The 72,089-nt window shown below is 37.0% G+C and overlaps 4 protein-coding genes across 7 annotated transcripts; all 4 read left to right on the forward strand.

Annotated features, from left to right (window-relative positions):
• The first annotated feature begins 9,422 nt into the window (after positions 1-9,422).
• LOC103326938 (S-adenosyl-L-methionine-dependent methyltransferases superfamily protein) lies at positions 9,423-14,711 on the forward strand. Its single transcript, XM_008229193.2, has 9 exons — positions 9,423-9,771; positions 10,139-11,230; positions 11,315-11,464; positions 11,924-12,194; positions 12,655-12,765; positions 12,858-13,032; positions 13,392-13,664; positions 13,931-14,125; positions 14,228-14,711. Exons 2-9 carry the CDS (start codon positions 10,175-10,177, stop codon positions 14,454-14,456), a joined length of 2,460 nt encoding a protein of 819 aa, XP_008227415.2. The 5' UTR covers positions 9,423-9,771; positions 10,139-10,174; the 3' UTR covers positions 14,457-14,711.
• A 594-nt stretch (positions 14,712-15,305) lies between these two features.
• Positions 15,306-16,215, forward strand: NF-YB7 (nuclear factor Y, subunit B7). Its single transcript, XM_008229192.3, has one exon. The coding sequence runs from the start codon at positions 15,410-15,412 to the stop codon at positions 16,100-16,102; it is 693 nt and encodes a 230-aa protein (XP_008227414.1). The 5' UTR covers positions 15,306-15,409; the 3' UTR covers positions 16,103-16,215.
• A 17,286-nt stretch (positions 16,216-33,501) lies between these two features.
• LOC103326936 (DNA polymerase delta subunit 1) lies at positions 33,502-54,363 on the forward strand. 4 transcript variants are annotated; one of them, XM_008229191.2, is made up of 30 exons: positions 33,504-33,854; positions 33,993-34,103; positions 34,357-34,463; positions 34,557-34,716; positions 35,457-35,649; positions 35,758-35,893; positions 36,009-36,146; positions 37,441-37,518; positions 37,671-37,762; positions 38,263-38,329; positions 38,445-38,516; positions 39,745-39,831; positions 41,552-41,671; positions 41,757-41,855; positions 43,765-43,872; positions 44,004-44,099; positions 44,271-44,336; positions 44,483-44,539; positions 44,647-44,734; positions 44,829-44,908; positions 46,017-46,130; positions 46,797-46,911; positions 46,991-47,163; positions 47,779-47,850; positions 51,114-51,188; positions 51,275-51,364; positions 51,497-51,657; positions 52,705-52,778; positions 52,894-52,981; positions 53,833-54,363. In XM_008229191.2, exons 1-30 carry the CDS (start codon positions 33,599-33,601, stop codon positions 53,918-53,920), a joined length of 3,261 nt encoding a protein of 1,086 aa, XP_008227413.2. In that variant the 5' UTR covers positions 33,504-33,598; the 3' UTR covers positions 53,921-54,363. The 4 variants fall into 4 exon arrangements, with proteins under 4 accessions (XP_088904365.1, XP_008227413.2, XP_088904364.1 ...); XM_089048239.1 differs by lacking the exon at positions 53,833-54,363 and having other exon boundaries at positions 33,502-33,854; positions 52,857-52,981; XM_089048238.1 differs by lacking the exon at positions 37,441-37,518.
• A 3,382-nt stretch (positions 54,364-57,745) lies between these two features.
• LOC148919279 (secreted RxLR effector protein 161-like) lies at positions 57,746-58,228 on the forward strand. Its single transcript, XM_089048839.1, has one exon. It carries the CDS (start codon positions 57,746-57,748, stop codon positions 58,226-58,228), a length of 483 nt encoding a protein of 160 aa, XP_088904965.1.
• The last annotated feature ends 13,861 nt before the right edge of the window (positions 58,229-72,089 follow it).

Below are 72,089 nucleotides of genomic sequence, written 5' to 3' on the forward strand. Positions count from 1 at the left end.
CCTCCCCATGGCTAGAATAGATTAAGAGCGATGCCAATCTTGACATTGGTATCGATTTCCAACTGAACCCCGTCAGTTGAAGGTGCTGACGTTTGAATCCAGCATAATTATACCCAATTCACCTGAGTCACAAGCAATAATCCAAGCGAACTCGAAGCTCAATATTCTGTTCTCCCTGCAGACATGGCGGTTCCCTTTTATCCTAAAACTTCTGTAACATGCAATTTTTCTTGAAAAAAATAATTTGATTTATTTTCAATATTCATTTTTTCCAAAACTACCAATTTACTATGAAAAATTGTGAAGTCATCAGTCTGAAACAAGAAAAGAACTTACTTGAGAGATATTCATCACCCAAATTCACAATCACTTGTTAAAGTCAGTAACTTGGGGCGCAAGTTATCTATTTTTTCATAAGTCTGTTAAAGTTTTTAATTGCTAAAAGTGGCACGCTCGCACATCTAAGAAAGTTGACTCATTGACCACTAGTGGTTTTCAAGCCAATGGAGAACTTTACCTACTATCATAGAATTAAATCAAAACGGGTGAACTCCTTTTTTTTATGTTCCTCCTCTATCTCCTACTCTAAATTTTGACACATACCCATGTCTTATCATTTAAAACCAAAAAACCAAAACTTAACAATGTTTAACTTTTAAACTAACTATGATATATCCAAATAAAAAAATGAAATGTTATCAAATGCTTCATCTTCTTTATCAATATTATCAACCTTTTCTTCTTCGCACCAATTTCTTCCTCGCCAGCCAATGGTTCACCCATCAGTTCATTAGTAAAAAAAATTATTTTATAACATTTTCATCTCTTCTTTGTCCCTGAAACTTTGGTCAAATCTCACTTTCCCCCTCAAAGTTAAAGTGGCCCACTTAACCCCTTTTACCGTGATTTTGTGTTCCACTTTATCCCCCACCGTTATCTCCATTAATAACTCTGTCAATTTTGATGACGTGATAGGGCTATTTTAGTATTTTTACCACAACTGATGATGTGTCATGTGAATGGCCCACTTTTTTCTGTTTAAATTGAATTAAATGTAAAATAATTAAATATATATAATGGGAAAATTAATACACAAACCCCCTAAATTAAATTTTATCCACATTGGAATCAAAAGGTCTTCTTTTTTTAAGAGATTGTAATTAAGAGACATAATGTCTTGAATGGGTCGTACCTAAATTAATAAAACTCAAGTCTGTCTGGGTCAAGAGTGAAATTGTGTCGGGTGGAGGTTCATACGAATTACTCGTACAATTTTTGCCTAACAAAAACCATATGGATTGTGACATCTCTAAAACCTAGTACATACCAAGAGTTAGACTCAACTACACAAAAGATCCTTTCCTATACCCTCTTTTCCATAATTACTTTCTCAACCCAAGAACTCTAATCATCACCTCATAACATGAGGAACTTCTCAAATAATTCCCCATTTCACTAGTCACCTGAACCAATCATAAATAATCACATTTCAAAAGTAATTTCATATCCAAGAGTTCATAAACATTCGAGAGAAACAATATTATACAAGAATCATAATTTTCCAAATTCAATTTCTCAAAGATCCTTAATAAATCATCAAAAAATCACTTAAGGGAATTTTCGTCCAAATTACTTTTAAACACTCTTAACTCTAATATTTTCCAACCAGAAAATTAAATGCTATTTTCTAAGCACCTCAAAATATTCAGAGTCTCACATTCTTCTTTTAAGAGGTGATTCTGGCCTATCAAGAATCACTCACAAACGTGCCTTTATAGATAGGCTAATCAAGTTGATGATCTTCTAGTTAAGAGAGGCCAAAATCATTCTCATCCATGTATTTGGTTTAAATTCCTTTCATCAAACATTAGATGGTTTGTTAAATGTGATTTGTATGGTGTTAAGATTCGTCGTGAATCATTGTTGTAATTTTCTTTATATTAAAAAAAAAACTTGAGCAAAGGACTCACTAGTGTAGTTGTTTGGGGCAATTGCTTCCTCAGAAAAGATTTTGGATTCGAGTCCTAACATCCATGTAATGTGTGTGAGTTTAATATGTTGTCCCCCATCTCAATGAGAAAGATCTTTATTTTTAAAAAAAACTTGAGAAATGAGCGAGTATGGCATGCTCGTAAAAATGGTGTATAATATATATATATATATATATATATACAAAAGGCAGAGAATGGTAAAACATTCAAAATAATAGAAAATACCCTTGGTTCATGCAAATATTAAGAATTAAAATAATTAATTAAATCAGGATAATATGGTAAATTCACACTTTTTCATATTAAAAAATTAAATTAAAAGAAAAATCAGATAATGAATCTTATTTTTATGGAACACAACTACTCATTATCTTTTTTAATTCTAAAATAAATTTAAATTTTTTTAAAAAAAGGCCTCTCGCATTTGTGGGTCATAAATCTATATATATAAAGCAAAAGGTAGAGAATGGTGAAACATTCAAAATGCCAAAAAAAATTTGTGGTTAATGCAAACATTAAGAATTAATTATTAATTAAATAAGGATAATATGGTAAATTCACACTTTTTCATATTAAAAAAAAAAAAAAAATCTACTCATTATCTTTTTTAATTCTAAAATAAATTTAAATTTTTTAAAAAAACTTCTTGCAAGTGCAGAAGAGCATGGGGAGAGGCTAGTAATACAGAAAGGGAATGCAAATAAAGTCTCCTCCTCATGAAAAAGAATAATAAGAATATTTTTTTTAGACAAACTACAGTAAACCCCCAACTTATAGGGTCATTTACAAGTTCATACCCGATTTTGGATACATTTACTAGTACATACTCAATGTCGAGGAAAATCTACAATTTGCCCCATCCGTTAGCCAAACCGTTAGTGAATTTGTTAAATGTTGAAGTGGCGAATGTGAGTTTCTATTTTTTTTTAATGAGGTGGACTTACAGGTGGACAAATAAATACTAAAAAAATTCTATATATTGATCAGTTCACAATTGCATATCATTTTGTACCCTTTAGCTTATGATTTGGTTATGTTATTGAGTCAAACTTGTGCTTTTAATCCCTTTTCTGTTTATCATTCAGTTCATTGGGCCTTAGGTAGCAATGGTGCCTTTGGATAAGAAAAGATGCAAAATAGTGCAAAAACAAGCAGACTGAGTTAGCAACTCATTTCGGCCTTAACGTGTTTCTCCCAACTTAGATTGGCCCAAATAATATGTGGTTGGAAAGATGAGAGTCTGAACTTCAAAATGGACTACTCAAATGTATCAATTGATTAAGTCGATCCCAATCCGTGGGCCCATCAAAATACACATCAAATCAGCCACACATGGGAGACAAGACAGCATGGAAACTCAGAAGGATGGGCAGCTGACATTCCTAGAGGCATGAGCTACACATAAAATCAGCCACACATGGGAGACAAAGCAGCATGGGAACCTAATGGGCAGCTCAGGCAATTGGGAACAACTAGGAATGGGTGTGCTTCACCAGCCAAAGGGGAGCATAAAATTGCATTCTATAAATAAAGAGATGTACACTTATTCAAAGGGAGTCACTCCATTCAGCCTAAAATTCACTTCAGCCATCCTCTAACACTCCCATCCTTCCCCAAACACTCCATTCAGTCCTAAATCACCAAAACAGCTCCAACAAGCCTTTCTTCCATTTCCCTACGAATTTCCTCTTTCTGCCATCACCACTCACCCAAACTCATCCCAAATCACCTATTTAGTTGTCATACTATAGATGTGAGGAAGCTCTTGGAGAAGCACTTAGAGAAGCCTTGGACACCACAAGTAACTTCAGAAATGGGTTTTTCCACTCTTATTGCATTCATTATGTTTGCTCATTTCTGTTTAAGTTTCATTTCCATTATGAGTAGCTAAATTCATAACTAGGACTTCGATATAAACTAACATGAATATTCTGGGTTTATAAGTTGAAATTTTGAGTTTCAAGTTTGATTCATGATTCATGTTTATATTCATTATGCTTATCAGTTAATATGCTTGTTTGGATGATTGATCACCATTAGAACTTGTATATTAGCTATCTTGGTTTGAATCAAGAGTAGACATCATGCTTTGAGTCGAATTGAACTATGAATAAGAAAAGTAGGTATGGACATTCGACAACAGGGATTAGATACATGCTTGGTTGTTTAAATTGTTCTTCTATGCTCAATGGGTTTCTGATGCTTAATTTAGGTTAGACAACAAATGATCAAGTTAGGGAATTAGGAACACAAGGTTAGGACCAGACACCATAGCCTAATCATACTTTAGCTAGAATCAATCTTTGAATCCGAATTAGACTTGTCACTTGACTCCTTATAACCCAAAATTGAATTGTTATGGTGAATCGAATGCCCTAGTCTCCCAATATATTTTCCAGCCCACAAAAACACTCTTTGTTACATTTGCTCACTTTGTTTTTGTTTGAAATTTCGTTTTGCCTCATTTGTTCAACAATTACAATCACTCTTGCTTTAAATTCTATTTTAGACTTAACCTTCTACTTTCTTGAATTTGGTAATCTAAGTACATAACTAATTTTAACTTCTCAGTCCTCGTGGGTACGACCTCGTACTAGTCTTTTTATATTGCTAATTGGGCCGTACAATTGCAAGTTAACATTTTAACAACAATTATTTAAAAATAATTATAAACAAGTAAATAATATTATTCAATTAAATTAAAAATTAAAAATCAAAAATCAAAAGAAAACAATTTCTCTTCGTCTCTTTCTCTTCCTAGCCCCACCCCACCCCACCCAAACTAACTGGCTCTTCCCACACCCCCATCGACCCACCCTCCCTCCGTGCAATGGCAGACGCACGTTGGGACAAGAAGGGTCGCATGACCCTTGGGATGCCCGAAATACAGCTATGGACTCCATGAGCGACCCTTGGACAGCAGAAAACCGACCCTTTGTGTGCACACAAGGTGCTCGCTGAAAGTCCCCTATAGGTAATGGAGAGAAAGAAAGTGTTGGGGAGGGAGAGAAGAGAAGAAAAAAATGAGAGAGAAGAAGAAGAAGAAAGAAAGAAAGAAAGAAAGGGAAAAAAACAAGAAAAAATAGTGAAGATAGAGGGGGATGGAGTGTTGGGGAGGTTAGGGAAGAAAGAACCAGGGAGGAAGAAGAAAGAAAATAATAAAGAAAGAAGGAGAGAGAACGGGAGAGAGACAGAGAGAGAAAGAAAGAATAAAAAAAAAGGAAGGGGAAATATTAAATAAAAGGAAAAAATGAGAGAAAATGAAAAAAGAAAAAGAAAAAAAGAGGATACTATTCGATACGATATAACACCAAACGAGGATGAGAAATATGGAATCAATGTCGTGTCAAATAGAAATGGTATGATATTGTATCATACTATTTATTATGCAACACCAAACAACATGGTACGAGATTGGCACCATTTGAGTTCGGTATATGTTTTTCTATTTTGATGCCCAGCACTACCTAGCCAAACGACGTCATTTGGCTCATTCCATTTTAAAAAAAATTGAACTAACTTAAAAAATATGTTATTTTGAGCCAGGCTTTAAAAAAAAATTTCTATACTTTTACACTAAGACCCCTTGACTCGAGAATCCTAGATCCGTCACTACCTCTGTGCACACCGCCTTCAAAGTCATCGCAACTGACCTTGCTGTCGTTGGATAGAACCAAGGGCAAGATCTCTATCCTCATCAACTGCCTCTTCCTCTTGCTTTCCTCGGAGACCTCTCTCTCAGTAGCTGCGCACACAAACAGCCCATTGAGGGATTCAAAAGAGATGAAATTGCACTTTCTGGATATGAGTTTGATGAATTCGAAGGATATCAAATTGACCCATGGTTCAATTTTGCTTCTTTTATTTATTATTATTTTATATATATATATATATATATATATACCTTTTTCCCGTTTCTTACTAAAAATTATGAGGGATTCAAAGGAGATGAAACAGAGCCAGGTCCTGATTTGAAATCGGAACCCATTTTATCATTTGGGCTCTGACGACCTAACCACCTTGGTTTTGCATATCGAAGGTTCATGAGGGGTTAGGTTCGCGATGATGTTGGTATCGATGCTTTGTGTATAATTGTGCGGTGATGGGATGCTAAGATGTTTGGTTTCAGTGATACTGTGTGTGCTGTGTGGAATCCTAGGTGGATTTACAATTTTAGCTTTTCAAGGAGATGGGGTTCCAGCTCGTGGGTAATCTCTGCCCTCCTTTTTTGGGGAAATTTAGGTTTTTATTTAGAATCATAGATACATTCACAAAAGGAGCCTTGAAGAGTTGTTTTTCCTTTTTTTTTTCTTCTTTTGAACTTTATTGCGTTGTGTCTTTTTTCCCCCTTTGGTAAATTTTGAGCTTCTGAAAGGTTGGCATAATGTAGAACAGGCAAAGGTGAATAAACTGAAGTACAGGTACATGTTTTAGGTTGTGATCAATGTAATGAATTTCTATTTTTTATGGAGATTAAGGATTATCATATCAATTTTTTCCTTAAAAAATTCAATCTTTAAATTTTATGGGTTTTGGTCATGTGAATTGTGTTATATTTAGCAAATGAAATGGTGATGGGTTGTTGTAATTGATGTTTTAAGTTGGGTTCCAAATCTGGGTTTGCAAATATGAGGGCAAAAGAAATGGTGATGGGTTGTTGCTACCGCCATTGTTGTGAGCTTGCTTGAGCAGAATGTTGGGCAAGATGATGGCTGTGACGGAAAAAGGGGGTGGGGCAGAGATGGAGAGGGGGCTAGGAAGAGGTGAGCAAGGTCGTCATGGTGGTTGGGTGGGTTGGAGAAGAGAGATGAGATTTTTTTTTCTTTTTTTTAATATTCATTTTTTAATGATTTTAATATGATTTAAAAATTATTTTAAACATGTACATGATTTTTTTTTTTATTTTGTCCACGTGAAAGTCCACGTCATCAAAAAATGGGTCACACTTTTGACACGTTAGCATATAACAGACTCACTACCAATTGGGCTAACGGAGGGGGAAAATTGTAGGTTTTCCGCGATGTTGAGTATGTACTCGTAAATGTTCCCAAAATCGAATATGAACTCATAAATGACCCTATAAATTGAGAAGTTTACTGTATTTTATCCTATTTTTTATTATATTGTATTAGTCGGTGATGGTTTTCCATTTAGGCACATGGCACGTCGTGCCGCGCGCTCTTCTCTTCTCCTCATTATGATTTTTTCTTCTTATTTTCTTTTACATCCACCGACATGCAAAACAGGAAGGCCACTTCTCTATTAGTAATAATGGAAATGCACCTGACACACTTTGACCAATCAAACGAGAGAGAAAGAGGAAAATCATTATAAAAAACATCATTTTCTCTCTCCCCAGTCAAATATTCCTCCGTCGATTTGTTTGGTAAAAAACCCGATATGTGAGTGTATCCAACAACAACAAAAATAAATTAAATAAATAAAAATTGTGAGTGTAATTCTAACTTAATTCATATTGGGTAAATTCCACTTCCACGATCCTATTACTTCTGTTATTCTAATTGCAATCTTATTTCCAAATTAATTTAATAAAACGTAAAATATTTCAGTATAAAAATTGGACTACCTCCAAATTTAACGTTAATAATTAATAGAGATGGCAACGAAACAAATTGGGCCGGGTATGTCATTGCCATCCCTTCTTATTTTCATTAATATAATTTTTTTTCTTCATAAAATGGATTATAATTTTATCCTCGCTTAGTCTTGAAAACCATATCTAAAATTTTCTCCAAACCCAACTCCGTATCCTTTTTGACATCATTCATATATTTATATATATAAAGCAAAATGTAGAGAATGGTAAAACATTTAAAATACAGAAAATACCCTTAGTTAATGCAAACATTAAGAATTGACATTATTAATTAAATGAGGATAATATGGTAAATTCATACTTTTTCATATTAATTTTTTTAAAAAAAAAAGAAAAAAAAGATAATAAATCATATTTTTATAGAACACAACTACTCATTATATTTTTTAATTCTAAAATAAATTTAATTTTTTATAAAAAAAGCCTCTCACTGCGAAGAGACTAATGATTTATTAAGAGCAAAGCTCCACGAGACCTTATCATACAATGCATTCATGTATCATAGGATATTGAATCATTACGTTACGGGATGCTTTTCTAACAAAGATATGCATGCTTAAATTTCCTTCTATGAATTTTCATTATAACCGCTTTTACTAGAAGGGTTGGTTGCTGGTTAGTCTGTCGGCCAAATCCTCATGTGTAATTTTGCTAGCCTAATTCTCTAGAGCGGTGCCTATCACCCCTTAGTCAAGGTTCTAATAATAAATTATCGCTTCTTATCAAAAGAAAATAAAAAACACTAATGTTTATTTTGACCAATCCTTCCATTGACCATGATAAGCTACCAACCGTGCAGTACTCTAGTGCATAAATTAAGCACTACGTTGAGTAAACCCCAAACCTCATTAAATTTACATCTCAAATTTAATCATTTCAATTAAAGCTCCCTAGGTTAGATCTCAAGCATAATCACCCCAAAAATAAAATAAAATAAAACCACTGAAATACACCCATTTCATGATAACGATGATCTATTGTTGCCAATTTGATTTGTTCATTTTGAATTTTTTCTATTTTAACCCGTACTTCTCTTTGTTCACCTCATATTTTAAGTTTACCCAACTTCTAATTCAAAATTTCACAATTTCTAAGAGAACCCCATTATCTTCCTAAATTACCCCTAAATACACACACAACAGAAGGAAAATAATTAAAAAAAACTCATCAAATCGCAACCCACACCCCACACCCCGTTATCTTACCCTTCACCACTCTAAGTTTACCTCAATCCCACATTACTTAAAGAGATAAAAACACTGTTTTCAAACTCAATTGACGACCTACAAGCCATTATTTGTATACCGTATTTAGGGTTTGTGAAGAAAAGATGAGAGTGTAGTAGATTTCTTGGATTGAAAGAAAAGAGTAATTTAGGCAATAAGGTATAGATGAGTTTATGTTTTTGTATTTTTCTAAAACTTAATATGAAGAGTGGTTGGGTGTGTGTATAGATGTATTATGATTAAATATTAAGTTAGATGACTTTTTTGTCTTTTTATATAATAATAAAACTTAAAAGCTTAATGATTAAGTATTATGATGAACAAAAAAAGTGTGAGGTTTAAATAAAAAAACTCTTCATTTTTTTCTTGAGGAACTGGCAATTTGAATTTTGTTGATCCTCATTTTAATTTTCAAAATTACGGAAAAGGAAAAGAATTTAATGGACCCAAATTAAAGACATTTACGAAACTACCCTATCCGCAGTTTGCGGAGTGCCGGATTTACAGTAGCTTGTCCTCTTTCACGTCTTTCCTCTCTCTCTCTCTCTCTCTCTCACTCTCTCTCTAGGAATGACGCGTAAATAAACTGGAAGTTCTTCATAGTATACTGTGCGATTCATAAGAAAATAATAAAAATAATAATTATTCGATTTAGAAAGAAAGAAAGTCCTCTCTCTCTCTCTCTCTCTCTCTCTAACTCTTTGCTATTAAATCTCTTCCGCGTCCTCCACCCTTTTGCCAACTACACTTCACTCTCTCTCTCTCTCTCTCTCTCTCTCAAGCAACCATCAAAATCAAATACCTCTCTTTCTTTTTCTATTCTTTTCTTTTCTTTTCTTTTCTCTGGCGATGAACATGGAGGGATAACCCTCGCAGCTTTTGCTCTCTCTCTCTCACGCAGAGATCAGATCTGCTTCACATTGTTCTCGCAAACAAGGTACCTCCAAAAGATTTCAAAATTTTCAGCTCTGATTTCTTTATATTCGATGCAGATCTGTTAATTTGTTTCTTTCAGTTCCATGGTTGTTACTTTGTTTTTCTTAGCTAAATTTAGATTCTTGGGAGACTCTGACTCGTTTCCCTGTGTCTTCATTGTGGTCAATTGGTTGTGATTGTTGTATTTAGTAATCCTTGCCTTTCAATTTGCGTTGCCAATTTCCCTTTTTAGCAACTTCATAACTTTATATTCATATTTTCGTTTTCTGGTATTGCTAGATCTAGGCAATCTTGTTGGATCTGTTGAATTGCATTGAATTACGTTGTTGAGTAATTTGTTTTTGTTTTTATGTTGTTTCAATCTTCAGGTGCAGATTATTACGGAACACTTGTGCTGGGAAAACATGGCGACAGGGAAATATACTAGAGTAGACAATAGGAGGTCTTCGGCGAGTAGTTACTGCTCGACCGTGACCATTGTGGTGTTTGTAGCTTTGTGCTTGGTCGGGGTTTGGATGATGACCTCGTCGTCTGTAGTTCCTGTTCAAAATGTAGATGTACCTCAGGAGAAAAAGAGCGAGCTCAACGAGCAAGACAACAATAAGGTTGATGTGAAGGAACAAGTGAGTGACAACAATGAGGGCACTACCAGGCAATTTGAAGATAACCCAGGTGATTTACCTGAGGATGCAACCAAAGGAGACAGCAGTGATGGTGCTACTCAAGTTGAAGAGAAGGTCGAAGGGAAGTCAGAGGAGAAGACTGAGGAGAAATTTGTTGAAAAGACTGAAGACACGCCTGAGGAGAAAACTGAAGAGAAGAATGAGGAGAAATCTGAAGATGGGTCAAAAACTGAAACAGAGGACGGAGGAAGTAAAACGGAGGATTTAGATTCTAAGTTGGAAAATGGTGAGTCGAATCAAGAAGATGGAGAGAAGAAGAGTGATGGTACTGAAAATGATAATGAGAAAAAGTCTGATTCCAGTGACGATGACAAGAAATCGGATGAAACTAAGGATACCGAAAACGTGAATGGTCAGATAGAGGAGAAAGTGGACCTAACTGACACTAAGGAGTCAGATGGTGAGAAAAAGGAAAATGGGCAGGCCAAAAACCAGAGTAGTAATGAGGTATTTCCTTCTGTTGCTCAGTCAGAGCTGTTGAACGAGACTGCAACTCAAAATGGGTCATGGTCAACTCAATCGACAGAGTCAAAGAATGAGAAGGAGGCTCAACTTTCTTCAAATCAGCAAACTAGTTACAACTGGAAACTCTGCAATTCCACTGCTGGGCCTGATTTCATCCCATGCCTTGACAATTTGCAAGCCATTAAAAGTCTTCATAGTACCAAGCATTACGAACATCGTGAGAGGCACTGTCCCGAAGAGGCCCCCACCTGCCTTCTTCCTGTGCCGGAAGGATATAGACGCTCAATTGAATGGCCAAAGAGCAGGGAAAAGGTATATAACTGAATTAAAATGACAATTTATTTCCACATTAACTCTCTCCTTTCTGAGATAAATTGATAAGGTGCATTGTTGCAGATATGGTACTACAATGTTCCCCATACCAAGCTTGCTCAAGTTAAGGGACATCAGAATTGGGTCAAAGTTACTGGTGAATATCTTACTTTTCCTGGTGGTGGAACTCAATTCAAGCGTGGTGCTCTTCATTATATAGATTTCATACAAGAGGTGAATACTTTTATTTATCTGATCCTTTTCACATTCAGTCTGTCCACTTGTATTACTTTGCATGCCAGTTTAGTTTCTTTCTGTAAATCTGCATGCACATTTACTGCATTTTCACAATGTGTGCATTCAATCCTTGGATTTTCCCCCCTAATATTTTTATCAACTCATGCCTTGAGGAATATTCTTTGTATAGTCAACAATGTGTTGCATCCAATCTTCGTAGTTCTGGGATGTTAGACTTGAGACCTATTTATGCTAAAAGCATTCCAGGGCTCACTTTTATAAACTCTCTATTATAAGATCAACGTGGTAGTAATTTCATCATTTTAACTTGATGGTCTTTGGGAAATAAATAACTGTTTTCAAATAATTAGTTTCCACTTAGTCTACTAGTAACTGTTCTTCTTAGTGCTAATCAAAATTACATTTTGCTTAGCTTTAATTGTCTTTATCTTGCAGTCTGTTCCTGATATTGCATGGGGGAAACGATCACGTGTCATATTAGATGTTGGATGCGGGGTTGCAAGCTTTGGAGGCTATCTCTTTGACAGAGATGTCCTTGCAATGTCATTTGCCCCAAAAGATGAGCATGAAGCTCAAGTGCAGTTTGCACTTGAAAGAGGAATTCCTGCTATATCTGCTGTAATGGGCACGAAAAGGCTTCCTTTCCCCGGCAAAGTTTTTGATGTTGTCCACTGTGCCCGCTGCAGGGTTCCTTGGCATATAGAAGGTATTCCAATTACTTGATTTAATTTGTGATGACTAAATGAAATCAAGGTCATCTGGGTTTAGATTGTTGTTTAAATTTCTGTTTCCATATGTGAGAAGTAAGGGCCCTGTTCGGCTGAGTTTTCCAGAACTGTTATAAATTATGTTGAAAAGCAATAATAAGTCTTCTGATTTGAAAACTTGAAAGAGATTTTGAAAACATTGTTTTGATGCCTTTTGTTTTCAAGCTTGTTTTCTGAAACTTCTTCTGGAAGAAGTTTTCAAATCTTGTTTGGCTGCATCTTAAATACTGTTTTCTACTTCCATGATTTTTATGATAGAAAAGTGTTGGTGAACAAAAACCGAAGAGGCTTCTACATTTGGAAGATGTTTAGCCAGCCTTTTCTGCTGCAGTAATAGTTAGAGGGGGCTTATTTGGTCAATTCTTTTTTTTGGACATTCACATTAGGTATGATATGCAGGTGGTAAGCTTCTATTGGAGCTGAATCGTGTATTGAGACCTGGTGGTTTCTTTGTCTGGTCTGCTACTCCAGTTTATCAGAAGCTGGCTGACGATGTTCAAATTTGGAATGGTAAATTATTTAAAACCTTGTATCTTTAGAATTTTTTATTTGGACTTGGTTGGTGAATTCTAATGAGGCAATTTTGTGGGGAACATTTACAGCCATGAAGGAACTAACGAAAGCGTTGTGCTGGGAACTTGTGTCAATTAATAAGGATACAATAAATGGAGTTGGTGCAGCCATATACAGAAAGCCCACTTCAAATGAGTGCTATGAGAAAAGATCACAGAGCGATCCTCCTATCTGTGCTAACACTGATGATCCAAATGCAGCCTGGTACTTGTTATCTTTAACTTTGTTTTTTCTTTCATATATTTGTATATTTTTTAAATTCAATGAAGAAATTGGAACATTAATTTTCCGGACATTTGATTTAGTTGTCAAGAATCTTTCTGGATCAAATCACAAAGTTCTATTTATGGCATAATGAGCCTGCTGAACTTCTATTGTGTTGGTGAATGGATATTTTCTCATTGATTCTTAAATCATGTGAAAGAATACTATGATGCATTTGGAAGAACACAACTGTTCTCTCCATAGAATTGGAAATGGTGTTACTGTATGCAAACCTGAAGATAACTATAATTTTCAAGCTCTATAGCTGCCCTAATCCATGGTTGATTTGTTGTACACAGGAATGTGCCACTACAAGCATGCTTGCACAAAGTGCCTGTAGATGCAAAAGAGCGTGGGTCTGAATGGCCTGAACAGTGGCCATCGAGGTTGGACAAGACACCTTACTGGTTGTTAAGTTCCCAAGTTGGTGTTTATGGGAAACCTGCCCCTGAGGATTTCACTGCAGACTATGAGCACTGGAAACGCGTGGTGACCAAATCATATCTAAATGGAATGGGGATTAACTGGTCATCTGTTAGGAATGTTATGGACATGCGAGCTGTGTACGGAGGGTAAGTGAAATGGTTCCTTGGTGTTATAATGTTATCTTCAATAGTGTGTTTTGATGGGTTTTGCTTGATGCATGTAAAAATTGACAAACTTTATAGTTTCTACTGTATCATTTTTATCTTTGTTGTTCTTGAGCTTGCCAACGAATATGCACAAGTGGGATATTGAGTTAGAGGTGGTGGTTTCTTGATTATGTGTGTGATGTGGCTTATTGTATCTAGTCCTTTTGTCTGTTTCCATTGGTGCTGACTTCTGGTTGTGCTTGCAGATTTGCTGCTGCTTTGAAAGATTTGAAAATTTGGGTCATGAACGTGGTCTCGGTAGACTCTCCAGATACACTACCCATAATTTACGAACGAGGTTTGTTTGGTATATACCATGATTGGTGTGAATCATTTAGCACCTACCCCAGGTCCTACGACCTTCTCCATGCAGATCATCTGTTTTCCAAGCTTAAAAAGAGGTATGCACTATATACCATTTCTCATTTTCGCAGCAGCAAAGCATTCATTTCATTCACCAATTCTTTTTGCCGTCTAACTTCGGAATGGTTTATGAATGACAGGTGCAATTTAGTGGCTGTAGTTGCAGAGGTTGATCGGATCCTTCGACCAGAGGGAAAGCTTATCGTGAGAGATGATGTTGAGACTATTAACGAGCTGGAGAACATGGTGAAGTCAATGCAGTGGGAGGTTCGCATGACCTATTCCAAAGACAAGGAGGGATTGCTTTGCGTCCAAAAGTCCTTGTGGCGGCCAAAGGAGTCGGAGACACTCAAGTATGCCATTGCGTAAGCATGCCCTGGAGTGGCTGGCTGCTAAGAGGATATTGTTACACATTCTTTTTTGTACTGGTTGTTAATTGAAAATTCATGGTAATTGTACTTTATATTAGCCATTGTATCATTTTAGTTAGGCCTTGTAGTAGTCTATTGATTTTTTGTTACATTTTTCTTTCTTTTTAAAATTTGATGTTTGGAGTTCCATTGTAACACTACCTTGCTGGTTATTGATGGAAAAAGAAAATGAGAACATTCTTGCAAGTGTAAACCCGTGTTTTTTTTTTTTTTCAAATATAATATCTGAGGATTTTTTTTTGGTCGAATAATATATGAGGATTTGGATTGTCCCTTTCGAAATGCCTACCTAGATTGGTAAATTAATGTGATGTGAGGAAAATGGTTCAAGATCTAGGCCATATTTGGTGCCCCGGTTATGGACACTTACAGGACACTTACCAGGTTTTCAAAATCAGAAGAAAATAAAATAAATAATGTTTTTAACACCTGACGGGGATAAAAGTTGTTAAAGTCGAGCCTTACCCGAATACTTAGTAGTATAAGGGCATGCTCAGAGTAGCTTGTAGTGTTTCTCTTCTCAATGTTGTAACTTGTAAATGAATCCGAAGTTTAATTTCTCGAAAACTTGTTCGGGAGACTTGAAAAAGAGTAGATTGCAAGAAAGGAAAAGGAAAGGTTTCCTGGATCAAAGGGGGTATGCCACGTAATTAAGAAGTGATTTTTGTGTTGGAAAAGAAAGTTGCTTAGATTAGGTGATGACAGTTCCTGACTGGTGAGAGAGAGAGAGAGCGAGAGAGCGAGTCCCTGGGGAGTTTAATTGGTGAAAATGAACCTCTTCAGCTGCCTATTTTTATGGTTTTTGTTTCTATTTAATTTTAGGCTATACAAATACCAAAATCCTCCAACACTCACCACCAATTTTCCTTTTAACAAAAGAAAAGAGAAAAAATGGAAGATGAGAGGCTAAATGGGCCAAGTGGAGGGAGCCCAGAAAACCCATGTGGTGTAAAGAGCAGTGCAAGTAGCAATAACAACAGCGGCAATAGCAATTATAATAACAATAACAATAGCAATAAAGAACAAGATAGATTCCTCCCCATAGCAAATGTTGGTCGCATTATGAAGAAAGTGATCCCAGGCAATGGAAAAATCTCAAAAGATGCAAAGGAGACTGTTCAAGAATGTGTCTCTGAGTTCATAAGCTTTGTCACAGGAGAAGCTTCTGATAAATGCCAGAGAGAAAAGAGGAAGACCATCAACGGTGAAGACATCATCTGGGCCATCACAACCCTCGGATTTGAGGACTACGTACATCCATTAAAGCTCTACCTCCAGAAATATAGAGAACTTGAAGGGGAAAAGCTAAATGTTCCAAAGCAACAAAGATTGGAACAAAGGCAGCTGCAGCAACACCAACAAAACCACCACCACCAGCAACCAGAACAACAAGAACAACATACTTTAGTATCTGCTTACGATAATAGTGTATATTCTTCCACCAATCTCCTCTCTCAGCCATCTTTCATAGCCGCTGCAGCCGCGGATCATCATCAGACAGCCTTCTCTTTGCCCTTCTCCCCAACTTCAATTCAAAAACAATTGCACCCACAAGATCATATTGATTCAGTGGGGCATTGGTAATGGTAAGAAGAAAAGAGTAACTCAACAAAGAGAAGAGATGGTTGTTTTCTTTTTCTTCCCTTATATCATGCTATACAAATGTAAATGTTGATATATACTTATACTTGGCTCAATCTTTAGGAGGTGTATTTGGAAAGAGCTTGTATGTATAACATGCATAAATTGCAAAATGAAATGTGATGACGAAGCTTTATCATGAATTCTTGCAATTATGAGTGCTATTGTTTGTTGTTATGCATTTATGATTAGCTTTGTGGAGTCCAAGAACGTAATACATTAAGTAGCTACTCTATTTATGTTAACTACTAATTTTTTTTGGATAAATAATGTTTTACTATTTAATTTATTTGGGTGAACGAAAAGCCATTTATGATGATAGTTCACCTACAATGTGCTTTAATTGTGGTTCATTTAGTGGGGAAGCAATATCAAGAGGTATGTGAAAATTTGACCACTGCTATGAAGTTTGGAATTGGGGCTATGGGACAAATATTAAGGGCAATGGGTTGAATGAAGGTGTTCATCCTATGATGTAAGAGCATCCACAATAGGCTTCCTAAATCACATCCTTAGACAAATTTTAGGGAGAAATGATAAAAATGCAACTCCAACCACGCTCTCTATCCACCTCCTAAAATAGGGAGTCCTATAGGAGCTTCTAAATCTGAGGAGAGAGAAAGGACTCTTAGTTGCTCCATATAATTTAATGCTACTTTATTTAATGAGTTTTTCAAACCTTTATTTAATGCTAACCATTTTTTATTTTATTTTTTAATAGAGATGGACCAATCAAAAAAGAGTTATATCATTTATGATTCTTCAAATTAGGGAGTACGGTTGAAGTTGAAATTTTTTAGAGAGCTCTTAAAATAGCTTTCTTATATTCTTAGCCAAATTTTAGCTAAAAAATAGAGAGCATCATTGTGGATGCTCTAAGTGTTATTCTGTTGTCTCGCTCACATCGTTGTTACGTTCATGTTCGGGTAAATAAGTTCCTAGTTATACAGTGTGGGGGGTGGTGTATTTTTGGGGGTGTAAAGCCTTTTACATCCCATTTACACTTCTGGGGGGTGTAAATACGTTTTTTGCTCCAATGGGAAACAATGTAAATTTAAGATGTATAATTGATTTGCTCCATTTTTCCTCTCTTTTTTCCAGCTGGGTCCCACCTACAAGAGATGTAAAAATAGATGTACAATTGCATCTATATTTATATCTCATGGTGGTGATGTAAATATACATTCATTTACACCCCCCTTTTGTGGGTGATTCCGATCACTCGGGGTGTATATTTAATATACATCCCATCACCCCCCAACTGTGGATGCTCTTACAATGTGTAGTACATACTAGAGGTGTCATACGGGGCGGGCTGATCCAGCACGACACGATATGGCATGAGCACGAATATTAATGGGGCGTGCTCGGCACTGCACGAAAACTTGGGTCCGACTGGGATAAAAAATGAGGTCTAATGGATTGGGCCAGCCCATGGCCCGAGGGCCGGACCGGCTCATAACACAGAAAAAAGTACAAAGTAGTCGCAATGCCAAATATGAGTACAACATCTCCAGTAACCAAACACAAAAATAAATTAGTTTGATATTGAGAGAATTCCGCATGTCAGAAAAACCTAAAAACCCCAATTCGGCAGACAAGAAGCATATATACTCGAACCTACAATATAGATCCACCGCGCAACGGCAGTAACGGCAAATCCACATTTAAAAGTTGAACACTAAATACATACAGCAGCAAACTCCCTATTGAGTTTCTGAGAATTATTAGACTAAAATAAACACAGAAACAAGGACACCGCACTACTTCCTCTCCAGCAAACTAAAGAGACTCATAGCCCCAACATGGCTACACCTCTTATGTGATGTCTTTCATTTTAGGGAAATTACTTGGGTCCTTAATTAATTAAACATATTAACTACAAATTAATTAAACAACATTGGACTTGATATCTAATAGTACATATGACATATACGCTTCTCTTATAATCGAAGCAAGACATTTCTTCACATATTAACATAAAAATGCTTTAGATTGTTATAAAAATTATAAATTTCCTCTTTCCGTAAAAACCAAAAACAAAACCCTTATAATATAAATAATATATACAATAAATTAGAAACTATTTTAAGGTAAAGTAAAATTAAATAAACAAATAATAGGTAAATAAGAGTAGAATAAATTAAGATTATGAAAGCAAGCCTGGTTTTAGGGTGAAACATGTCAAAGACGCTATCCTAAAACCTTTGTAGCCTCCCCACGTGCAGGTATTGATGGTCTACAAGACTCCAAGATACGACCCTCAATACACATGCTTAAGTTCTCTATGAGCACGTGCACAGTTGGATATAAGTCTCCAAGTCAAAAATTCGTTGCCCAAAACTAATAATATAATTATATAAAGTATATGAAAGGTAGAAGATTAGAGAATAAGATTGTGGTATGTGGTATTGTGGTAGTATTTTTGTTTGTGGTCGTATCATACAGTAGTTTGGTAGTTTGTCAAATGAGAAGGATCATGAGTGACCTTTTATAGGCATCTAAGAACATGTAACATCCACCACATTAAACTAAAAAATTAAGGCATTCAATATAGAAATAAAACCTGAAAATAAATATTTATAATCCTCATAATAAATAAATAAAATCATAAAAAATGACAGGACCCACCCCTAATTCCTCGAAACCCGTGACGGATTTTGTGGTATTTCTGGCATGAAACTGATGTTGGGCTCACTTACTAACCATATCTTCTTCTCCAAATCAAAAGCAAAGAGGGTCGAGACTTTCTGCCGAAATTAAGGCAGAGTCTCCCCTGAAAAATAGACTTTCCCAAATTTTCAACCTGTCAATAATAGTAAAATAATCCCAACAATAGCATGCACAATGTAGAAACACATAATTTACATAATAGGCCTCTGACCTTACATCCAACCCTAGCATGGGCAATAACAGAGCAAATCTAGAGAAATTCAGTTTACAAGCAAAAATAAAGTTCAACGGAAATTAAGACAAATAAAAGTTATCCTACAAGAGTTCGGGGCTCGACAGTTCAAGTCTTGGCTTTGCAACTTGGTTCAGGTCTAGTTATTGCCTGGGGGGGCACAAAACAGAAAACTTGTGAGTTGACAAAAATAAAGTTTTGTTGTAATTGAAGACAAGATACTAACCCCACCATTTGGAAAATGATGCTAAAAACATGCAATTGAAACTATTCACACGTAACCAATGTGAAATCGAAGTACTCTCACACCCCTATTATAAAATAATAATATCCAAGTCAAATCTTTTGACTCCAACCAAACCCATTCTCGAAACATAAGCTTATAAAATGAAATATGTAAGGATAGCTTTAAAATAGTTAAACGTATATATATATATATATATACATATATATATAGTTATATGCATATAGACCACAAAATCTCATAACTGTATAAATATACATCTCAAAATCCCTAAGTATACAAATAATATAATATATATATAGGCTTATTTACTGTAGCACCTCATGAAACTTCGATCAAATCTCACTTAGCCCCCCCAAAGTTAAAATGGCCCACTTAACCCCCTTGACCGTGGTTTTGTGTTTCACTTCCTCCCTCCCTCCCCCACCGTTAACGCCATTCAAAAGACCGTCAAAAAAGCTGACGTGGCAGGGGCATTATGGTACAAGCACCCACGTTGCCCAATTGCTGACCTTAGTCAGCAGCGTACGTGGCATATTGGACCCCACATGAGTTGAAAATCCTAATCTAAGCAGCTGAAGGGGTGAAGCGGACCCCACATAACAATTCTCTCTCTTCTTCTCCGATAATAGGGTTTCTAAACCCAAAAAAATTACTTACCACCATTTGAAGGATTTAAGGTTCCCTAGAGAAAAATCTCTCCATCTTTATTCGATTAAAGGGTGTGAAGATGAGGAAAGAACCTCCATGAGGAGAAGAGGTGGCCGTTGCTGCACCTCATTGCTATTGTGGGAGGCTTGCTCAGCTGCAAACTTCTTAGACAGAGTCCAACTGGCTTTGGAGGTTCTATGTGTGTCCAAAGTCAGATGTAGGTTTTGGATTTGCTATTTTATCAAAAATTAGAAGAAAAAAATTGTGAGAATGTGATGGAATTGTTGTTTGAATGCAGATGGGGAAAAACGGTTGTGGTTTTGTATGGGTGAAATGTCTCCCCGTGAGAGAGCTCTGATGGCTTGGCTGTTGAGGACAAAGTGAGAAGTTGAAGATCAGATTGGACGTGTGAGAGCAAGAGAGAAGAAGTTGTGGATTGCTCAGTTTATTTCTTAGGCCTTTGTGTTTATGGTTTGGTTTGACAATGTTGTGTAATGTAAGTTAGGCAATGTGGTATGTTTGAAGGTTAGGTAATGTTGTGTAATGTACCTAGTTGAATGGCAATTTAGAGAGATGAGAGTCTTACGTAATGGCTATAGCATTTTGCAAATGTAATGGTTTCAAAGCCCTTTTGTAATGGTTAAGACTAAAGACTTTTGTAAGCACCACTAATTCTTGAAAACTTTAAGAGCTTTTCAACTGTCATTAATTAATAACTTGTACATAAACTGTACATAGTACATAACTCAAAAGACTTACTAAGCACATGTTTAAACCATGTTCATGCCAAAACAAAATACAAAAGACCTCATATGCACATGTAGACTGAATATGCACCATCCATGGCAATGCCAAATAGTTCATACCAAAAAACAAAGTAGACAATAAAATACCAAACAAACAGTTTCTACCCAAAAACATATGTGTTCCCCAAGACACAACAAAAACAGAGGAGAGATTTTCAATATCTCCATGGCTTAAACTTTGCCAAAAAGGCTTTCCTCTTAGCTGGAGACTTAAATCTAACTTTCCTTTGTGGGGAAACTTGTAAAGGCCGAGACGAATTTGGTTCTTGAGTTTGGGAGGCTTGTTCAAACAGAGCAGCTAGAGAGGCTTGTTCAAATAGAGCAGCTTGAGAGGCTTGTTCAAACTGAGAAGCTTGAGAGGCTTATTCAAACTAAGATGCTTGAGATGGTTGTTCAAACTGAGATGCTTGAGATGGTTGTTCAAACTGAGATGCTTGAGATGGTTGTTCAAATTGAGATGCTTGAGTTGGTTGGTGAGATGGTTGAGGAGCTTGGTTAGACTGAGATGCTTAAGATGGTTGAGCTGGTTGGTGAGATGGTTGAGGAGCTTGGTTAGACTGAGAAGATGCTTGGTGATGATTGGTCCTTTTTTAGCCTTTGATATGATCCGAAAATTGTGGCAGAGTTAGATTAACATGCCTGCTTTAGGATTAATATCTACAAATGAAGAGTTTCATAATGTTACTTAAATAAAAGAAACCCAACTTATTGGTTGTTTTTGCCTTGATTGTGTAGAAGAAGATGCTTGTTTCTGCCTTGATTGTTTTGTAATTCTCTGAGTTGATGTGTTGGCTTGATGTGCTGTCTTCTTTTGCCTTTGTGATGGTACCTGGCCAACAAATATCACTGGGAAATCCATATCAAAATGCCAAACATTCAGAATTTGTAAAATCACATGTTTTCTGTAACAACCCGGTCCTTAATTAATATTTAATTATTATTTTATTCCAATAAAAGACCACTATACCCTTAGAATATTTTAATAGTTTAAAAGTTGACTTTTGACCGGAAAGGAATTTGGGGATTTCAATTATACCATTGCGTAAAGCGCAGCGAGTTGAGTCCGTAGACACGTAGTGGGCTCAAATCGGAGTTGTAACGAAGGAGTTACGATCAAAAGAAGTTCAATGGCATAACCGTAAATATTTCAAATTTCAGTTTTTAAAACCCAGATTTTTTCCTCCCCTCCAGTTCGACCAGCCGACTTTAGGAGAGGATTTCTCTCAGCTCCGACCACCAATTCTAGCAAGACCGGTGCCAAACGAACCACCTCACTCCCCTCTTTCAGTCTCAGCCCATCCCAGCCTCAATCCGCCGTCATGGTCGCCGGAAACCGCCACGAAACATGGCGGTTTGGACAGTTCTTGGATGGAATTTCACGGAGCTCGTTTGGACACCTCTGGCAACCAAATCGGACGAGTGAGGTATGGTTTTCTAGCTATTTTCCATGCTCTAGCTGCTGGTTGGGTAGGATTTCAGAAATTCCAGTGTAAATACTTCGATTGTCAAGTTAGGTTTTAGCCGATTTTGGGGGTGCGATTCCGGCCACTTCCGGTCAGTTTTAGGGTAGGTCTAAGAACAAAAGGGCTCCAAATAGGGTGTTACACCTACAGCAGGAGTCTTGAGCCTTGATTTTGAGTTTTTCCGGTGAAGCGTTATCGCTTTAGGCACTACACGTTGCGGCTCGTGTGGCGGCGCTGGGCAGCGGGTGGGGACCACAATCAGTCCTAGAATAATCCCTTAGTCCTCACGAGCGCGTAGGATTTTGCGAATCTTAATTCTGATAATGTTTGAACCTCAAACAGATCTCGCCTAATATGTGATTTTCGGGTTCAATAGGGTTGAACCGTTGAATCATAGTTATGTTCAGGTATGTTTGAAACCACCTGACCTAAATTCCACTTTGAAATCCGGGTCAAACCCTATTAAAACTGACACCTGGTGGGTGTGGGTGATAAATGACCAAAATGCCCTGAAAAACAAAAACACAATCTCAAAGGCTCTAACTCGTGGCTGCACTGATAACTATAGGCTGCCTCGTAGCCTTACCGAGAGATCATGCCACACGTAGTTCTTTCCTCTGTTCTCGATCCGCAATCGTCTGCATTTATTGTAAACCTCGCTCTAGGGCTGACATTCCCGGAGTATCCGGGACTCCGTTTCGATTTGTCAACTATTATACAATTCTGGAATTACTTAGATCAACATACCTGAACATGACTATGATCCAACGGTTCAAACCTCCTGAACCCTGAAATCACACATTAGACGAGATCCGTTCGGGGTTCAAACGTTATCCGAATTAAGATCCACGAAATCCTAAGCGCTCGTGAGGACTAAGGGATTATTCTAGGACTGATTGTGGTCCTCACTCTGCTGCCCACGCCGCCACACACCGGCAGCGGTGGTGCCTAAAGCGATAATGTTTCGCTGGAAAAACTCGAATCACAACTCAAGATTCCTACCCTAGGTGTAACTAGGGCTGGCAATGGGTTGGGTCGTGTCGGGTTCGTGTCGTGTCGGGATATTAAACGTATCAAGAATGCTCAACCCGAACCCAACTAATTTAATAAATGTGTCGTGTCGGGTTTGGTTCGTCTTTTATCGTGCAGGTTTGAGTCGTGTAACGGGTTGATAAATAATAACATGCATGTTACAAAAGTCACAACTGAAAAAATTTAATTTAAAAAAAGGGAGAAAGGAGAGAAAATATAAGGAAAAGAAAGAAAAAAAAGGATAGAGAGAGGAGAGAAGAGAGAAGGAAAATAAAAAATAGAGAGAGAGAGAGAGAGAGAGAGGAAAGAAAGAAATAAAAATAAAAAACAGAGGAGAGAGAAAAGAGAGAAGGAAAGAAATAAAAATAAAAAAGAGAGGAGAGAAAACTAAAGAGAAGGAAAAGAAAGAAAAAAAATAAGAGATGAGAGAAAACTAAAGAGAAGTAAAAAAAGAGAGGAGAAAAGAGAGAAGGAAAAGAAATTAAAAAAGAGAGGAGAAGATAGACGGAAAAGAAAGAAAAACAAAAGAAGAAAAAGAAACATTATAAATATCAAAAGGCATAGTATATAATCACAAAGTTGTATCTAGCATGGTGGATGAGATGTTGGAGAGTAATGAAGATGGTGGGGGTTCGAAACCCCATATGTGTGTTTTGAAGAGTCTGTATTTCTCTATATTTTTTCACGGGTTGGCGTGTCTTACACGGGTTGACACGACCCGTGACACGACTCGTTTAATAAACGAGTTACAAATGTGTTTTAATGGGTTGGCGGGTTGACCCGAAACCCATCCGTTTAATAAATAGGTCAAAACGGATTGACCCGAAAATTACCCAATTATTAATCGTGCGGGTTCGGGTTGTGTTTTTTCCGTGCGGGTTTCGAGTCGTGTAACGGGTCGTGTAGGAAATTGCCACCTCTAGGTGTAACACCCTATTTGGAGTCACTTTTGTTCTTGGACCTACCCCAACAACTGGCTGGAATCGTACCCTCAAAATTGGCTGAAACCTAACTTGAAAATCGAAGTGTTTACGCTTGGATTTCCTGGAATCCTACCCAACCATAAGCTAGAATATGGAAAATAGCTAGAAAACCATACCTCACTCATCCGATTTGGTGGCCGGACGACGGAGAACGAGAAGTCGAAAGTTCATCAAGAACCGATCGTTCTTGGTGTTTCGCGATCTCCGGCCGTTTCAAAGGCTGAGATTGGTCGGGATGGCAAGAGGGAGGTGGTCCGGTTCTTTTGGGACCGGTACCACCCAAAACAAGTGGCAGTAGTGACTTACGACCTAAAGAGTGGGAGGATGAATAGTAATAGCGCATGGGGGGTCTGATGCAAACCAGAGGGGGAGAGGGTTTTAAAGAAAATCTGGTTTTCAAAATTGCCTTTTTGCCCCCAGTGTATTTTGATCGTATCTCCCTCAATACAGCTCAGATTTGAGCACACTATGTGTCTATGGACTCATCTCGCTGCGTTCTACGCAACGGTATAACTGAAACCCCATATTCCTTTCCGATCAAAAAGTCAACTTTTAAACCATTAAAATATTCTAGGGGTATGGTGGTCTTTTATTGGAATAAATTAGTAATTAAATATTAATTAAGGATCGGGTCCTTTCACTTTCACTTTCAATATACCTGGCTGCTACTCCCTGCTTCATTTACCCTTGGACATTTCCTCCTATTATGGCATGGTTGCTTACATATAGAACACTTGATTTCCAAATTATACCTTGGCAAGTGTTTAGCTTTAGGATTAGAGCTTGGAGATGGTTCACTGGTTGAGCTTATCTTGGTTTTCTTTGGCCTCCTTTGTCGCTTATGGAACTTAAATGGCAGTAAAGGTGGGAAATTTGTTTCAGCCCACAAGTCTTGACTTGCCATTGGATGAACCATGGGTTTGTAAGCTTTCATGAAGGCATTTTTTTTGTAATAATCATGGACATAGCTGATGTGATTGCCATTTAACTGCCCAATGACAGCACAAGCATGCTTACATGGGATCCTAGTTAGATCCCAGTGCCTACATGAACAAATGTTGTTTCTCAAATCAATTACCACCTGAGTGTCTCCAAAACACTTAATCTCATATTTGCTCTCCCCAGCAAGCCTTGGAATGCACAAGGCTGATTGCTTTTTAAGCTCCTCAAGAGTTGCAAAACCTCTTGGCCCCACATCATGAGCCCATTTCTCCATAGCTTATCTTCTAGTTGCCATCAACAACATAATGTAATACCTAATCCTCTCAAGCAATGTTATAATAGATTTGCCTTTAGCATCAAGGATAGACTTGTTGAATGCCTCACACATGTTATTCAAGACAATGTCACATTTTGAGTGTGTTCTGAAGTGAGATATACACCACTACATTAGATCAAGCCTTGACAACCAATCAAAAGCTTGTCCTGACATATCTTGGAGTTTTTTCATCTCTGCTTAAAACCAAGGTATAGTTGTACTTCTTGCAATAGCTCCATATGTTGTTTCAGAACTAATCCTCTATGGCCAGCAAGTATAAAATTAGAATGCAGATGTTTAAGGCAATGCCTATGCTCAAAGTTTGGGAACATGTCACCCACTACATCAATTAAGCCCTATTGTCTACCTGTAATGAACACATGGCCATTGTTATTTTCAATGCCAAGATCAATAACTAAGAGTTCCAAAAACCAAGTCCAAGTTGCATAATTCTCAGCATCTGCCACTGCATAAGCTATTGGATACATGCTATTGTTAGGATCAACACCAACATAGTAATTGCCCAAGGTGTTGCCCTTTGATGTGACAAGCATCCAAACCAACAACTGGCCTCAAAGAATCAATAAATCCTTTCTTTGTAGTTGCCAAACATATATAAATCCTTTCAAATCTAGATCTGTCACCCTCCAAATTGGACTTAATCTTTACAGTAGTTCCCACATTTGTCCTTTTTAGCTCCTCAACATAATCCCAAAGACTCTCAAACTGTTTTGTGGAAGGACTGACAGCAGTTGCCTTTTGCCTTGCTCTGTATATATGTGATCTTGAAGCCATGACACATAGATCTTCATTCACTTTTTCCTTAAAAGCTCCTACATCCCAATTTATTATTCTAGACAAATTTGTAGCATATCTCTCTACTAACCATGATGAGTTAGTATGGACATTGCGTTCAATAGTCCCACAAGTGTGCTACCTACTCTTCATAACTCTTAATTTGAACCATGTTACTTCCATTTGCAGCTGAAGCATAAACAAACCACAGACATTTTCCATTCTTGATCCCATCACAAACAGCTCTAACCTTATCTTTATCATTCTTGAAGAACTTAATCTTCCTTCTGTTGAATACTGAATAGTTTCTCACTGCTTTCCTAAATACATAGACACTGGGAAATCTTAGACCAAGCTTAAAGATTGGGTTATTCAAATTTGTTTCAGGCCTAAAATCTTTGAACATGGGTAGTTTCCTCTTCCTTTTTCTCATAGGCAAATCAACCTCATCACATGAGCTACTATCCAAGTTATTAACATAACTTACAGCCATATCATCTGATTTCTCTCATTCATATGCAGCTGGATCAATATCTGGAGCATTGTGGTCAAAATAGTTGTCAAATGCTCTATCATCCTTCTCCAGCAAGCATTGTTCAGCTTTACTTTGCTCATAAGTACTGTCATAAAATTTAGGGTCATCACTATCTTCACTCTCATTTTCAGCCCTTTATTCTCTCCCTCTTCATATATAGTTTCATCCTCCACATTTATACCATCCGGAACAGTACTTTCATTACCCTCCTCATCCACATTTATACCCTCAGGAACATTACCTTTATGCCTATCCTTAGCCACATTTGTACCCTCGGGAATAATGCCTTCATCACCCTTTTCCTCCACATGTATAGCCTCAAGAACAGTACCTTCATCACCCTCGTCCTCTCCTCATCAACATCAATGTTATCCTCTTCATTCTCCTCATCCTTCTCATCCTCCTCATACATACCCTCATAACCAGACTGTTCAAATTTAGTAATTAGGTTTCTTGCAATAGGACCTCTCTCACTCCAAGCCACTGCAGATTCATTCACATTAATAACAGTTGAGTGTTCGAAGTCAATGACAATCACTCCTTCAAAGCTAAGAGGCATCAAATTACACCAATCAAGTAACTGAGCATCATTATCTATACACACTTTTTTACCATTTTGCTTCCCTGTCACAACCACTTGGTCATGGTGCCCAAGCTCTTTTGCATATACATATATCTCTAACAAATTTATGTATTCCATAAGACACCAGTCCAAAAAATCAACAGGCCCCCCCCACATAAAACCACCACTCATTGAGGTTTGGGGATTTTACCATTCTACCTCCATGGTGTACTTCAAAGGTGACTATTTCTTTGTCATCTGCACAACAGAACATCTGCACAACAGAACATAAAAAAACACACTTTAACCATAGCCTAGTCATATGTACAATTTAACCATTGCCTAGTCATATGTATAGTTTAAAAAGGACAACACAACTACCAAACTACCAGTAAACAGACATGGAGCAAGATTCCAACGCAACTAACATGTTTAAAGCACTAAAATAACCTTTAAACAACTAGTAAACAAGAAAACAGAACAGCAACACACAGGGGGACCACAACAATTTTTTATGCCAGGCTAATCAAACTCAACACCTTTGGACCCGACCCAACAAAGCAAGCAAACAATAAAGAAGCTTAAACCTGGACCATACTTTATAAATCTATCTCTTTCGTCAATTTCATTTCAAAAGCAAAAGCAAAGGGCCACTTATTGTACTCGGGTTGAGAACCTCCTTTCTCTCTCGGCATCGTTATTGTCCTTTTCAATCTGTCTAATATTCGCGAAATCCCAAGATTTCGATTCTTCTGATTTCACTATTCTGCAATATTCGGTTCTTCTCAAATGTTCGAATCTCTCTCTTAGATTATACAGTCCAAACCCTAATCCCCCAATTATATTGATTGAGAATGGGGTTTTTTTGCCATACTTCACCCCTTCAGTAGCTTAGATTAGGATTTTCAATGCCTGTGGGGTCCAATATGCCATGTAGGCTGCTGACTAAGGTCAGCAATTGGCCAATGTGGGTGCTTTTACCATAATTCCCCTGCCACGTCAGCTTTTTTGACACTCTTTTGGATGGCGTTAACGGTAGGGAGGAAAGTGGAACACAAAATCACGGTCAAGGGGGATTAAGTGGGCCATTTTAACTTTAGGGGGGTTAAGTGAGATTTGACCGAAGTTTCAGGGAGTGCTATAGTAAATAAGCCATATAAATGTAATAGATAATTTCACACCAACACGAGTACCAGGGAAACAATCCAACACATAGATTGTTTGACTAGCCCACAGAGTTTCAACTTTCTACCCTGCGTCTAGGGATAGGTTGTCCAACTAGAGGACTACCACTCTATAGTACACACACCGGAAAATCCAACGCCATGTGTGGCCAAACCCAACCAACTATGTCCTACCACCGCAAACTGCTTTATCACACACCTGATAATCCAACGCCACGTGTGATAAAGTACTAACATAACCAAATGTGCCCACACGCTGGATAATCCAGCCACGTGTGGGTACAGTAACCATGGGAGAGTACTTAGCATGGTGCACTCACATATTCACATAACAATCAACAAAGTACCCCAACTCGTATCAATCACTTGCCTAGTTATTTAATCATAGAGTGAATAACAATTTCTCAAAACATATAATCCATATTCCAAATAATTATAAACCTCAAATATCATGCTAACACAATTTCCATGATTAAAATATATATTATATAATAACTCCATAGTCAGAATAATCCATTTTGAATGCATAGTAATTTAATCGTGAAAAATAATGCTATTTCAAAGCAAAGTCCACTTATAGATAATCCAAAGCTGCTTGACCCTGAGAGGGGCCCCCCTCGGCGGTTGAGTACGAGGAGCTTGAGTACCTATTGAAGAACACGAGGACTAGATTAAAATAAAGCACTTCGAACGAGAACTTTAAAATAAACTCCTAGTTTTCTTGGTACTCAAGTGTGTGTACGACGAACGAGAAGTTCCTAAGGTCCAATTATGTAAATAACCTTGGAAGACTCTCGGTCAACCGAGTGGTCAAACTTCCCAAACTTGTTCAACTGGCCTGCGGGGCCACAACCTCCGATTTTCGATCCGACAGTTCGTACAGGTTCAACAAAGTTTACTAAACACGTTCCACAAGTTTGGTCCAGATCGAGTGGTCGGATCGATCATGATCGCACGATCGAACGGTCACAGTTTTACGTAATATTTAAATAATTGATTCTGAGCATTCGAGACTTCAATTCTTGATCCGTGAGTTCCTATAAGATCCTGGGGGTACCTAGATCAACATACTTGGAAATGGAGTCGATCCAACGGTCCGAACATATCGAACCTAGATATCGCCTAATATGCGTAAATCCCTTCGATGTTAAATGATAACCAAATTAAAATTCGATCATACCATTGTGCACGGGATGACATGGGAAACATTTTAGAATCAAATGGGCCAGTAATGTGTGAGTGTCTTGAGAAAATTTCGGTGACCGTAAAATTTCTTGAAACACCCGACAATACCTATACCTACATGATCAGAACAACTAAGGGAGCAACTTTTGTTCTTGGGCCAGGGCCAAAAAGTGGCTGGAGCTTGCCGAAAATTCGAGCCAAAAATAGGTCAAAACTTAGATCGTAAATTGAGCTTCAAAACTTCAAAATCAATCCTAACCAACTGAACTAGATTACGTTGAAAGGATGAGCAAGCATACCTGGATCAACACATTATGTGGCCGTAATTGTCAGAAACGACGATGGAAAATTCGAAGAAAAACAGGCTATTTTCGAGCTATTGCCGGCGACAAAGGTGGCGGTTGTGGCGGAGAAGGGATAGGATGCGAATAGGGAGTCGGGCCCGTTCTTTTGGGACCGATCTCGTTGCCGAAGGTGGTTGAATGAAGGTGTTGCCGGCCAAAACAGTGGCTAGCTGGGTATACTTGAGATTGATATTAAAATGCTTTTATATTATTTAATTTTACAATGTGTTTCGAGAGCATTTATAAGGGGTAATTATGTGAGTTTGTCGATTAATTATTTAGTAAGGATTTTATTTGTGGGTTTTTTGTCATGCCCTGATTCGAAAATAAGGAATATTCCCGAATCAGGGTGTGAGTTATACCATAATCATAAGAATAAAATCATACAACCATGATATGATGAGAAAAAGAGCCGCAAATAAATACAAATTTACTTAACAACACAGAATCAGAGTCGCAGTTACTCGTAGTTAATTACACACTAAAATCTTTGTCAACCCGTTGACTACGTACAAAAGTTAATTATACAAATCGACAACAAAAACCTAGTAGCTTGGTTGAACCCGCTTCCTCAAACTTCGCCTTGAATCATGCACAATCTATTAGGGTATGAGCATTCTAATGCCTAGTAGAGTACCGTTAAACCCCTCAAGGTCAGCTATCATAGTTAATCAAAGTGTCATGCATCAACAACACAAGATACAGAAATTATGCAATCATACCAGATAAATAAATTTGCTTATGCGGTGATGCCATGAACTCACTCTCTTCTAATCCCACTAATTCATACCTTAGGGTAACAAGCCTGCATGTCCCATACCATGCGTTTTACCATTTGTGGCTCTGAATACCCTAAAATATGAACTAGCGCCCATTCATCACTTAACCCAATTTTCTTTTGTTTACAAATTTCTCAACTTTCACTTTTCATTAAAGGCCCTGCTCCCATCACCTAATTATATTCAAGCCCTGCTCCCATCACTTGAATATATTTTACTTTTTATTTACTTAGATATATCTAATGCCTTCTCCCACCCCTTAGATATACGTCAAATGACGCACACACCCCAAACACCACTGTCTTTATGATGCATATGTAATGCAGTGCAAACCTCATTTATCTATGCAGAATAATAATACAATAATAAGAATAATATATATATATATATATATCAGACTTAATCACATGAATATTCACCAACCATCAAATAATATCCACAGAGAAAAATCAATAATAATATTCACATAACATCAAATAATATTCACCGAGCAAAGCAACAATAATATTCATATTTATAGTACTATATAAGCACTAAGATTAAAAGTGATATAGCCCAATTATCGGGAATCAAAAACCCTACCTCATGTCCAACTAGCTAAAATACCAAATTTACCCTTCGGAGATTCTCGGAGTTGTCGAATCTACACTTTTGATCCAATTCCTGAACAAATTCAAATCCAAATTATTATTGAGTTGCCTTCACTTTATTTCACCCAAGTCCAACCTCAACCCTTAGCATTTCTAAGATTTTGCGTGAAAATGATGAAAATGCCCCTAGGACTAATCCAGGGTCCAAAGCGGCCAAATCTCGTCCAAAATAATTTAAAATTCTGTCCTATGCCCTGTCAACACCAAAACAAGGCCACTACACCCGTATCCAAAAATTACTATTTGGGTCTCGTGGGCCCTACAACAATTCATATTTTACACCACCTCGAATTGACTCAAAACATATACCATCGGACTCAAATCGAGAAATCCAGTTGAATGGACTAAAAATATGGCGTTGGAGGCTGCCAGAACAACCGCCACTCACCGAAGCTTGTTTCCGGTTATTGTTCATCGTCTTCCAATAAAAAAAAAATATTCCTGCAACTTCCTCTGTTTTTAGTTTAAAACCCAGACTTTGTGAGACATTTTGACCAACCAAACGTCTACGAAAATGGGCAAACTTACAGTGGTTTTGAAGCTTAATACCTCAAGTTTCTAACCCAAACCACACTAAAAACGGAGCTAAAACGAAGGAGAAAACTAGCTACAAAGTTGGACTCGTTGCTGGTTTTTATGCAGAAAACAAATTTTTTTTCTTTCCAAACTTTGCACCTGTGTTTGACCCATCAAAACTCAACCAAATTGTTTTTGTTCCTTGCCAAGTCTAGTTTAAAACCCAACAAATTGATTCCTAAAAAATAAGTCTTCTAAAACACTTTTAAACTTTATACCTATCATTAGAACTTAACAAAAACTCAAAATGGAACCAAAATCAACAACACCCAAACTTTAGAATTTACTCTATGCTTCAAACTCTTCCAAATCAATTTTTCCATCTTTCAAATGACTCAAAATACTCTTTTAGGAACTAGAAACACACAAACACCAAGTTAAAACCAAAAACTTGAAATTTGACTCACCTTATAGATTTTTCTTCTCTTCTCTTCTTCTTTTTCTCGTTGTTCTTAGTTTCTTCTCTCTCATTATCTTCTTCCTCCTACCACAACTCACGTCCCCTAGTTCTTAGATTAAGTAATTACTATCCCTAGCCTAGACTAGATGCTCTCCTCCCATAGATTAACAACTCATCCCCCAAAATCAGATTTTTTTTTAAGAGAAAGAGGGAAGGGGGGAAGAATGGAGAGAAGAACAAAAGTTTGGCTTAGACGTTGGCTTCTTTTTATTATTTTTTATTTTTTATTTATAACCTACAAGGATATTTTGGTAATTATCCACACATAAGGTATTTTGGTCATGTTTGTCCAACTTCAAATTAAACACACTTAATTTAATGATCTCAATCCAAAATCACTTGATAAAATACCAATAATCATTCTCCACCATAATATTATTTTTCACTAAAATATGAAAATCCACCTTGAATTTTTCGGGCTATTACATTTTTATTCGGTTTTAATTCGAGAATGTTTTGATTTGGTTGGAAATCAAGATAGCAAAATTTGGGTTTATTTAACAGTTGAAAAAGGGGGTTTCATTTATTTAATTATTTATTGATGCATACTTGAAATTTTGAATGGTTTAGAAAGGATTTGGGTAAGAGTTTTGGAAAAGAGATTTGTGAAGAAGAGAGTTTTTATATTTAAGTGTCAAGAAGTGGATTTCAAATCCCCCTAGGTACCTAGACCCTGTTTCCTTCAAAAGTTATTGGTTAATACAATGATTACTTTGGAATTTTTTTTTTTAATGACAAACCAAATTAAAATTTTAAGTAAAACTCAATGACAAAAAAAGTATTTAATCCTTGAAAAAAAGAAAAGAAAATAGAAATATGAAACTAGCCCTTTGCGAGCGGTTACGATTTTGAAACAAAGAAAAAGAAAAGAAAAAGAAGAGTATAGGTTCCTAAACGCAGCGTTTTTAATTAAAAAACCTCTCACAACTTGGCGGGAATCTCATTTCTCGTCTTCACCGAGTGGCTTTCTTTCTGGTCTCCAGCACCGGACCCCAAAACCCTGAAAAACCCTGAACAACACAAAGCCATGAACAAAGGCATAAGCAGAAAACGGCCAGCGCCAACACAACAGCCGTCACCAGCGAACCCACCCAAGCAGCACGCCACGTCCCAAGAAGATGAATTTCTGGACGAGGACGTCTTCCTCGACGAAACCCTTTTCGAGACTGAAGACGACCTCATTCTTCGCGACATTGAGGAGCGCCAGTCCCTTGCTTCCCGCCTCACCAAATGGGCCCGCCCGTCTATCTCCCATGCCTACAGTTCCGCCTCCCGAAGCATCGGTCAGTCTTCAAATTTTGCTCGATTGGGTTTTTTCTGTAATGGGTTACCATTTTTGAAAAAAATACTTTCCTAACTCTTCAGTTTGATCTTGGATTTTGGCGGTTTTAATTGTTTTTTTTTGGCATTCCGGGCTGTAGCTTTTCAGCAATTGGAGATTGATTATGTTATTGGAGATAGGCATAGAGAATTGTTGCCTAATTGGTCCGGGTCCGCTGCAATTATCCGAATTTTTGGGGTTACAAAGGAAGGTTAGCTTGTTCACTTTTCCGGTTATTGCTTGGTGGGTGAGAAACCTGAGCAAGTGTTAATAAAGGGTATTTAACAAAACGTCATACGTTGTTATTTGTTCCCAGAAGTGTCATGTTGTTGCATTGAAATAGTATATGCTGCTGTATTTAACAAAATTGTGCACATAAATTATTACCTTGAAGGATTGTTGCTACTAAACTAAATAATGCAATTTTTTTTTTAGCCTGATAAATTGTTGCATAACCATCCTAGGACATAGTGTTTGCTGCCATGTTCATGGATTCGAGCCATATTTCTATATCAGCTGTCCTCCGGGAATGGGCCCTGACGATATTTCCAGGTTTCATCAAATTCTTGAGGTACTTTGGGTTTATTTCTTGAGCAGCTTAGATGTCTTTGTTAAGTTGCTTTGCTGTTATTGTTTATGTGTTTTCTGTTTGTTGATGCAATAGGGGAGAATGGGGGAGATGAATCGGAACAGTAAGGTACCAAAATTCATTCGCCATATTGAAATGGTGCAGAAGAGGAGTATCATGTATTACCAGCAGCAGGATTCTCATCCCTTCCTCAAAATTGTTGTTGCTTTGCCAACAATGGTGGCCAGCTGCCGGGGTAAGAGTTTCAGTTTCATTAACATTCGTAACGTGCAGTAATTCACATGTATGGCGGATCTGCTTTACTTTTGCATGAATCACCTACACGCAGAAGAATGCATTTTACGGTGGATTATCACAGAATTATCTTTGATGATAATTGCTTTCCAATTTTTCTTTTTTATATTCTGAGAGCTAAAATTCTCAAATTGGGACAAGGATCCTCTCCTGAGCTCCTTCAGTGCTAAGGTTTTAACAGTAGCCAACCATGTAACCAAAATCAGATCGTGTGGCTTATTAGTTTCTTCATTATTTATTTATTTATTTAATGTTTCATTGTTGTTTTACCTGAAGAGAAGATAAACCCTATTATAATGGAAGGGAAAAACAACAGGAAAATGGTGGAAATGGCTGAAAGTCTGTAGCTTTTGATGGGTAAGAACATAGATAAAGAGAAACAGAAGAATCAAAGAAGGGCTCTTCGCAACTATTTTTGTTTGACGTGTATTTTTACAAAAGTGTATTTCAATTTGCAAAAGTAAACAAAAGGCCAAACTAATTGTAAACCATACGATCTGATATTAGCCATGTGTCTCTATCTGATTAAAAGCTGAGGTAGGTTAGTAGAGAACAAGTTTAAGAGAGGATCCAAATCCTTCTTATTGCGTCTTGCATCTCATGGTGTACTGCCATGTTTCCATCATGTAGCTTATGTTTAATAATGGTTTATTTATATCCCTTACTCTCTTAAACTTCCAGGTATTCTTGATAGAGGCATACAAATTGATGGTCTTGGTATGAAGAGCTTCATGACATATGAAAGCAATGTTCTTTTTGCTCTTCGTTTCATGATTGATTGCAACATAGTTGGTGGAAATTGGATTGAGGTCCCTGCTGGAAAATTTAAGACAGCGAAGCATTCGTCGTACTGCCAATTAGAATTCGATTGCCTGTATCCTTACGCATGCTCATTATCTTGTGGTGAACAATGGAATGAATGCCATTTGCATATTAAGGTATTTCTACTTGGCAAATGTTTCCTTGACAACCATTTTCTTAGATTTTCAGACTTGATCAGCCATGCTCCAGAAGGGGAATTTTCGAAGATGGCTCCATTTCGCATATTGAGCTTTGACATTGAGTGTGCTGGCCGTAAAGGTCATTTTCCTGAGCCTACCCATGATCCTGTAATCCAGGTTCAGTTCTTTTCAATGCGAGTTTCTGGAATAAAATAATTAAGTGACTTACCTGTTTTATGGTATTCATTTTTTATGTTACTCAAAAGAGCTGTTTCTGTTTTCCTTCCTATAGATTGCAAACCTAGTGACTTTGCAGGGAGAGAATCAGCCATTTATCCGTAATGTCATGACTCTCAAGTCATGCTCTCCTATAGTCGGTGTTGATGTGATGTCTTTTGATACAGAAAGAGAAGTCTTGCTGGCTTGGAGGGTAATATAATTGCACTTACATACTCTCTTTTACTATTAAAAAAAAAAAAAAAAAAAAAAAAAAAGGAAAAAAAAAGAAAAAAAAGGGGGAAGATACCTTGTAATGTAACTCTGTTGTTAACCGTCTAAAACTGTTCAGTGGCTTTTTATTTATTTAAAATACGAATACATTCTGTATTATGTGTGGCACTTAAGCCAAAGCCCGATATGCAACCATCTGATGTTATGCTACTTGCATACTATGTGGTCCTTTTCATTCTGTTTTGTAGAATTTATGTAATGTTTTCATCTGTTTACCTGAGTCCGCATTTTGTTTGCTCACTTGTTCTTTTATTGCTTATGGTTTTTCTTTTACTATATTTTAGTCATCCATATTTGTTAATGTTTTTACTTCTGTTGTGCCAAATATCTCTAGTCATCAATGAAAACTTATGTATCTTTCTTTTTTTGTTAGGAACCAAGACTTTATTAATAAAAAGAAATTGTTCCAGAGGGAAAGATGTCCTCTAGAGGGTAAAAAAATGAAGATTACTTAAAAGAAAGAATAGTTAGAGTAGGAAGGTAAAGAACTAATAGCCCAACCAAATTAGGATAGGAGAAGTAATACAAAGAGATCTAGAAGTTAGGTTTAATAGGAGATTTGAAACAAAGTAGAAGGTACAGAACTGTTAGCCTAACCAAAATTAAGATAGGAGAAGTAATACAGAGAGATCTAGAAAGTTGAGTTTAATAGGAGATTTGGAACGAAGGCAATGATGTAAATTTCAACATCATTCTGGTAAATGGAAGATAAAAATAATTCTTATCCTGTGATGGGCATCTGGACTGAGAAAAGTACACAGTTTTCTTTTGTAATTACCTTGGGTGATTGTCTGCCTTTCAATATATGCTTGAGATCAAGACAAGGGAATGGAAAGAAGCATAAATGTGACCAATGACTTGATTTATGGTCTTAGCACTAGAGAGGAATATTGCATTTTTGTCTTCTATATTTCCATCCATAATTTGATTATAAGTGCTAAATTTTGTTCGTTTGCTGCTACTCTCGAAACTTTAAGCTGATAGGAAGTGGGTCAACAATAATTTATGCTCTAACAGTTGCCCTCTCACCACTAGGACCGAAGTTGTTGAATTCAACTTAACATTGGGAACTCTTAGCACTATTACTAAATGCTGAAGCTGTTAGGATGTGGGCCAATAATTATTTTCTATTCTAACAGTCTGTGTTTTATCTAAATTTTATGCATGAAGTTTAGATGTGTGATAATTGTTTAATAAGCAAAATCTTCTTGTAGGATTTAATCCGTGAGGTGGACCCAGATATCATAATTGGATATAACATCTGTAAATTTGATTTGCCATATCTCATTGAGGTAACTGAAGCATGCTATTCTTATTTTCCGTGCAACATCATATTTAAAGCATAAAGGGTTGTGCATGCATGGTTCTTCTTTGATAGATCTTTATTCGCAACGATGAAAAAAAAAAGTGAGCCAGTTCATCGTCCTGATTTTTTTGTTTTCAGAGAGCTGAGACCTTGGGAATAGCTGAGTTTCCAATGCTTGGCCGCATAAAAAACAGCAGGGTTCGGGTCAAAGATACTACTTTTTCTTCAAGGTAAGAAATTAAAAGTATTTCTATGACTGCTGCTAGACTTTATCCATTTTGTATCATCAAAATGGCGATTTGGATTTTCTTGCTGATGTTTTTTGCTTTATTTTCTCTTTTGTATAACTGAGGTAATGTCGGTCACTTATATGCGGAGGGGAATTAACAGTTGATCCACGAAGTGACTAGGGCTGGGAAGATTATCTTGTTTTTATGATTAATATACTTCTGTTTCATTTTTGTTTCTACGACTGTGTTATGCATGCCACCATTTTGATGAGAATTGTGTGTGTGGTTTTGTATTTGTTTTCTCCTTAAAATTAATGCTCTCCCAATGGGTCCCTTTTTTTGTATAATGGTGTGTGATTGATCTGGCCTTTGGCTGGTCTATTGGTTATTTTTGTTGTCCTTATATCGTTTCCTGATTGACTTCTCCATCGTGCTTTGTACTTCTTTTTGTGTTTTTAGTAAAGTTTCTTGTTTCTTACAAAAAAATATTGGTATTACAGGCAGTACGGAACCAGGGAAAGTAAAGAAGTAACAGTTGAAGGGAGGGTTCAATTTGATTTACTCCAGGTTTTATCACTGCCTTCTGGTTCAATTTACTCTATTCCTGATCCTTGAGATTTGTTATTCTGATCGATTCAATGGAATGTTCATCTTGATTTCTGTTCACTTCCTTTTGTTGTAGGCTATGCAACGAGATTACAAATTAAGTTCTTATTCATTGAATTCTGTCTCGGCACACTTTCTTTCTGAGCAGGTAAGGTTTTGATTTCTTTTCACATATATATAATTACCCCTTTTCACAGCTTTTATATTAGGTAAAAGATCACTCTTTAGCCCAAAAGTATTTAGTGTGTTTTTCTGTCAATATAAAAGCATTTCTGACTATATTAACATCTAAAGTAGAGATATTTGCTGCTTTTTTTTTTTTTTCAAGATATATATATTTTTCCAGCACTTCCGAAAGTGTTTATTGTAGTAAAAGATCCGTAGCATGTCCCTAATAGATTGTTTGCCTTGATTCCTTCCATACCTTGATTGCTTCCATATACATAGGAATCTGTAGAGGATTTTATTTGAGAAATATCATTAATGGAAAAAGCTATGACCATGTTCATGTGCATAAGAAGGATAGATAACCATATTTTTAGTGCAGAAAGTTTGGATTTACAATTATAATTGGATTGTGTGGTAAATTTATGAATTAAAAAAGCCAGCTTCAGGTTCTGTTTATGTTATGCCCTTTATTTCCATCTTTTGTTGTACCCAAGCGTCAAATAAGTTTAATAGACATTGGTGGTAAACACAGCCTATATTAAGATGACACCACTACATTGAGTCCTGGTCCTCCATTTTTTCTCGCTCATTTGGCCACATGCTATCATATTTTTGCTAACTACTTCCACCTATTATTTATTTGGATTAACCTAATTACAGTGGGCACTAAATCTTTAACAAATTGTTCTGGGCATAGGCATTTTCTCTACCCCTTCTCACCCTGAAAAATCAGGGGCACCCCACAATCTCAATTATAATAATTGCTCAGAGCTATCTGATCGGACGTGAACTCCACCAGCCTTCTTTACTGGATAATGTCATCCTTGTTAGGAGGGCTTCATAATTTCCCATGTTTTCCCGCTCCAAGCCCCACCTTTTCTCTTTCCATTCTATGAGCACATCCAAGCTTTCAAATCCTACTAATTTTTCTTTCTGTTAAAATATCTTCTCAAAGTCTTTGCCCATTTCTTGTTTAGTAATTTTCTGAGTTTCTGACTGCTAATTGGTTCCCTTGTATTATCGTCACTCATATATCTGCCATAACTAGTCATGAAATAGTCTCTCCATTTGATCTTTAAATGAATGGGGGAAAGATCATTACTGTCTATCTTGATTTCTTTATTTCTGGCCAGTAATGCGTCATGCCTTTTTTTTGGTCGAAAACGTCATGCTTGTTAATATTTTGGCACCATTTGGATCACATGCAGAAAGAGGATGTCCACCATTCAATAATATCTGATCTTCAGAACGGCAATGCAGAAACTAGGAGGCGACTTGCTGTGTATTGTCTAAAGGTGTGTATCTGGTTTTGATTCTTCCACCTTACCTTCATTATGACATTTAAGTGTAGCACTTTTACAATTTAAGAAGGTTACAGAAAAGTTACTCTAGTACCTGTTATCTGTTATTGTGATGAACCTCATAATGAAAGTAATTGCTGTGATTGTTTAATATTTTAATTCCTTCCAAATACAAAGTTTGGTGGGCAAGAACTTCTATTATGTTAGAATATTTATTTAATTGACAACAATACAGTTGAAGGTATAACAATATTAATGATAAATTTAAATGACACTAATTTCCAATAATCTCTCTTAATCTGGAGCAAAGGACAGTTTAATGGATTATGTCATCTGTCTGCTCTAATGATGGAACAGAGGCTGGAACAATATTCTCAAATAAACTGTATCAACCTCGATTTGTTTAAAATCTGAAACTAACATAATGGTAGAGTTGTTATCACGAGATATGATGCAGAAAAGTGTCCCCAACTCATCAAGAAAGGATAGAAGCCATAAGATCTCACAGGTTCTTTAAGCCATGGCATGATACTCATCCTCAGCAGATGATCTAGAGACAAACTCAGCTTGCATGAAAAGCTTTCTCAACTAGAAGATTCTTGTTAGGCTTTACTCCCACACAATTAGTTTAGATAATCATTATAGGAATGTGATGGAATGCAATTGTAGTTTGAAGTTAATGGACAACATGAAAAAAAAAGAATATTCGTGAAAGGGAGGAGCTCTTTGTTTTCTTCCTTATGCAGTACTGTTTGTGTTGTGAAATTGTTTAACAATTGGAAAGACAAACGAACTCAGGGGCAGCAACAAGAATTAACACCAAGGAAATAAAGAAGAAGATAAAGAACACCAAGAATTAACATGGTTTGGCTAGATGCCTATCTCCATGGGGCAGCAACAACAAATATCCACTATATCAATAATGTGTACAACAGATTATCTGATCAAGACTCTAGATTCAAGACTTGATGAACAATTAGAAAGAACAAGAAATTAAGGAAAATCAATTGTTTTGCCCTTCAATATTCTCACTTTTAACTCCTTGAGTGATAATCAATTGTTTTGCTCTCCACTCACTCTCTCTCTGGAGTGGTATTCCCGCTTACTCACTTTTTGATTTGGAATTTTGAATATTGTTATCTTTTGCTTGCTGATGATGATGCTTGTAAACTAGCACAACAGATCTCCGTATATAGCCACTATAAAGGCCGTCGTGACTCAATGAGGGAATCTAATCCTAATATGAATATGATTACCAAATATATTAAACCCTCTTCAATGTGGGATAACAATTCCAATTGGGAATAGGATTCTTATCCTCCAAGACTATTAGTCCTAATAAGCTTAGGAAACTCATCATTGGCTGGAAAACCCATTGTGCTGGGGTTCTGGCTTTTGCATCTCATGTAAGGGAGGAAAAGGAGAAAAGAAAAATGGAAATGGAATGGAATCAGTGAATACAAAACATATAATATCATTTAATTGTCATATCATTGGAGTTCGCATCATAGTTTTCAAAGATTGGCAGTACGTGTATCCTTTTGTATATGTTCCATTGCATTTACTTGTAATATAGACGAGAACGCATTATCAATTTCTTTTTCTAAGAAATACAAGATTTATATGAGAGCATAGTATCAATTCAACTTTTAATAGAAGAAAATACACTTCAAATTATGTGACACAATTGATCAACTTTCCTGTTTCATTGCAGGATGCTTACCTCCCACAGAGGCTTTTGGACAAACTGATGTATATTTACAATTATGTAGAGATGGCTCGAGTGACAGGTGTTCCCATATCGTTTCTTCTATCCAGAGGGCAGAGCATCAAGGTTAATATAATAAATTTTGCAAATGAAGACTTGCAAATAACACAATAGTTTAGATATGAAGATATTTAATCCCAACCATTTTCAGGTGCTTTCTCAGCTTCTTAGGAAGGCAAAACAAAAGAACCTTCTTATTCCAAATGTCAAACAGGCTGGATCTGAGCAAGGGACATACGAAGGTGCCACTGTAAGTTCATTGTCTTGACTGGCACTTCAGTTGCTTATAATAGCATCGTCATGCTTGCAGTGTAAAAGAACTACTTTTCTTTGGGCTGGGGGTTGTGCAGGGAAGGTGTTTCATGTTTATGATGGAGATCTTATGATATCAATCTTTTGAATACTACTCTCTCTGAACTTTATTTTCTTCAGGTTGTTTATAAACATTCTGCTTGCTTGTATAAATAAAATATTGTCCTTGCTGGGCTGATGTTTCAGTCTATAAAGTGTAGTTTCTTTTGCAGATTTAAGGGGAGGAATTTTTTTTTTCTTGGACTGCAGATTTATGTTTCTGAATGTACGCCTCTTAAATTCTTACTAAAATTTTCCCTGTGTATGCAAAATCTTGCCTATGTCCACTCCAGGATAATTTTGTAAAATCACTGACTTTATGCTATAACTTGGCCTGCCTAGGTGTTAAGAAAGAAGTAGGGCTGGCCAGCCATGCTATGATTTCTTCTTAAATTTCTCCTTTGAAACGTCTTCTTTCAAGCTTCTTTCCTTCTTTTCCCAATGCTTAATTTTCTCCCATAACTCCTGTGTGCAGCTACTCCGTTCAAACTTTCTTTGCTTGGCTTCTTGTGCAAATAAGGGAAGTACTGTCCGGATAAGAAAATAGTTATATATATATACACACACACATAGAAAGTGCTTCAGTTGAGGGGTTCTTCAAATAACAATGTATTCATATAGTGTATAATTGGATGATCCGAAGTGTATAGTTTGTAAGTCTCCAGCGAAGGATCATTCTTGAAAAAACCAGCCAAATTGAAAACTCTCTTAACTTTTTTATTAAATGGTGACAGTTTCAACCAAACTGGAATCATTGTGGTCATATTTATTTGATAACAATTAAATGATATGATTATAAATTGGATATTTTCAAGGATGGGAGGGATGTTGGGAGAGGTGGAGGGGGGGAGGAGACTAGGTACAATTTTTGCTGTTTCACAACACATCCATTGGAAGTTAGTAAGGGCTTTTCATCTCTGCTAATGATCCAATATTAGTTTTTGGAGTTGAGCATAGATGTCTAGGGTGAATATTATAACTATTACTCTAACTACAACGAGCATTGTTGCTATAATTTTATATTTCACAGTAAGTTAAAACAATAGAACGAGTTAGAACATGGTGTACATGGAATTGTGCAATCATCATACGATCTTAGATTAACCTTAAATGTAAAGGTAAAATTTGTTGTAGTGCTACAAGACTAGCTAACGATGCGGTTAAGAATTGAGAATGCTTAGGTGTATTTTTCTGCAAGAGTGCGGGGGAGAGTGTGGATCATGTCTTCTTATCTTGCCTGTTTAACTGGAAATTATGGTGTTTGTTATTTAATGAGATTAATGTAAGTTGGGTGGCACCAAAAGACTGCTTTTCGGCACCAAAAGACTGCTTTTCTTTGCTGGGTGAGAAATTAAAAGTATTAGGCGGTGCAAAGAAGGCTAAAGAATTATAGGGCTGTACGATGATGGCTATCATTTGGGCTATTTGGTCGGAAAGAAACCAAAGGATATTCGAAGTTGTTAGGGGTTTGGAAGTGGTGGAGGTGTGGGAGAAGGTCAGGTATTGGGTGGCGCTTTGGGCATATGTTTCTCTTGTGAAATAAAATTTCATCTTTTCCTTTTTTTAAAAAAAAAGAAAAGAAAAAAGAATTGAGAATGCTTTTAGTTTTATTGGTCAGAATATATGGTCGTAAGACGGATACTGCTGCTATATGTTCAGACTACGTAAGTTACATGTGACCTGGTACTTACTGTTTTGGATTTTCTCTCTTCTCTGTGCATTTGATGTTTCCCATTTTGTGCTTTATACTGACTTTGAATGGTATGAGAAATTATATGGGCTTTGATATCCATAACTTACAAATCCAGGTTTTGGAAGCAAAGGCAGGATTCTATGAAAAGCCAATTGCCACTTTGGATTTTGCATCTTTATATCCATCAATCATGATGGCCTATAATTTATGCTATTGCACTTTGGTAATTTTTCCTGGCATTTTTTAGGTCATATGCCTTTTCTGTATTTTGGAGTTCATTTTATTATCTAACATCAAATAAGATCTAACTGAAAAACTTTTGGCCAAAATCGTATCTCCTTTTCCTTTATGAAGGTGACAACTGAAGATGCTCGCAAACTCAACATCCCTCCAGAATTTGTCAACAAAACTCCATCTGGAGAAACATTTGTTAAATCCAATTTGCAGAAGGTCATATATATATATATATATATATATATACACGTTATTAATGCTGTTTTTCTAATCATCAAATATGCCAGGTTTTAAAAGTTCTTTATTTAATTTGGTATGTCATATCTCTACTTTTTCTCATCAAGTAAATCATTGGATTAATAAGAATTCATCATATTATGCTTTCAGGGAATACTTCCTGAAATTCTTGAAGAACTACTAACTGCTCGTAAGAGAGCAAAAGCAGATTTAAAGGTATATTATCTTTATGTATTTCAATGGCTTTTGCTGACTGTTTTAGAAATTTTTTTTGTGTGGATATGACATGTTATTTCCTTGCAAGCTTACGCATCACTATTTGTTTGCGTGTGACTAAATGAACTATCATTTTTTAATTTTAGGAAGCAAAAGATCCACTCGAGAAGGCAGTGCTTGATGGTCGACAACTGGCCTTAAAAGTATAACTTTGAACTGTTTTTATTCTTTTTTAAACATAGTTTTTCCACTACAAGTATGCTTGTATTTGTGTATATGTATTCATATATTCATTTGCCACTTAATCTAGATAAGTGCAAATTCTGTATATGGGTTTACTGGAGCTACTGTTGGTCAGTTACCATGCATAGAGATATCATCAAGTGTCACGAGCTATGGTACATTTCAAACATAATCGTTTAGTTATCATTATATTACTCTATTGAACAGATTGAGCTGTGCCTGATCTTATGAGTTGGTTGTCTTGTAAAGGTCGACAGATGATTGAGCACACAAAAAATCTTGTAAAAGAAAAATTTACCATACTTAAAGGCTATGAACACAATGTTGAGGTATGTTGCTGCAACTTTTCCTCAATAACAGGTTTACAATTGTTGGAAACCTATCTTATTGAACTTTTGTTTTTGTTTTTTTTGTTGTTGTTTGTACTGTAAAAAGTGTTCTTGTCAAAACAATGAATATACTTTTATTGTAAAATATGTGCTAGCTTTCACATTGAGCCAATCAATTAGTCATATTTATTCTTTCCTTCCTTCTTTTTTCTTCTATTTTGGGTCTGCCACCCTATTTGCCGGTCCTTGTGTGTGTGACCGTTTCTTAATAGGATACTCACCCAAATTTGTACCATTTTGAGGCTTTAGGGTAAGACCGACAGTAGTATCTGTATCTTAGTCGATAATATCTGTCTGATTAGTGAGCTTTCCAATAACTGGAATACCAGGATATGTGTTTCTGGTGGCAAAATGTTGCTGCGATTCTCTTCCTTTTGTGCCTCCTTTGCTGTCTCCAAATTATTTAATCTTCAAATGAGTTCTGTTAAATTTTTTTGTTCTGAAATCAAGTCTAGTGCTCACATCAAAACAGGAACAAAAAAGAGTAAATGCTCATCTTCTTAGGGTTTTGGCTTTAAATATTTATTGTATGGGAAAGTAGCAGGGGGATATATTCTTGTGAGTTGAGTAACTAGTATTGTCTTTGGCGCTTTTGGGTTTTCTGGGCCTTTATCAGTGTAATGTTGCCTCGTCATCATACAATCTTCATCATGTATCAAGTAACTCCTAAAAGATTGTATATTATTTTGAGCATTATGAACATATGATGTTAAAAAAAAGTATGAACATATGGTGAGCATATGATTAATAATTTTATCCAGTTATTTCTTGTCATGCATGATAGCAAATTAATTCTTTACATGTTTTCGCAAGGGTCTTGTCATGCATGATGGCAAATTAATTCTTTTTTGTTTTCGCAAGGGCCTTCTAGCTCAAGTGGTTAAGAGCAGTAGTTACCTTGCAGCCGAGTTCTTGTGTTCGAATCCCCCCTCCCTCAATATCACTTGTATAAATTTTTTTTCCATGTTTTTTATCGTGAACCTTTATCCTTACTTGATAATTGTTACACATATGTATCCGATGCAAGTTGCCAATGTTATTGCCTTAGGTTATATACGGGGACACAGACTCAGTTATGGTGCAATTCGGTGTGTCCACCGTTGAAGCAGCAATGAACCTGGGGAGAGAAGCTGCTGAATACATCAGTGGAACTTTCATAAAAGTAGGTGTTGATGTCACATGATTTCTATTTTTTTGTTGAAGTATTGTGTCTTTGGTTGCTCATTACTATAGTGCTAGAGATACGTGATGGACTGCTCACATACATGCTCACACACACAGAAGTTCTTGGGAACATCTTAAAAAGTCCTCTCAAGCCAGAACGAAATAAGGTGACCACAGAAAATGGGAGTTGATTAATGTAGCGTTTATTTAAACTATCTATACGTTTACATACTATTCTTTTAGTGAGATGGTTTCAATTATTAGTAGATTTAGGGTTATAGAGAAAAGAAGGCATTGATGCATCATAAGTTCTTGTTTTCAACACTTGTGAATATGAATAGTGGGATGACAGAGCTGGACCTTATTAAGTTGACTTCTGGTTATCAATTGTCTTTTTTTTGGGGGAAAAAGAGGTCAAAGGGGGAAGGCGAAATTCAAACTGTGGTCTTCGGTTTGCAGTTAATGCTATCTTCCACTAGAGCTGTAAAACCCCACAGCTTTTTGTTGGTTCTTTAGGTATGAGAGTACTACCATACATGTGACATAGTACTAATTTGTACTTTGACTTATTTCCCTGTATAGTATCATCAAACCTAGCTCATCTTTACATTCTTTGGTAAGGTTTATTTTCTAAGTCTGTATTTTCTGTTTCTGTGTCATGAAGCCTATCAAGCTCGAGTTTGAGAAGGTTTATTATCCATATCTTCTGATTAGCAAGAAGAGATATGCTGGTTTATTGTGGACAAGTCCAGATAAGTTCGACAAGATGGATACTAAAGGTTAATTAGAATTTCTCAACCTATATAATTTCTCTGTTATGTTGAATGTATCATGTATTTCATTATTTATCATTGGCAGGTATTGAAACAGTACGAAGAGACAATTGCTTGTTGGTCAAAAACCTGGTAAATGAGTGCCTGCACAAAATACTGATTGACAGAGATATTCCTGGGGCAGTCCAGTATGTCAAGAATACCATCTCAGATCTTCTTATGAATCGCATGGATTTATCGCTTTTGGTTATCACGAAGGTTGGAAAAATGTTTTGCTTAAATAGTGCCTTAGCTGTCATCACTTAGTCCCTCGGCTTTTTCCCAAAGTATAGAGGTGCCAAACAGGTCGTGCCATGCCGGTCTGACGCATTTAAAGTGCAATTCGTGCTTTGTGTTATGCTTATGTTGACCGATTTTATATTCGTGTCAGTGCTTTTTCCTAGCCAAATAGATAGCCAAGACCAGGCGTGGCTTGGCCCACAACCCATTCTTACTCATGATGTTTTCCTCTTGGTGCATTTAGTGCTTTTAAACTTGTCTTTGATTTTACTAATTTCTTATGATTAAATATTCAAGTTATAATTGAAAAATGAATTTGATTGTTGAAAATAATTTTTTTTTTCAAGAAAAACAAATAGTGTTGCTCCTAATTCAGGCCCATTTGTGTTCGACCTTGCCTAATGAGATAAGAACTTCGGCTCAGGAGGCTTGTTTGTTTCCTGTGTCGTTTCATGCCTGTTTTAATCGTGTCTAGCTCATGCCAGTCCAGCCCATTTTACACCTCTATTAGAGTAGTGGAATTGTTATTTAAAACTCATTGAGTGCTCCCCCAATAAAAGTGAAGTTTCCATGCTAAAATTCATAAATTTGCAGGGTTTGACAAAAACTGGGGATGATTATGAAGTAAAGGCAGCTCATGTTGAACTTGCTGAACGTATGCGTAAGGTATGCAATATTGACTTGATTTGCTTTAACATGCTTGTTTCCACTCCTGTAAAAGTAATGCTTGTCTCCGTTCTTGAAAAAGAAATGAATTTCTCTATCTTTAGCTTTATGTTCTTTTGCTGCCTGCAGTTTCCTATAGCTTAGCTTTTTGTAGTTTTTTGCTTGCGTTGTAGGCCCTTGGGCCCTGTGGCTTCCTTAGCCACATTCCTTTGGTGTTTCTCTATTGTCTTTGGCAATAAATTATCATTTCTTCTCAAAAAAAACTTTACTAAAAAAAAAAGAAAAAAAAAGAAGAAAAAGAAATGCTTATTGCCATTAATTGACTGCACACACGTTGCACAAAATTCACTCTTCCATTGTCTTTTTGGGTGGAAGCATTTTATTGTGTGGCTCAAGATACTAGTTATAACTGCTGACTTAAATGGTGATGAATTCAACTGAGTCAGTTACAAGGATCCCTTCTGTAATTAAAAAAAAAAATATTGTAAACATGCTCAATTGGTATAATTTTGAATTAGGCGGTACTGCTTCAAAATTGAATGGTGCTTTTAGCAGAAGTCCAAAGGGGTTGGTTCATATCTGCTTGTGGGTGTGTGGCTGTGATATAGGACAGTAGCAAAATAAAGAGGTCCGGACTCACTCCAACCTTTTGCTTCGCACCAAAGGTGTGCAGTAAAGAAATTAGAAAAATTACGGCATTGCACCCGCCTTCGGCATCACACCAAAGGTACCTTGGAATCACTCTAAGTCAACCTATGCCTTACACCCAAGCAGAAATTCACAAGCCCCTTTTATAGGGTAATTGGTACATGAATCTGGAAAGATCCACATTAATACACTGAGAGTTCTAAAGACATAATTATGACACCTAGTACATTAATCATGTGACATAGAGAGACTCGAAGACAATGTATCTTCGAAAAATTGAATTTATTACATAGGAAAATAGAAAGACTCTCATATACTAAACTTTTGACTTTGCCCCTACATCAGTCTGAGGATTTTGTTTCAATCTCTATTTGCTTGCTCAATATCCAAATTTGAATTTGACTGAAATTTCAAGAGTTCTGGCGATGTTTCAAGTGTTTTTTGTAGTATGTACTATGAATGAAAGATATGAGAGGAAAAAAATATTCTTTCCCTTGAGCACTCCAAAATTCTTTCCCTTGAGCACTATTCCCATAGAAAGTTTCTCATCGGATTTTCTTGACCTTGGCCACTCTACTTGGTAGTCTGAAGATTGACAAAATAAGTAAGGATACTACCTGACTCACTGTGTAAGAATGAGTCCACCTCCTCTAGAGAGACACCTCTTCCTCCACCTGTCCAGACATCACCTGTGTTTTCTACTACAGGATCCTGTAAGCTCAAATATCCCCCAAGAATCCCAAATAATTCAAAGGTCGCACCAATTTGGCAGGCCACACTCCCAGCCAATATAACAGGAATAAGCAGGGCTTAGGAGGGAACATGCCCCCTTGATTTTTTCATTTTTTACTTCCAATATATATGTATAGAACATTATAAGATTTCTCATTACATTCCTAAAGGCCTCCTTTTCCCTGTCTTTCAAAACAATCAGACCCTTTCGTTTCTTGGAGTGACCATAAGTTGTGTAGTATTACATTTGGGAGCTTGGTTCCTTTTAAATATCCATTTTAGTCTTCTCGTAAAGCAATTGTTGACATTATTACCCTTCTTTGATGTCACTCTTGTATCCAGCTTATTAGCAGTGTTTGAGTCTAGGGTAAGGCTAAATCACTCTAATCCTTGTGTGAAAAAAAAAGGGCTCTACCATATTAATCTTCTCTTGATTCTGTTTGGTAATTTCTTAATAATATAGGGATATTCCCAGAATGAGCATGAACACTTTCTGTTTATTTATTTATTCTTATTAGAAACAGAATGTTGTTAAAGAAACTCAAAAACACAGTACATGAAACAAGATGTCCACCAATAAAATGATACAACTCATAGAAAAACAAATCCATATTACATCTTTGACTGTAGGACAACTGTAAAAAGTACCCTAGAGTAGCTCCCCAAATCCAAATAAAATTACAGAAAATGAGAGATTCCGCTTATATGTTTGGGTCAACAAAATGGGACGATCCCTAAAGCCTGGAAAGAGAAGCGCATAAGGATGACCCAAACCCTACTTTATCCCAAGAGCTCTCCCTCTTCATCCCCACTATAATTCTTATAAGTTCTTCTCTCTCTCCAGCCAAATTACCTGAAAAATCCGAAAAATTGTTTCCTACCACCACTAGAACACATATACTTTTTTCACAGAGATGGTTTGAGGATCACTGAGGAATAACCCAATTAACCACTGCAACCTTAATAAACCCACTGCACCCAAAGCATATGGGCAATTTACAAACCATTGACTTCTAGATTCTGCCTTTTTTGTGCACAAAAGCACCAATGAGGCAGACAAACGGTGGTCTTCTTTGTACCAAATCACGCGTGTTTGCTCCTCCATGAACTCTGTTCCATGCCAAAACACTGACTTTAGGAGGAACACTAGATTTCCAAATCATTTTAGCAGGCTGAAACAGCACATAAAAATGTGAACAAGCTCTGTAAGATGCAGAATTTCAACAAGTTTTGTCCAACTTTGTTTAAAGTATTTGTAGGTAGATGTTGGAATGTGCCTCAAATTTTTGTTACAGGATGACATTTGAATGTTAATAAAAATTAGGGTTTTATGTCAGACCCTGATTAAAGGATGAAATTAATTCTTATTAAAATTGTACTCTTCCCACTCATACCACTCTTATTAAATTGTGGGTTTAACACGTATCAGAGCATGGTTTGTAAGAGGTCCTAAGTTCAATCCCAGTTCTCCATTTTTCGTTGGTTTGCAGCGTGCAGGGTAGGCTGCACCTATATATTTGTCTCTCTATCTGTATTTGTCTGCCTCTTCAAGTTGAGTATGGGCATGCACGTTAGGGAGAGTTTAAGTTTGATATATGATCACCCGATTCCCTATTCAGCTTAAGCTTGGACATGTTTACTCTGAGTTCCCCTAGCCACCTCGAACACTTCAAAGTCCTGTAAATCTTGAATGAATAATAATCTTGTGATACTTTTTTGGTGTGTTATGATGTGTACTAATGAGGCTGGTAATGGTGATCTTACCAAAATGCCTTCTATTTTATATTCTCCATCTGAAATTTATAGTAAAATGCTGATGTTTTTGGACCATCGAACAAATTATTCCGTCTCTTACCATTTCTTCTTCAATACGGGATTGACAGCGAGATGCTGCCACTGCTCCAAATGTTGGGGATCGAGTACCTTATGTCATTATTAAAGCTGCAAAAGGTGCCAAGGTAATTTTTCTTTAGAGTTTTTTTTCTTTTCTTTTGACAGCAAATGCTTTATGGGTTATCAATATTAATGGATATATGATAATCAGGCATATGAGAAGTCAGAGGACCCCATCTATGTGCTCGAGAATAACATACCCATAGACCCTCAATACTACCTTGAAAATCAAATTAGCAAGGTAAGTGTTTGCTACTATTATGTTTAATTTGGCAAATTAAAGGTCAGTTTAAACCATTGCACTTACCATATGTAATATTATCTAATATGGTCTTTATTTAGTTGCCTGCTTAAATAACTTTTCATTTTACAGCCACTTTTAAGAATTTTTGAGCCCATTTTGAAGAATGCTAGCAAGGAACTTCTTCATGGAAGTCACACAAGATCTATCTCAATATCTACTCCCTCAAACAGTGGAATAATGAAATTTGCAAAGAAACAACTCACTTGTGTTGGCTGCAAAGCTCTAATTAGGTACAACTTTACCGATTTTTTCATATTCCAAATGACTGCTTTTATTTGTAGGCCTACTGAGTAGACAAATGACCCTAAATTCCTCATGAACATCATTTACTGTGGTAATGTGCTGATTCCTAATTAGCAAGAAAACTTAGTTTGGATGGAAATTATGGTCGAAATGTTTTTTGGCCCCCAAGTTTCACCATTATAAGCATTTATAAATTGTATGGCGTAAAGCAGATTGTTGGTACAAGTGGCAAGACCAGGAAAGCATGAGTTATGGACACAAACTTGAGTTGTTTCAAAATAGATGTTTTTTCTATGCAAGTAAATACAGGATTTGAAACATGTTTTAGTGGGATTACTTAAGTATTCTTAAAATTTGTTTGGAAGCACCAAATTTAGAAATTTTAGGCATAGGTGGGAGAATGGAAAAGTTACTGACCTAATTTTAGGGCTTTTAGAAAGCTTCCTAAACCAGGATTAAATCAATGGTCAAAATCTTCGAGACCGAAAAGCATGGCAACTGACTTTCTCAAATGCATGTTTCATAGAATCATAACCTAAGCATTAGACATAAAAGGATCTCTATGATGACCCACCATAGCATCATAGACCGAATTGTCACTCAATGGACATGAGTTATCGCTGTCTCATCTTCGTGCACCTTTGGATCCATTTCTATGATACAAATTTTCTCAAACATCTTGTTAAAATCTTATGGGTTGATGTTATAATCTCTATGGGGCTTTTGGATTGTTCTACCGTGTTTGTGAAAAATGTTAAGATGAGAGAAATTCTCAAGGATATACGTATTCATCTCTGGCACCTAACTTCAGAGGGCCCATTGTATTTGAAGCATAATGTAGGATACAGTATATCATAAATAAGAGGACATACTAAGAAAAACATCACTTTAAGCAATCAACTATTCATGTTAGCATCTTTGAGGTTTTAGGGGTGTGAATTTTTTGTAGTGTTGGAAAGTGCCATGTTAGATCTCTTTACATTTCCTGGTATAAAGAACCTAAAACCTTCTTAATGTTTGTGTTAATCCATCAGCAACGCGGATCGAACTCTTTGCTCGCACTGTAAGGGAAGAGAAGCTGAGCTCTATTGCAAAACAGTGGCACATGGTATGAATCAATGTCAGAGTTGTATTCTGTGCTAAATTGTAAAAGCATTCTATCATATTTGGATCTAAATTCTTTTAGTGAAAAACATATGGAAATGGGTTGTGTAATCTTGCAGTGTCTGAGCTAGAAACACTTTTCGGGCGGTTATGGACACAATGCCAAGAGTGCCAAGGCTCTCTTCATCAAGATGTGCTCTGCACGAGGTATTTTAATTTCATCAGTTTGAGTCTTTTTTAGGGTTTTTATCACAAATGGTACCACAGGTTAGCAAAATTATCACATTTAGTCATTTATGTTTTTTTGTGACATGGTTGGTCCCTAATGTTACTAAGTGTACATCAAATAGGTCCTTTCCTTGAGATTACGTAAAAAATTCTGTTAAAAGTGCTGATATGGCACATATGCGGAGCCCACAAATCCAATGTTATAGAGCCACGCGGCTTTAAATAAAAAATAAAATATATTTTAAAACTTAAAATCCATAAAAATGTTTTAAAATTTGAAAGAATCATTTAAAAAAAACAAAGTAAGAAACCACAGAGAGAGAGAGAGAGAGAGAATGAGAAGGGAAGAGAGAAAGAGAGGTAAAGAGAGGAAGGGGGGAACAAGAGGCAAAGAGTGGGGCAGGGAGGGTGGCTGGGCATTGGGTTGTGGGTAAGGCTCGGAGGTGGGGGGTGGGTGCGGATGAAATAGAACATAGGGAGAGGGAGAATGCAGAGGGGAGAGAGATAGGGCAGAGGGAGAGGGATGATGGGAGAGAGAACAGAGAGAGGGAAACGGGGAGACGGAGGGACCAATTTGATGTATGCGTAGTAACGTTAAGGACCAACTATGTCACAAAAAAAATGTAAAGGACTAAAGGTGATAATTTTGTGAACCTTAGGGATCATTTGTGATAAAAAACATTTTTTTTTATATACCTTCCTATTGTTCCCCTGTTGGGATTGCAAGGAGTGGCTGTGCTACAGCCGTCTTGCCATCCATTCACTGTACTTATGCCATGTCCGTCTGTCAGCTTGCATTTGTATTTAACTCATGCTATGTCTTCTTCCAGTCGGGATTGCCCTATATTTTATAGGAGAAAGAAAGCACAGAAAGACATGGCTGAAGCCAAAGTGCAATTAGACCGATGGAGCTTCTGACATTCGCCGGACAGTTAGTTCTTATTCCCAACCAAAAAACAAATGATATGTTCATGCGTGTTGAGCAGGCAGGATCTGTGCAATTGTGCTTGTTCAAGGAAATTGACGTTTATAAAACAGAAATTTTCAAAAACTTTGACCAAGCAAATTGCGAAAGGGATGTTATTGGTTTTGAACTGAAACAAAGTGGACAGTAGCTCTATAGATGTACAGCTTGGACCTTGGTAGATAATTTTAGAATAAATGATTTTACGAACTTTGTGAAGATGCAGAAAGTCTAGGAAGGCTGTGAAGTCAGCCGTTAGCTGTGCTCATTTCCAAAACTACGACCGTGCTCTGATAATGTTTGATTTATTGTATCATTTGTTGTGTATTCTTTCTTGGTCTGATAATGTGTATTCTTGATTGTATCATTTATTGTATGTTCTTGCTTGGCTCTGCAATATTTCTTTCTAATTGTTATGGCAAACAGAATTTGATATTTTTCATATTAGGTTTTAGTGTTTTTTTAATATATCAAGATGTGCTCGATTTAGACTACAGATGTTGGACTCAATGCTCTGACAAACAGCTTTTATTTGATCTAAAAGCTTATGTTTTTAGCAATGGGCCATTGCCCGCCTCAACTCCGAAATTTTATAGTCATGATGCGCAATTTCGGGCATAATGGAAGCTACTATTGGTTGGAAGGGGCTCGGCTCGAGCCGATTTGGGGTTCGTCCGTAGGACACATTGTAACAAGTTACTTGTTGTCTAGCTAGGAACTCAATTACCCGAACCTGAATGTAACGGCGATGTGAATCAGACAATGGAATACACCTTTCAACCCATTGCCCTCAATGTGTAGGCGTTAGCATCATAAAATGGACACCTTCTTTCAACCCTATGTCCCATAGCCCTAACATGAACCCCAATTCCAAACTTCATAGCAGTGGTCATATTATCATTACATATCTGTTGATAATGCTTCACCACCTAGTTTGCATTTTCCCGTATTATAAACGTATGTACTTTTTTAAAAAACTTTTGTTTTCCATACACATTTTTAAGATTCGATAAAATATATGTTTTTAAAATCAAACATACAATACACGTACATATGTATTCTTCACATTTAATACAAGTATTTTTTATAAAATTTTCAATAATATAGATAAAATTCACGTATTATATTTTTGACAAATTATTGAATAAAAATAATATATATTACAAAAATTTAAATAAATTATACTTAAATATTATATAGTTGCTGAACTTTTCATTTCTATTTTTTCAAAATTATACTGGATAAAACACGTATATATATTATTCATATTTTTCCCATTTTATATTTTATTAACTATTCTCGTCTAAATAAACCACATTTAAAGTAAATCGCAGGTGAACATCTCATCACAAATGGCTTTTCATGAATCCAAGTAAATTAAATAGTAAAACATTATTTACCAAAAAAAAAGCTACTTTGTTATTGGACTCCACAAAGCATTTAAAAAAAAGGGAAGGTCAGACCACAAAGCTATAAATTAGACCCAATCATAAATGCACAGCACGAAATAAGAGCAGCCGTAATTACAAGAATTAATGATAAAGCTTCATCATTACATTTCACTTTGCAATTTATGCATGTTATACATACAAGCTCTTTCCAAATACATTTCCTGAAGGTTGAGCCAAGTATACATATGTATCAATGATAAGCCTATATTTTACATATACTTTATGCCTCTTTTACTTGGTTTTTTTTGTTAATTTCCTTGAATTAAATTGTAAGACAATAACTTGTCTTATATGATTATGGTCTTCTAATCGTATAAGGACTCAACAATTTGCACTGATCTAGGAGTATAGACTTAAACATTATAAGCAGTTATTTTTCTAAGAGTGCTTTAATAGGAAACAAGAACCTAGAGAATTCCTAATTCCATATGGATTAAAACAACCTATCCTAATGCAAACTGGATTACTTAAATGTTTCTTAATGGGTAGGAAACTTAAGTAAATGCATAAAAGTAGAGGTCCCTTCTCTAGCTGTCAATTAACTACTCATATAGAAATCTCACCCCATTAGAGAAAGAGCTTAAGGACTGCATAGAAGAAGAAGATTTTGGATAATGGAATAGCTGCTTAGTACACAATGCCAAGAACTCCGCAATAGAATGGTGTGGTTGAGAGAAGATATCGAACTTTGAAGGATATGGTTCGTAGCATTATTTTGAAAAAAGATTTGCCTAAGAGTCTATGGGGAGAAGCAATTAAAACAACAAATTACATACTTAATAGAGTGTCCAACAAGTCTGTGCCTAAGACACCTTTCGAAATTTGGACTGCCAGAAAGCCTAGCCTGCGACATCTTCATGTATGGGGTTGTAAGGCTGAAGCTAGAATCTATAACTCTTAAGAGAAGAAGCCCGATCCTAAAACTATTAGCTGTTATTTTATAGGTTATCCCACAAGGTCAAAGGGTTTTACATTTTACTATCCAAATTATGGTACCCGAATTGTTGAGACTAGTTGTGCAAAGTTTATAGAGCATGAGGAGAATGCCATTGGGAATGAAGATTCTTTTTTTTTTTGAAGAAGGTGATGTAGCTGTGATTGAGAATACTGAGCAAGATGTTACAACCTTGATTCCTTTAAGTGAAACTGTATTGGAAAATCCTTAGTTTGAAGAACTAGTTGAACCACAAGAATAGGCTGTTGAGAATCCTGAGCTAGATAATCCACAAGAACCAGTACAATCGAGGAGATCTAATAGACCAAGAAGATCCACAACAAATTCAGATTATGTGTACTTACAAGAAGCAAATTTTGACATTGGAGATGAGGCTGATCTAACAAGTTTTATAAAAGTTATGGAGAGTCAGACAAATGGAGGGAAGCGACGTTGAATGAACGCGAAAGCATGAAGAATAATTAAGTATGGGAATTAGTTAAACCTCACAAGAGTCAGAAATTGGTAGCTCGAAATGGGTATTTAAAACAAAGAAGGATAAGGATGGAAGAATCGAAAGATTTAAGGCTAGATTGATAGCCAAAGGATTCACCTAAAGGGAGAGAATTGACTACACTAAGACGTTTTTTCTAGTTTCCACCAAAGATTCTTTCCGCATCATTATGGCTTTGGTGGCACATCATGACCTACTTTTGCATCAGATGGATGTCAAAACTGCCTTCATGAATGGTGAACTCGAAGAAGAAAATTATATGAGGCAACCTGAACGGTTTGCAAAGGAGGGAAAATAGTATATGGTTTGCAAACTTGGCAAGGCGATTTATGGACTGAAGCAAGCAAGCAGGAGGTGGTATTTCAAATTTCACCAAACTGTTTCATCTTATGGTTTTCAAGAGAACATAGCCGATCAATGCATTTATTTGAAGAAGTGTGGGAGTTGATTTATTTTTCTAGTGTTGTATGTCAACGACATACTTTTGGCTACAAATGACCACAATTTACTGAAAGACACCAATGAGCTACTTTCAAATAATTTTGAGATGAAAGATTTGGGAGAAGTTGCTTTTGTGTTGGGCATTGAAATTCAGAGAGACTGAGCTCGAGGCCTCCTAGGCCTATCACAGAAAACATACATTGATCAGAGGGTACTCCAGCGTTTTGACATGAGTATGTGTTCTGGACAGAAAGTTCCGTTAGCTAAAGAAGATTTAAAGGACATTGCCCCAAGAACAAAGAAGAAGAAGAAGAAGATGAGATGAGGAACAAGCCGTACACTTCTCTAGTTGGAAGCATTATGTACGCATAAGTGTGTACAATGCCAGACCTAGCCTTGTGCATTAGCAAGATGGGGGAGATTTTAGTGAAATCTGGGAATGCAACATTGGATAGTTGGAAAGAAGATTCTAAGGTACCTACAGAGAACAAAGGCTTATATGTTGATGATTCACAGATGCATAGAGAATTTAGAGCTTATTGGTTATGCTGATGTGAATCTTGGAAAAGCAGAGGATGATTACATCTCAACTTCAGGTTTTATCTTCAAGATGGCAGGAGTAGCCGTTGCTTGGAAGAGTGCTAAACAAATTGGTGTTTCAAGTTCAACCATGTTTTCAGAATACATAGCTTGCTATGAAGCCACTTCTCATGTAGTATGGCTAAGGAATTCAATTAAAGACATTAAGGTGGTGGACTCAATTTCTAGACCAATACAGATATATAATGACAACACTGCGACTGTTTTTCACTACATGAACAACAAGATGTTGTCTGGACTTCAGCATATTGACAGAAAGTATTTAATAGTGAGGGAGAAGGTAGCGGACAAACTAGTCAGATTTGATCATATCAGAACTTAAGATATGATTGCAGATCCGTTCACAAAGTTTTTGCCTTCAGAAGGTTTTCTGAGACATGTTGAGAGCATGGAACTATTTTCTAGTTTTGATGCTGCAATCTAGTGGGATTCTTGTTCCCATTATGATATTTTACTAGTTTATTTATTTTTTTTATTTTGCTGTTTTCTAGATTGAGGGATTTGCATTTAAGAATGTTGATTTGATTGACAGCTTTATTTATTATTGAATAAATTCTACCATTTTGACTATTTAGCTGTTTAAACTTATTATGCAACTTTGTTTATGCATGTAAGTTTATGGTCTCTTTTGAGATACTATTGTTTTTAATAACATTACAGATTGACTCTTGCTAAGTCGTAAAGGGGCACTTGTACTGAAAAGCATAAAGATTCACATTAAGGAACAATACATACTAAGGTTCGCGTTGTAGGTGCTTCACATGTGTTTTGAGATTGCATTATGTGATTATAGATGGCGTGATTTTAATAAAGAGGGTAGTGCTTGTCTATAGTTCATTTTGTTTAATTGCTTTTCATTGTAGCTTGAGGGGAAGGACTTAACTATTTTAAACTCATGGCCAATAAAGATTATTAAACCTTTCGGAATACAGAAGCTTAGTGCTCTAGTGCTTGATCTAGTGGGAGAATGTTATGTTTTCCTATTTAGATCGGTGCACTAGATACTAAGTTATATCAAGTTTTGATAAGAGTTTAAATTAAGTTAGACCTTGAGGCCCAAAACCTTGTGGAATAAGGAAGGGTTTTGAAGCCTATTAAGGAGTCCTATTTTATTTCCTTTTTGAGTCAACCGATTAAGTGAGCTTGGAAGATTAGTCAAATCGGCCCTCGGTGATGAGTAGAGATGACTTGACCTAGCCCTATATAAGCTTAAGGCCCTGCTCTCATCAGACACGTTCTCTAACCCTATTTTCATCATAAAGAGAGAGCTGAAATAAATTCTGAGAGAGAGCAGAAGTCTTGAGTCGTTCTTGTTCTTGATAGGATTGCTGTTGCTACGAATTGGATGAGTTCAGAGGTCGTGTACTCTAGGAAGATGGCTCCAGGTATGTGTTCATGTCTTTACGTATTTCAGATTGTGTGAAAGATCTAGAACATGTATTATATGGAAATCTAACACAAATGTGATATTCATGGCCAAGTTATGGGAAGCTTGGCCAACAAGTTGAACAAAGCATATGCTGGAGAAGTGAAGCAAACTCTAAAAACAATAAGTCAGAGCAAAGAGTTAGAGTCCCTCAAGTTAAAATTGAAAGAGACAAAGAAATATGATGTCCAACAATTCACAAAATCTGAAGAACATAACCATGAAATGATTGAATGTTTCAACAACGGCTTTGAGATGTTCAGAGATTATGGTTCGGTCATCTCACCAGATGAAAAGTGGAGCATAATTGATGTAGCTAGTGTCTGGCAGGTTCTGAATCTGGGTGGAGAGGGAATAACTCATCATAGGCCTCGTGCATGCAGCGAGGATGAAGGCCAAAGACATGGATCTTTTGATGGACCTCTAAAAATTTGCATTTGCCAGGTTTTGTGTAGCTGGGTAAGGGTGAGTGCTGGTTCAATTCATGTTGTGCTAGGTGATGCGATGTGAAAGTGTTGCCTTCATTTTCCCTTCGCGGGATAGTATTCTTAGGGTTCGGTGGCAATTTATTTTGCATGTCTAAAATGTAATTTGAAATGGATGTCTATGTATTGTGTGTAGATTGACCTAGTATTGCCATCCTATTGATGTGTATTGTATTAATATTGCCAGGATATTTTATATATTGTATGCATATTGTCACCCTATTGATGTATATTGAGATACTCCTATTGCAAGTATATTGCTCTAATGTTGCCACCCTATTGTACGTATATTGGCCTAATATTGCTATACTATTGTATGTATATTGACTAGGGCTCATCAATGGGTTTAGGGTTTAGGGCCTACTTTATTCAAAAAGAAGAAGAAGAGGAGAAAGAAACAACGTGCCTTTCAAAAAGAGGCACTCAGCTGCATCATAATTACACTGTAAGACGTTGTAAGAAATAATTTTAAAAAATAATAATTATGAAAATATTGTTTAGAAAAAAAGGATGGTATGAATAAATATGGAAATGCTTGGTGATGGGTTGAAGAAAAGCATGATTATATTTAGTGGTACAATTATGTTTGGTGATATGATATGTTGTTTGCCTTAATCTTCATATATGTAATTGTTGTATTAATAATTGACACAAATTAATCTCGTAATCATCCAATTATTAACTAGTAATGTGTAAAGAAAAGTAAATGAAATGAAACAAAACAAGAAACCCAAAATAAACACAAACACAATTTCTAGCACCTCTGTATCGTCATTGTATCACCAAGGTAGCACCAGTTTATTGCGTTTTAGGTAGAAACGAATTATGCACTTCATCTGTTTTTTAGTTTTGATACCTGTCCATTTTTTTACCTTTAACTTTTTAACGATTATGCAAATTTTGTGTTCTGTATATAATTGGATTGAGCATAGAAAAATTGGTTTGACAAAATTAAAATTGATGCATATTTATATCTCCATAAAGAGCAAATATGTTTATATATCCAAATTGAGTACAATTTATCTGCCATGTCTACAAAATGGAAACAGTTTATTTATGTGCCATGTAAGGCAATTAGCCACCGCCACCGACTGTACAATATTACATTTCACAGTGTACAACATGGTCGAAGACCCTGGAAATGATTTCAACTTGCTATAGAGAATAACTAAACCAAATAGCTCTATCAAACTAGGATGGATCACCATATAAAGCACCTTCAGCAGAGCTTCCATGTCTGCATATTCATATAAATGATTTCCTAAAATAATTAAGGAGCAGAGTGAATTCCCAAGTAATAAGTGAAGACTGAACTCAATTCACAGACATTACCACATTTACTTCATATATACGCCTCCATCCTTAAAGCCTCTATCTCAAGCTTGAGTCGGTAATATGTGATCTTCGATGGGTCAAATTTATCCAACGAAATGCCAACACTGAGATGCTCGATGAATTTGAGTGTCATGAATTTGCAAGAGGTACTGTCGGGGCAATAAGTTCAGAAATTAGAACTGCAGTTATGTACAATATCGATAAACTGCACTAAATTCACATAGCTTACCCATTACATTGTTGTGGCACATCTCCAATGCTGCAAACTGTGAATGGCATAAACGTGGACATCTTCATCCATTTTTGCTTAAACTCTTAAACCTCAGAAGCTTTATAAAAGTGCATATCGTACAATACTCATGCTAGAGTATTGCTAATAGGCTGCAAATATTTGACCAGCTTGGAAGTTGAGGTAAAAGCAATATAGGAGTCATACACAGTCGCCATATGTCTCACGACGTTAATTTATATTGCCACCCAATGGGACCCTTGAAGATTATACGGAAAATACACCTTCCAAACTTTGGTCCAAGCTTGCCCATACCCGTGTTGCCCTATATTGTGCACAAAGTGATGTATCTTGTTTACGTAGCTGGGTGGAAGGTCAACGGTGTTTGGAGCAGCTACTTTCTTCGATCCTCGTTGCAGGCACTTTGATCGGCTTTAGAAATTGTTGCAAACATTGAATTTAAGGCATATTACATAATGATGAACCAATGCAACTGAAGCAGTGAATGTAACATGTTCACATGTTTACCTACAAACAATAATCTGCAGTTGTCCAATCAGTTCCAAATACCAAAGGATGACAGAGTTGCCTTTTTTAGATGAGAAACATCACCATGTCAAGGTGCTGGAAGTTGAAGTAAATAATATGACCACAATTTCATACAAATGTACACATAACAAAGGTGAGAAAACAATTGAATTATCCTAATGAAGTAGAGTTCAAATTCTTACCCTCAAGCTAATCCATTTGGTATCATCTATAAGTTTGTAAAAAAACTCTGGGCTCACTGAACATGATTCCAGCTGCACCTCCGCACTACAATAGGCAAACTTCCAACAATGAATTTTGTAATCATTTAATAATTGTCACATTGTAAAATATGACAAATACAGACATGTATAATAAAGGTAGCTACATTTTCTTATTGGTATATCACTGCATACTACAATAACATGAATATTGGATTTCCAAGGTAAAAAATCCTAACCTTATATCATTTTTCTAGGCAGTGCAAAACTCTATTATTGCCTTGACATCTTGAATGGGCAGGGGTTTAGTTGGATCAAAACATGGCAAGGTTGCATCCGCATCTGAAACAGTCATCATCCTCTTCTTCTTCGAAGGATCGGTAAATTGACTCAACAATATCCGGGCTGGTTGCTTCTTTCTGCACCCTTTACCTTCCACGTCTTCTTTTTCAACAGTGACACTACCTTCGTCATCACCAACCACAGTAACATTGGGTATGATAGGAGGATTCATATGACCTCTCGATGGCATAGTGTCGCTCTTTTTCCAATCCTCTAATAGAGATAACCGTTTTTTGCAGATTACTCCGCACCCATCCACATCTTCCGGAGTAGGAAGCTTCTCATATTTTGGCTGCTCACTTCTTGATGCAATTGTATGTGAGGAACTGAAGCGCCCATTTTTGCCTCTTGGACTTCCATGGCTGCGTAGGCTTCAACTCCATCACCGGGACTTGTGCTTCCATTTCTGCTTGTTCTGTAGTCAAAGTAATGTATTCATGTAAGGGCGACATGTCATTGTCACCTCCTTCATTCATATATGGACTACCAACTTCATCATGTCCTTCCCCGTGTTTATTCAACCCACCATTTCATTTTGTTCATCTGCTCTATCTTCAGCTTAAAATAGTGTTTGATTGAAGAGAGGGTCTTACCGAAATCCTCCACACACTTTATTTTTTCGACACTCCTTCTCATGTTTCAATGACTCCTTCCGTACCATTTCTTCCAAGCCATGCCCTCTCTTTCGAAGCGCTTCGATTTGAGCTGGCTACCTTTGCCAATTCAATCCATTGTGGTTTGAAACTCATGCTTCAAAGTGTGTATCAGTGGACGGCACTTTACCCTGCATTAAGTTATAATGCAACTGTTACAATACTTACAAAATATAACCCAAATACAACTACTGTTTTGCTATTGTATTGTCTATATATTGACTATACACTTGTTATATAGCATTTTCGTCAAATTCATCATCTTTTTGTTCAACAGAAGTGTTGGTTTTTTCTTCAGCCTCATCGGCAAACAATTCCACAATTTCTTCACTGTTGTCAACATTGTCACCCCAAGTCCGATAGGTCTGCTGCTTGTCAATTACACTTGGGTGGATAAGTTGCACATCAACCTGCAATTTACACATACAAAATACATATCAGTAAACTTACTATCGTATGTATAAAATTATCATTACAAACATAACTAACCTCATAGTTTTCGAATACTCAGCTCATTAGCTCATGAAAACATGCCGAAGTATTGCTCCTTCACTGTAGTATACCTGATATGTGGCCATTCTCTTCATGCACGACAAAATACAGTGTAACCAAAGCTGGAAACACCTCAAAAGCCTAAATCTAAACGGTAGAATAAAACTTCAATCACTGTAAACTTATGAAATTGAACTTATACATTAATGGAAATTTGCTTACCTGAAGTGCAAAGCCAAAACCTTTGATGTGGTACTATCTTGGTCTACCACTTGGTGTTGTCTTTGCTTTCTTTTCAGATTTTTTTGTTTTTGTAGCTTTTTGGGGCACTTTTACTCGTTGGTAATCTGCACAAAGTGCCCTCAAAAGTGAGGCACTTGTCTTCGCATATGAAACAGCACCCCATGGACACTTCAGAAACTCTTCAAGGTCTTCTGTCAATTTCAAATACCGCATGTCAATGTTGACATGTTTTTCACTACCCAATAGCACAAAAATAGCAAAATATAGAAATCCAAGCTTCAATACATCCTTCCTCATCAGTGCAGTCGATGAAGGCTTTTTCTAGTTCCAAAAGGGTGACAGTTTTATCGTTGCAAAAGTACTTCTTTTTCAATGAGCAGTGCTCATTAGTTGCAATCGGAATGAAAGGAAGGTTTCCAAACCTTAGCCCTCTGATGACGCAAAATGATGCACTATGAATTGTATGACCTTAGGTGCCAATGATATATATTATCCCGTTGACTTGGGAAACTGTCTTTGAATCAGCCTTCCTCAACAACAAGCCGTGGACAATTTGTGCAGGCCACTTAAGGTGCTCAATGAGTAATAGATGACCAAAACAACTGTCTTCGAACCTTCGTAATTGTTGCGGACTCAATTTCTCCTTAATTGTACAGATCACGGTCTTTATATGGGAAAATGGACAACGCCTTTCCCTGGAACTTTTCATCCTCAGCAACCATCAACTTTATTTTATTTAGAAACCACATTTCCCTGCACACCAACATTATACAAATAATTTCAGGGCCGTTGAAATATACACAATAACAAGCAATAAACACATAATATAGAGGCATATCAAGGCAATAGGCATGAGATATATTAGTGATAACCGTACAATATAGGGGAAATAGAACCTGATATGCAATGCATGTATGTTCACCAATGTCCCATGACAAAAAACTGTGGAATGAAATGGCCATTCCCATCGACTGTCAATCCCCCGAAATGTGAAATAATACCAATTGCATTTTTTACCCAATTTCAGTTTCTTATCTAATCTCAAACTCTCTTCACACTCCACTCTTATCTACATTCCATTTTACTAAATTTGGATTACATTCCATCCACAAACCAAACATCACCCAATTGTCAAAGTGATTTCATGCCCCAAGGATGAACTTCATACACGGTTTTAGAGCAAAGGCTAAAAGAACTAGCCCAACTGCATCAATCCTTCCCCACTTAGTCACAAACAAATTTAGAAATAATCATTCAATTCATGCTTCAAAATTAACGCATGCTTAAAAACATACACAATCAAAAATCACATAATATGGATTAGAAGAACTTGAATAATTGAGTCGAGGCAAGTGTTGGACACTCTGCTCTTAAGACGAATTACATCCTATACAAGGACTCTTTGAACCAAATTATGTAGGAAACCCTCTCTGTATTTAAATAGACAAACATTGACTGAATCAATTCCCTTATTTTAATTACAGGAACACTATTGTATTTATAGATGCCCCCTGTGCTTTCCACTAAAGGACCCTACCCCAGCGTTTCAAAAGGGTATGTCCCAATATAAAAAACCAACTAATGTTGAAAAATCATCCATCGAAGAAAATGGTGCTCGGAATAAACAGGAGATGCCGGCCAATTTCTTGCTTTTTCGGTGATACATCTTCTTTTGATATCTAAAAATGGTGACAAAGGACACCATCGTCCAATGAACTCTATTAATTTCCATTCAATTAGGAAAATAAATATTAGTTAATATTAAATTTCCAACAAAAGCTACTGCAACTACAAAACAAACTATAAAGATTCTTGTGGCTAATGTAGAGACTATAAATGAACACCTACAATTTCCCTTCTTTGGATGAAACAAAACAACAAACAAACACAGAATCCAAGTATAAATCACCAAAACCATTAAAACCACAATGGAATGGGAATAAAACCATAATAAACTAGCTATACAACAGCACTAAGATGCCAATAAAATACCACTAAAATGGCAATCCAACAGCAATAAAACAGCAATACAACATTAATAACAATAGCAAAACAACAGTTTCAAAGAAAGAACAAAGAACAAAATCCTTCATTGTTTCATATAAGGAATCATCAGAATCAGACAATTTCAGAGAAACCCCTAAACCAATTTTAGAGAAACCCCTAAACCCTAAACCAATTTCGAAGAAACCCCTAAACCAATTTCATTGAAACCCATAAACCCTAAACCAATTTCAAAAACCCCTAAACCAATTTCATAGAAACCCATAAACCCTTACAACCAATTTCAGAGAAACCCCTAAACCCTAAACCAATTTCGAAGAAACCCCTAAACCAATTTCATAGAAACCCATACACCCTAAACCAACTTTAGAGAAACCCCTAAACCAATTCAAATTGGCCATGAACAATACCTTTTGTAGGTGAACGATGGAAGTGGAAGACCACATGTCGAAAAAGAGAGAGAGAGAGCAAGAGAGACAGAGCTTCCTTCAGCGGTGAAAGAGAGAAGAGAGAGTGAGTGGAAGAGAGAGTGAGACTTGAGTGAGACAGAGAGAGTTTAACGACACAGAGAGTGAGAGGCGCGATAAAGAGAAAATAAAATTTCAGCAAAATTGGTATGTGTGCAATAAGTGGACAATAAATATATATTTATAGGTGATAGTTTCAAATTTTTTGGAGAGAGGTGGTATTTTCAGTTAAATTTTTTTAAAAAAAAGGTGGCATTAAGAGCTATTTCCCAAGATTAAAACCTCACAGGGAAGCACAACCACAAAAAAGAAATGATATCACAAAGGGAAGCCAAAACAGAAACAGTAGCAAATTAAGTTATTGAGGGACCAGGTAGATCATCCCTCGAAAAGAACCTGCATCAAAGAGGATGGGGGAGCTTGATTCGCCGATCTTGGAATTCAATTCCACTGGATACTAAAAAAACTTGAAGCCCTTCGCCAAACCTTTGCCACTAATGAATAGAACCTCCAAGAGCCACTGGATTTTTTCTTCTTTATGCACTCGATCGCCTCATTCAAATTGCTCTTGGTAACTAGAGATCACTAGCCATAGAAACCATCTCAGGGATTAGGGTGGGGTTTGGCTGGTTTTTTTTCGTCTTACGATCTTATTTTTATTACTAAATAAAATAAAAGTGAGGTAATATAAAAGAAATAATATATAAGTGAAAGAAAAAGAATTTAACATAGGGTAAGGGTAAAATAGGAAAGAAAAAGAAAAAATTGATTAGAGTGGGAAAATCAGCTCTTATATAAATAGATAAAGGTGGTGCTTTAATGGACCAACTAGCTAACCAACATTTTGATGCCAATAAATGTGGCACATGACACGAAAGTCCATGTCACTGGCCACATCATCTATTTTTATTAGCTTTATTTTTTATTCTTGAAAGTATCAAACTTTGTAATGGGTGTGCAACAGTAGGATCCGCATCCTCTGTTAGGATATGCTCGACTTTCATTCTCCATACGCCACCTCATTTAAATTTAATCTAAAGGATTTAAAGTTGACACATCAATCCTAAAATAAAAACTCAATTTCATACATATATGAGCTTAGCCAAATTGACTATCATAGTTTAGATTCATTTAAAAATAAAAATAAAACCTCAATTTCAAAGAGATTAAAAAAAAATTCTGATTTAAACAAATGCCAAATTCTGCAGCTCTTCTTTCGCCAAAGTTAACTCCGCACCAGATTTTGCTCTTTCACCTTCATCAAGCCATGTCTATTACCAATCATAGTATTTCTTCTCTTGCAATAGGATTAACAATTGACAATCCCGCAAGTATGGATTCTAGGACAATATAACAATGGATTCCGAGTCTCTGCATTTAGGTTCAGTGCATTTACCTGCATTTCGTGAAATCTAAGCCACCGAAACAATCTAACCACCTTACCACATGACACCTCATCAACTTTAAATCAAATTTTTTTTTCTGAACCCAAGTAAATGCACGTTGGTGTATCGTCCGGCCGATTCCTGGGATACCTAGTCACTCAACGAGGATCGAGGCACACCCATGCCAAATAAAGGCCATTCTCAAAATGAAGTTATCTTCAACAATGAAGGAAATACAAAGTCTGACGGGTAGAGCAGCAACCCTCAACTAATTCAACGCGAGATCTAAAAGTGCAAACTATTCTTCAAAGCTTTGAAGAAGGGAAAAAGACAAGTGGGACGAGGAGTACGAAGTAGCTTTCCAGAATATGAAGACTTACCTCACGCCTCCCCTCTCAAAACGGGTAAACTTGTTCTTGTCCACTGGCGATTCCCAACATCCGTATTCTACACATCAAAAGCTCTCCTCGATGCAAAGACTCGTTACCCGAAATTGGAGAAGCTCATTTTGGCCCTTGTAGTTTCCATGAGAAAATTGCGACCTTACTACCAAGCTCACCGGATCATTGTCATGATGACTTTCCTTTGAGATCAATTCTCTACAACCATGACGCTTCTCAACGACTCATGAAGTGGATTATAGAACTAAGCCAATACAACCTCCTATAGTAGCTAAAGACTACAATAAAAGCCCAAACTATAGCAAACTTTGTCGCAGGATTCACTCCATCGATCGAAGAAGAAAAGCTAGTCAACAAAAATAAGGAAAGTTCGAGAGTAGACAGGACCTCCTTTGCCGAACCTGACCAAACCACAGACATGTGGTAGCTACACGTAGACGGAGGTTGAACCAGGAGCTGGAGCCTCTAGAGCAAGCTATCACACTTGACCTCAAACAACGATATGAGGATTGCTTGGCTTGTGCATGGCAAAGGCTATCAATCAAGAAGCTGGCCATCTACTCAAATTCCCATTGATCACGATTCAAGCCTTAGGAGAATACATGGTGAAGCACCCGAGGATGATCTTATACCTTGACAAAGTCCAAAAGGTTAAAGGAATTCCCTACCTTCACCATCCAACAGGTTCCTTGGCGGATCAGCGATGGATACAATTCGGATGCTCCATCGGAGCACCTTAACCAACCAAGCATTGAAGAGGCAGCAACTGGACTTGATGCAGATTGATGAGAATCCTAGTTGGCAAGATTCCATCATCGACTACTTGGTGAATGAGAACCTGCCAAAGGACAAGTCTGAGGCCAAAAAAGTGAAACAGAAGGTTGTGAGATACTCCGATCCTCATCTTACCTGCATCAAATGCCCGCAAATGTTCGAGGTGCTCTGCAAAATAAACAATGACGAATGTGGGAATCACGCTGGGGGCAGATCACTCACCCATAAGACTCTTATCATAGGCTCTTTTTGGCCCACCATGTGCCAAGACTCCACGGAGTATGCTCAAAGATGTGATTCTATGCTAATGTTATAAACTAATTCTTGGCCTCCCAGCCGAGGTGTACCATCCGCAGAATAGTCCATGGTCATTCATGCAATGGGCCATTGACTTGGTGGGACCAATGCCGCCGACACTTGCCAAGAAGAACATGATGATCGTTACCACAGACTACTTCACTAAGTGGATCAAGGCCAAGGCTCTATCCTGGAGGAACATCATCATTAATTCACAGATCGATAGTCACCGCACCTGATTTGTTGGTAGGCGACAACCACATTTTTGCAGTATGGCATTAGAAACTCCAAGATATTAGTAAGAAATGGCCAAGCAGAGGCATCCAATAAGATCGTCTTGGACTGCTTGAAGAAAAGGCTGGAGGCAGAAGGAGAATGGGTTGACGAGTTACAAGGAGTCCTATGAGATTATTGCACAACAAAAATGAGATGGACCTGCGAGACATCATTTTCCCTGGCATATGGGATTGAGGCAATCATACCCCCACACATCACAGTTTCATCCATGAGCATTGAGGTGAGCAGTCTTGACCATAATTGTAGGCATATGAAAGTCAACCTTGATATGCTTAAAGAGGAATGAGAGAAGTACATTGTTCAAGTTGCAGCTTACAAGCAGCATCTGACATCTTACTACAAAAAGAAGGCTAAGATCAGCCAATTTCAACTTGGAGACCTTGTGCTTAGAAAAACTTACATCATAGAACCAAGGCAAGGGTTAAAGAAGATGAAGCCCTACTAGAAAAGCCCTTACGTGATCAATCGACCTAGGGGGTCGCTCGATACTCTACAAGGGAAGGAAATTATGACAATGGAATGCCCACCACCTTCGGAGGTACTATCCATGAAGCTCTTTACTTACCAGCTGGGCTCTTAGCAGGCGACGAGCATTCCTCACCTCCATTGAGGACAAGTTACTTTCGATGTTATCCATGTTTTTCATTTCTTTTATTCAATAAAGCGATGTAATCACACCAACATCAATACAAGTATGAGCTTTTTCAATGGAGTATCTTACTAGAGCTATGTCTCCAGACATACACTCATAGGCGACGAGCCTCAACTCCATTAAAGACAAGTTACTTTCGATATTATCACACAAACATCAACACAAGTACAAGCTTTTTCAATACGAGAGCTATGTCTTTGGACACACTTATAGGCGATGAGCCTCAACTTTGTTGACAACAAGTTACTTTCGATGTTATCACACAAACATCAAAACAAGTACGAGCTTTTTCAATGGAGTATCTTACGAGAGTTATGTCTCCGGACATACACTTACAGGCGACGAGCCTCCAACTCTGTTGAAGACAAGTTACTTTCAAAGTTATCACACCAACATCAACATAAGTACGAACTTTTTCAATGAAGTATCTTAAGAAAGCTATCGATATGTCTCCGGACATAGGCAAAACGGGCCATTCTTATCTACATGTCTCCAGATATATACTTATAGGCAATGAGCCTCACTTCCGTTGAAGACAAGTTACTTTTGATGTTGTCACACCAACATCAACAGAAGTACGAGCTTTTTCAATGGAGTATCTTACGACAGCTATGGACATGTCTCTGGACATAGACCAAATGGGCCACTCTCATCTACAAGTCTCTGGACATACCTTACAAGATGCAATGCAAATTGAAGTTTGAAAAACAACTGAAAATTTCATAGCAAAGCGGCCAACCGGCCAAGTTCAACAAGAAACAAGATGGTCAACTAAAGACCACTTATTGAAGAAAGAAAATTACATAGTTCAAAAATAGCAAAGGGGGCTACATCTACTAGGGGACTTGACATATGACCCTTAGCCGACTACACCCTCAGCTACCTCCTGATCAATCATACGCGCTGACCACAACCTCACTCTGCTCAACCACCATAATTTGCTTAGCAGCCCAACTCCTCCCTATTTTCCATGACCTTATCAACTGCGCACTTTTGGCATCGTGTTCCTCCACTGCAATTTCATCAACCATTTGCTCTTCATGCTTCTACATCCACAGTACATTGATCTACTCACTTTAAGCAAGGGGTAGGTCAAGATAGAGCTTCCTAGCATCTTCATCTTCGATGGGGCAACATGGAGAAGCACTGTTCCTGCAATCTTATGCTTGGATGCCTCCATGGCTTCAACATGGATGTTAAACTTGACCAGCAACTTGTCACGGTTTTGGGCCAGAGCGACATACTTGTGTTCGAGGCGAAAGTAGGCTTCCTTGCGTTCGAGTAGAGTAGCCACATGAGACTTAAGCTCACCATCTTTTTGGCCAAGAGAACTCTTCAGGCAGACATACTCTCCTTCATCTCGAACATCCTCGCATCATGGATAGTTGGCTCATTCGAGAGTTGGTCGATTAGATTAGCATTCTTCTTTATCATCTCATCGAGCATAGCAGAAAAGGGGGCAACAACGAGTTCCACATGTCCCCAACAACAAAAATCATCTAGTTTTGAAGATGATACATGGCCGTTTCTTCTTGCTTATCTAAGGAAATGTAGCATCCCACATCGACCAACGGAGAGGGGTTGATGTGCCTTATATGTACATGCCCGCCTCCATCTAGCACGAGGCCTTTTGGGAACTCACTGGCTTCGAAGTCATGGGAACTCCGAAGTTAAGCGAGTTTGGGCTAGAACAATCCCAGGATAGGTGACCTACTGGGAAGTTGCTCGTGATCTCCCACAAACAAAATCGTGAAGAATGAGTAGTCCATCGTCGAGCTCTTTTTCCCATCTGCCGGTGACTTCGAGCATGTCCGTATGCCACACATGATCTCCTTGACTTGGGTATCAAACAGCTTGGCGTTGCACCGCGCGAACTGAGCATACTTCTCATAGCGTCTCACCTCGAAGAAGCAGACAGTCAGATCTAGCTAGAAAAAAGCGGCTCAAATTTT

Source organism: Prunus mume, linkage group LG3, assembly GCF_029339155.1.
Source record: "Prunus mume cultivar Tortuosa linkage group LG3, ASM2933915v1, whole genome shotgun sequence".
NCBI lineage: Eukaryota > Viridiplantae > Streptophyta > Magnoliopsida > Rosales > Rosaceae > Prunus > Prunus mume.

Excerpts from the sequence above, each read along its gene's own strand:
- LOC103326938 (XM_008229193.2), top strand. The coding sequence starts at position 10,175 with ATGGCGACAGGGAAATATACTAGAGTAGACAATAGGAGGTCTTCGGCG. Across the intron at positions 12,195-12,654 it reads GGTTCCTTGGCATATAGAAG|GTGGTAAGCTTCTATTGGAG; the intron begins GTATTCCAATTA and ends TATGATATGCAG. Across the intron at positions 14,126-14,227 it reads TTTTCCAAGCTTAAAAAGAG|GTGCAATTTAGTGGCTGTAG; the intron begins GTATGCACTATA and ends TATGAATGACAG.
- NF-YB7 (XM_008229192.3), top strand. The coding sequence starts at position 15,410 with ATGGAAGATGAGAGGCTAAATGGGCCAAGTGGAGGGAGCCCAGAAAAC.
- LOC103326936 (XM_008229191.2), top strand. The coding sequence starts at position 33,599 with ATGAACAAAGGCATAAGCAGAAAACGGCCAGCGCCAACACAACAGCCG. Across the intron at positions 35,894-36,008 it reads CCCATGATCCTGTAATCCAG|ATTGCAAACCTAGTGACTTT; the intron begins GTTCAGTTCTTT and ends TCCTTCCTATAG. Across the intron at positions 39,832-41,551 it reads TTGCTGTGTATTGTCTAAAG|GATGCTTACCTCCCACAGAG; the intron begins GTGTGTATCTGG and ends GTTTCATTGCAG.
- LOC148919279 (XM_089048839.1), top strand. The coding sequence starts at position 57,746 with ATGCAACATTGGATAGTTGGAAAGAAGATTCTAAGGTACCTACAGAGA.